Source organism: Porites lutea, chromosome 10 (genome assembly GCF_958299795.1).
Source record: "Porites lutea chromosome 10, jaPorLute2.1, whole genome shotgun sequence".
Lineage (NCBI taxonomy): Eukaryota > Metazoa > Cnidaria > Anthozoa > Scleractinia > Poritidae > Porites > Porites lutea.
In genome coordinates this window covers 30,680,445-30,752,533 of record NC_133210.1, presented here as the reverse complement: position 1 = coordinate 30,752,533, position 72,089 = coordinate 30,680,445, and the positions used below count along the sequence as shown (strand labels likewise).

Here is a 72,089-nt window from a genome sequence, read left to right as displayed (position 1 = left end):
AGCTATGGGAATACCTACGGAGCCCAAAGATGAACTATCCATCATTTATTCATACTCTGTCACCTTTATGGTAAGTTCACCAGCTCTTTTATTCTTTTTACTCTCTTTGTCTCTTGAGGAACAAAACTAAATACAGGCAGAGGAGACTATTCTTGTGGTGATTACGGGTAACACTGTGATGGGGTTCGTACTACATGTATGGGTTTTGGAAAACCTGGAAAGTCTTGAAATTTAAGAATTTCACTTTTCAGGCCTGGAATTGAAAGTCATGGAATTAATTTTAGTTGTCAGTCATGGAAATTCATCGAAAATTAAAGCTGTGTTTGGTAGATTAGTCACTGCTGCTAGCAAGGCAAGGAAAAATAAGACAAGACAAGTACATGTAATTATACAGGACCAACGCCACGCATTTCTATGAAGTCCTGAATTTTTGTCTGTGGAACTGAGTTATGTCAAAGAATACCTTAAAACAAGGATAGTTTTGAAACTATGTATTTTCGAGGTGACAGTTACACCTAAGATCATGAAAAACCGGAGGAGGTCATGGAAAAAGTCGTGATAAGTGCGGGAATTTGTAGTCTCAAAAGAGCATGCACCCTGTGCGAGTAATTTGACGGAAAGAATTGATGAATGTTCAAACCTTTGTAATGAGTCTGAACTTATGCAAGATTCTAACCCATTATCTTAGTTGGCGAATCCTTTGAACGGCCAATCTTTTAACCTTGTAAGAGAGACTTGTAACAGAGCAATTAAATATACACTGGTGATCTAATTAATTTATTTTTATTACACTGTAACAATCCTCCTGATGTTGTAGAAAGAAGAAGACCCAAATCATAAGTGGGCCTCACGCTGGGACTACATTCTGGACTCCATGCCTCATACTAAAATCCAGTGGTTTAGGTAAGAAACATGACAATCATACTCTAAGACCTCCGCAAGCTTTGGTCATAAAGAGCTCTCAGTCTGTGTTGAATTTCATGCTAGTTAAATAATGTGGTCTTGATCTTCTCCAAATAAACTGAAGATCACAGGGAAAATCCTTCAACATGAATTCCAGACATTTTTGAGCCTACTGGACCAAATTAATCATGAATTGATCTTTTTGAGGTCCCCATGCCTCAAAACTGCTTTGATCTTTCATCAAATTCTCATAACTAATTCTTTAGGGAAATACATGTACATGTACAGTTATGGGGATACATGTAACTTTGCAGAACAATTATTTATTTGTATGTGGCTATTGGGGCCAGTGTGAGCAAAGCGAGTTAACTGGCAAAACATCAACATGCAGCAAAGCTGAAAATTCCTAAATCACCATTTTCTGTTGCTATAATTATTGATTAGTTTATGTATTAATAAATAAATTAATTTATTTTTTGCACATTTATATTTCAGCAAAGAATGAAAGATAAATGTATTATTGTGTTGGACTTACATGTACTATAAAACATTGAGTTGCTGTTATCGTTTTTTGTATTCAGCATCATGAACTCTCTGGTTATCGTCCTGTTTCTCTCTGGCATGGTAGCCATGATCATGCTGCGAACTCTACATAAAGACATCGCTCGTTATAATCAAATGGATTCAGCGGTATGTTATTTTACCTTCTGCTTGGTATTGTTTGTTGACAATTGGTCTCAAAAACACAGTCTTTTTAAGCAGATACATCTCATTCAGAAGTTACTCTTATTGGCTTGTAAGAGATGTACACTTTTTGAGCAGATCTTAATAAAAAAGGGTAAATTAGAACAGCAGAAAAAATCTTTCTCTGGTTGCTGTGCAATTTTCAGAGCTATTTTCATGTAGCATCCGTTGTTGGGCATATCTACCCAAATGGTCAACTGGTCAGAAAATTTATTTATATCCTTCCTAAACAGAAAAATTGTTTGTAGGCCTGCATAGGGAAAAATGTTGTACCTGTAGGTCAGTTTGATCTATTCTTGGTTCATTTAATATATAAGGCTACATTAATGACCTCTGATGGGATGTTTGTTTGTTGTTAGTTAGCTGGGTCAATGACTTTATACTTTTCATTTATCTGACTGTTTGTAAAGGATGATGCACAAGAGGAGTTTGGCTGGAAGTTAGTTCATGGAGATGTTTTCCGTCCTCCAAAGAAAGGCATGCTTCTTTCTATCATGCTTGGCTGTGGATCTCAAATTTTTATCATGGTGTTTTTTACACTAGGTTAGTTGGCAATGCTTTCTGTGATGATTAATCTGATCATTTTGGTTGCTTTGGGCGTGCAGTGATCTATATGAAGGTAGGGTGGTAGGGTACATCATTTCTCTATCAAGTCTCTTTGTAAAAATAATAACCTCTTCTCTATAAAGTCTCTTTGTAAAAATAATAACCTCACAGTCCTTACCCCCACCCCTGTGGATGTTCCTCCTCTCCTGCGGACACCTCTCCCCATGGGATTTCTTGTATAACCTTTTACATGCATAAAACTAGCAGGAATATTATTTTTTTCATTCTACACATTGCTCCTATGCATCTCTCTTGATACATGCGTATCAGGAGGAAAATATATTATTTTATCTTGTGTACTCTTCATTTATGTTTGAACTTCTGTCTTTTTCAGTGTTTGCTTGTCTTGGATTTTTGTCTCCTGCAAATCGTGGAGCCTTGATGACTTGTTCGTTGGTTAGTAGTTTTGTTCTTTTGGTTTGCTGCATTGTTCGTAAAATGGTATTCTTTTATGATCTCACTTAATAAAGGTATGGTTTTACTTTTTTTAATTAGGTATTGTTTGTTTGCCTTGGGTCTCCTGCTGGTTATGTCTCTGCTAGAATTTACAAAAGTAAGTGTCAGTTTGTAAACTTGTTTCTGCACTTAGGGTGGATTTCCACTGTTGAGTAATTTTCATGTGCATACATCTCTGTAAATAAAAACAGAGGCAATGTATGAACAGCTGGGTGTAAATGCAAAAGTTTTTGCAAGGTTCAACTTATAAAGTTTATGTGCAGCCTTCTATACATTGCCTTTCTTCAATCCATGCACCTGAAATTTACCTAAAAATTTCATGGATCCACACCTGTTTCCACCATTTTATGGAAATTGGTCAGATTTGTCATAATAGATAGAATTATTTTTAATAAAGAAATAACGTCCCAAGTTGCAAGGCTTCATTCAAGGAGAAAGAAACGGCCAATATCATGCCTGAATTACTCAGAAACCCAGGAAATGGGGACTTAAGGGAGTTGAAATCAAAAACATTTCCCAGGGGGTGGGGGGTGGGGTTTGCCCCTGGACCCCTCCTAGAAGCTCATTTAGGAAATCAGTCAGTATTTATCCTAGATCCGCCCTTGAGGAGAAACTATTGAAGTGATTGAAGTTTCTTCAGTGGCCTGGCTTTTGTCTTAGAATTGTCTAGACAAATGATAATTATTATGCAAGTCTCTTTCTTTCTCTCTTGTCAAGTGAAAACATTCATGCCTTCACTCATGTTGTTTTATTTGTTTATCACACTGGGATTAATTTGTTAACTGTTCATGTTTTTTTTAACAAGTGATTGGTGGTGAGTTGTGGAAGACAAATGTTCTGTTGTCTGCATTCTTCTTTCCTGGGTGAGTTAACATTTGTTACTGCTTTTATTCATCAGTGCAACAATGCAGAACTTCTACATTTTAGTGCTCTCCTTAGTGTTCAAGGAAACTCATTACTTCATTTTGTTGGAACACCCACAAAACTTACAAAAAAAAAATTTGGTTATAAAGGTTCGCCAATTTATGGCAGGGTTACGTCAGCACCATTCATGAAAAGCTAATTACTGCAGTCCCATATCAGTCTCCTCCCTCATTTATAATTGGTATTTTGTGATTTCAGGTTGATGTTTGGCATTTTCTTCCTGTTGAATCTTGTATTGTGGGCAGAAGGTTCATCAGCTGCTGTTCCATTCACCACCTTGCTGGCTCTCTTGGCTATGTGGTATGTTTTTTGTGCACCATGATTTATTACACTAGTTAAGGTTAATGGAAAATTTAACAAAGTTAGCTGTCACAAGCTTAGCAGTCTCTGCCAGTCAGTGGTCAAACTCCCAAGTGTAGGCTCACATGGAACATTGTTCTTATTAGTTTAACATTTTTGTGCATAAATACAGTGTAATATGATTTTTTCTTCACTTACGTGAGGTTTCAATTTTCAAATTAGCAGAGTATATTATGTTGATCTTTCATTCTGTAGATGAAACACTGCATTTGTCAAAAACATTATTTTAATAAAAGGTGATTTTGTTGCTCAACAGGTTTGGTATTTCTGTCCCTCTTACCTTTCTGGGGGCTTATCTTGGATTTAAAAAGAAGGTACTGTAAGTTCATGTAATATCACATGTTAAAAAGAAAAAGTTAGCTTAACAGATTAATGCCAGCTTTAACCCATTTCCAATAGATGGGTGTGGGGAAAAGTGCCTGGAGAAACTGAGGGACCTGAAACCAAGCGCAGATGGTAACCATGACAACCCTGTTCGGGGCACCTACCAGGCAGCATCACCCAGAGAACCAGACACAACCAGAGGGAGGGGAGGGCTGGGAGCAAAATGGCTAAAACATTTTGCACATGAACAGCAATGTGAGCAAAATGAATTGACCTTAATGAAAGTCAAAACGTCAGTCACTTTCAACAACAGTCCTGTTCAGGACTTCATTCACCTGGACAATCATACTCAACTTACTTATGAAATGACTCCTGGGTTCAAACTTTTCACAGTTTTCATGAAAGTGCTGTGAAATTACTGCAAATGCAAATGTCCTGCTCTGGAAATACCCTGGGACTGCCCCGCGTACAATTAGAGACAGAGAGTGCTTGCCAGCAGTGTCTTGTCCCTAGCTAGATTACATTTAGCATTACTTGAAATGTCAGAACAGCTTGCACTGTCAGTTTGGAATGGACATTATTTCAGGCACTCTGTAATAAAGCCATTAATTTGAACTAGCTTTCTTTTCGTATTGTATTTAGCCAATTGAACAGCCTGTGCGAACCAATCAAATCCCACGGCAGATTCCGGAACAGGTAGTTGTTCTTTTGTTTGATACATCTACTTCACATCTTTAATTTACTTTCAAGAGTTCTAAACAGCAGAAAGTCCTAAACATTGTTGATGGGTTTGAATTGCAGATCTTGCAAACCCGTAAATAATTTCTTTAAGTTTATTTCATCTTGCACCAAGCTTGTTCACTGAAGATGCATGGAATTTAGCCAAGTTCTTTCTTGCACTTGAATAGACTGAGAAGAAGTCAAGGGCAGTGACAGAAAAAAAGAACTAGGCAAAAATCCAGGGTCCTTGAGCAAACAAGCTTAGGCAGTAAAGGATTCATCATACGGCCATAAAGAGTACATTTTCCTGTGGAAGAAATGGGGAAAATCCTGAGCAGTTACGATTGTCCCATCTTGCCTGCTCAGGTAGCCTATGAGAACACAGGATCAGCATCATCTTGCCCACTCGCAGATTAACCCATATGTGCGTTATTGACCAAGCACGGAGACTAATAATTATCTTCCTTTTACTGAAATTCCTTTTGCAGAGCATCTACACCCGTGCTGCCCCTGGAATCATCATGGGTGGAGTTTTACCATTTGGCTGCATTTTTATCCAATTATTCTTCATTCTCAACAGCATTTGGTAAGTAATTGAACTGAGCTAGAAACGATCATGTGGTTGTTTATGACTTCCCTGTCTAGTGCAAAGTCATGTCTGGTAGTCTGACACCAGTAGATTTTCTTGCTGGGCAAGTAACTTTTAATGCTTTCTTGCCCAGTGGACAGGGCAAGTCATCCTCTAAAATAATCTTACTAAGATGAGCAAGATGTGGCCCCAGGTGAGCAAAATATAAGAGCTGCTTCCCCAAAAGAGCCTTTTGGTGGTTTTTTGAATTGCTATCATGAGTTTGAAAATATCAGTACACACAAACTTGCTTGTTTGATATGTGTTGCATAAGGAGAAACAAAATGTTGGTCAGTCTTCGAGGTGTAAGGATTAATAGTGTTTTGTCTTTCTTTTTTCTTGAACAGGTCTCATCAGATTTACTACATGTTTGGGTTCTTGTTTGTTGTGTGTTTAATTTTGCTGTTGACTGTATCTGAGACTACTGTCCTGTTGTGCTATTTTCATCTTTGTGCGGAGGTATGACTCACAAAACACATGTAAACTCAGTCATAAAAACATTTCTTAGAATCCGCAATCTTGGACAAAAATTGTTAAGAATTGTACCCGCAGGACCTCTTCCCTTGTCCCAACCTTGTCAGTGTTGTTCAGTCATGGGCAGAAATGATCCCGCCAGTCTTCAACGTTGTTTTTGGAGGAAGGGGGAAGAAGGAAGTATTTCTAATGAGCAGTACAACTGAACGTGTAAGAGCTTTGACAGTGACGTCCTTTTTTCTTAATAGTTTTGTCCAAGATTGTAGGATTGATTTAGTATGTGTAACCTTTTTTTTTTTTTACTGGTCCTGCGATGTCTGTTATCTGAGTAGTCATTTATTTCTCTGTAGATTAAACAAGTTTACAGAAGCAAATAATTAATTAAGAAATAACTTAAGTGAGAGGACAAAAATAGTCAAACTGATACATTGTCCTAACAGATGGAAAAGTATAAAAGATTTCTAATTAAGTGGATACAACGCAAAATAAATGTCAATACAGAAAACAAAAAAAGATAATATACAATAAGCAAATAAACTATAACTGGTCCAAACACATGCAAACGCACACACACACACACATACACATGAAAGCAATCTATATATTAAGTATGAGTAGATAAAGCGACTAATGAATGAATAATGAAGCTGACAAATTCTTATAGAGTAACCATTTGAACGGGACCTGTTCGGCATTATTATTTCAGTGACACTTGTGTTTGGCCTGGGTTTTGCACGGATTTGGCAATATTTTCTTGAATTTGATTTTTATTTACTTGTCTAGCCTGAGAAAACAGTCGACATTTCGTGACGCCACCACTGGTTTCCCCGCCAAATGACGTGTGAGAAATGAGCGAAGAAATTCCATACTGATGACGCGTGGCCACCTAGATCTGGGTAGTGCTTTTGATTGGTTGAAATAAATTTTTCACGCGGCACGACCAATCAGAAGCACTACCTAGATCTGGGTGGTGACACGCCAACAGTATAGAATTTCTGCGCTCGTTTCTCGTTTTCTCAGACGTTATTTGGCGGGGAAACCAGTGGTAGTGTCGCCAAATGTCGACTGTTTTCTCAGGCTATTACTTGTCTAGTCATCTGAATTCTTCAACTGTTCCGCTGTATTTCAGGATTATCATTGGTGGTGGCGATCGTTCCTGACTGGCGGCTGTACTGCCTTGTATTTCTTCTTGTACTCTATCCATTTCTTCTGCACCAAGCTGACCATCAGTGGGACGGCCTCAACTTTCCTGTACTTTGGTTATACTCTTATCATGGTTCTAATATTCTTTTTATTTACTGGTAAGAAGACTACTGATATTGATCACTTGTTGACACTCTGTAAGAGGCAATCTCCCTAAAAGCATTCCACTCGATTTTCGGACTCGAAAAACATGTTTGCTTTTATTACATTTTTTTATCATCAATAATGCTGTCCATCCTAATAAGAAATTGCAGTTAGAATGAGGAAATCAGACTTCTCAAACTCTTTAATAATTTATAAAGATAATTCAAAGGAACTTAATGTTTAATGAGTGTTTGGAAATCAAACGGAAAACTGCCCATTTTTGCATCCTTAATTTCTCCTGTAAAATCATTTTGTTTGGGAAGTAATATTAAGCATTCAACACAGTGTTTCATCACGAGATGAAACACCTCGAACTTCGTCAAAAATACTCCGCTGCGCGTCGTATTTTCAACTCTCTTCTCGACTTTTCATTTGGTGATGAAACACTGCGTCTCATGCTTGATATATTAGGTCAAAAACCGGACAAGAAATTGGACATGAAATCGGCCATGAAATTGGACAAAATATCAACCATGAAATCAGACAAGAAATCCGTCAAAAAAAATCGTTCACGCCTATGATTTCCACCCATCTTTTTTGTGTAAATGGTAACCCCCCTTGTTATATTAATCTCTTTGTTCTTTTTTTCAGGCACAGTGGGATTCTTCGCATGCTTTTTCTTTGTGAGGAAAATCTACAGTATCGTCAAAGTCGATTAACTTTGTTTCACCATAAACAAACCTTCTGTGGCACTGAAAAGAAACATTCCCATGAGAAATTTCCACTTCTTTGTGAGCACAAGTTTGGCTTGATAGTAAACTTCTCTTACTGATATTTATTTGAAGTAATATTTAGTACGTAGTGTAATAAAAATGCCGCAGAACAAAGCCCCTCTTTATGTGGAAATGACAGATCGAATAAAATGAGTAACTGCTCATCTTCGAGTAGAATTGCTTAAAAACGAGGCTGTAAGAAAATTTGGTCTATGTTGGTGTTGCGGGAACTACTCGTGGTTAGTTATTTCGCTGTGGTGGGGTTATTGTTGTTAATTGCTTTTTTCAGTCTTTAGTTTTACATCATTTAGAGGTCACACAATTACCGAAACTTAGAAACCACCCTAAAATTTGACTTTTTGTTTTTTCATGGCTTTGTTTCCCTAAAATCTGTCAGAAAAACGACTGAATCAGAGACAACTTTGTCTTGAGAGGCACAGAAGTGACCAGAAATAAAAAATCTGTCATCATGTTCTCCCCTAGTTTTGTAACCAAGGTGATGTGCATGAATTTGCATACAGTTACATAATTAGTACATTAGCGCGACCTATTTAATCAGTATAAGTATGTATAATTGACTCGTGTGTTGCCTGCCCGTGTGTAGACTTCTAATACAAAATTTACGGTAGAAGTCTTCAAACTGGCAGCCACTAAAGGTGTCTGTTCAAGGTTTTCGTTCAATTTTCTTAAATTTAGCAATTAGATAAGAGAAGTAATGCAGTTCGAATTACGTAGGTACATATGGCTCTGTAGCTGTCCCTTGTTGTAAACATTTTGTTAGCTTGTGATAACTCCTTCTCAGTGGTGCACTTTTTGGCAAGTCGATCAATTAAAACGTTATCACTATCAAGGTCATGTCTAAGCAATTAACTAAGTAATTCGAGTGGAAAACGTTCAGCGTCACAATAAGATTTTCCACAAAAAAAAGACTTTATCCTTCAAATGGCTTATAGTAAGGTTTAAGAGCTAATGCTTTGTAAAACATAATTTACAAAATGTCCATGGTAATTCGTCATGTTTAATATAAATCTATGCACGAGTAATGGTCAAGAAGTGATAAATATAAGTGTTGCTTAACGACTAAAGATCAGCTTAGAGCTCTTGGACTCCTTCATTCCAGTTTTATTGGGCAGAGTTTAATCTAATAATTAATTGCGTCTGTAGTAATTATGGAAGCAATGTGCTTTAACTTAGAGACCTCGGTCTTCCCAAGGTTTTATGTCTATCACAAATTGTAAGCTTTCATTAATTTTGTCTTGTTATAAGGAAAAAGGCTGTAGTTCACTGAATAAATGTATTAAACAGAAAGCTTTAAAATGCTATTCGTCTGTTTCACACCTATGCATCTTAGGTACTCATCTTTTCCTAGAGTAGCAATTCAACACAGGTACGTTACACGCTGGATAACACTATCCACTAAATAAGTCACTATCTCATATTACGAATGTCATTCACTCATGTCATTCTCCAAAAAGGCAAGTCGTTTCGGATGAAATATCTGAATAACGTATCAGCTCAAGGCTCTACAGTTGTTACAGTTTGCTTGTTACTGTTTACACAAAAACAATTGCTGACTATATCAGTCAGGATCTTGTGACAAAAGCTTTGTTTTCTATCTAGAACATCCTGAAATATCAGAAAACTTCCTTGTCTCTCTAGGACATCGTCAAACATTACGTTAATGGCTTCTTCAAAGAAAAACAAACTTGCTAGAAATATGAAATTTTTTCCCAATATCATGGCTTAATCCCTTTGAAAAAATTCAAATTTTTCGACCATCTTAAAATGCCATTTATATAGTATAAAAAGCTTCCCTTTTAAATGGGACATAGGGAAACATTACATTAAGCGCTATTTCAAAGAACATCAAGTTTCGTAGAAATTTGAGATTTTTGACCAAAATCATGGGTTAACCCCTTTGGGAAAATGGTAAATTTTTCGTCTCTATTTAAATGCCATTTTAAAACTCCAAAACGCCTCCTTTTAAAACTAGAACATCGAGAAACATAACATTAAAGAAAAATTCAAAGAAAAACTAAACTTGGAAGAAAATCTTTTAACAAAATCTTGGGTAAACCGTTTAAAAAAATGAAACTTTTTCGTCTATGTTAAAAAGTCATTTTTGCACTTAAATTAAAGAACCGCCTTTTCTAACTAGAACATCGTGAAACATAACATTAAAGCCTAATTCAAAGAAAACAGAAGAAATTTAAAATTTTTAGCCAAAATCGTGGGTTGACCCCACTGGAAAAATGAAAGTTTTTCGTTCAAGTTCAAATGCAATTTTTAAACTCCAAAAACCTTCCTTTTACAGCTATAAAGTCGTAAAACATATAGTCTACAAAGGCGTTTTTTCTTTCTAGAATATCGTGAAACACATTTTCCTGGCGTATTTTGCCTAAAACAAAAACATGGAAAAAATTTTAACAAAAAGCATGGATTAACCCCTTTGGAAAAATCCCAATTTTTCGACTTTTTTAACTTGATGTTTTTATAGTCTAGAAGGGCGTTTTTCCTATCAAGAATATCGTAAAAAACATTTTCCTGGCCTATTTTGCCTAAAATAAAAACATGGAAAAATTTCGAATTTTTGACAAATATCACGGACTAGCCCCTTTGGAAAAATTCCAATTTTTCGAGTTTTTTAAGTTGATGTTTTTATAGTCTAGAAAGACGTTTTTTCTATCAAGAATATCGTAAAACACATTTTCCTGGCCTATTTTGCCTAAATAAAAAGATAGAAAAAATGACCAATTTTTGACAAAAATCATGGACTAACCCCTTTGCAAAAATGCCAATTTTTCGACTTTTTTAACTTGATGTTTATATAGTCTACAAAGGCGTTTCTTCTATCAAGAATATTGTAAAACACCTTTTCCTGGCCTATTTTGCCTAAAATAAAAACATGGAAAAATGGCCAACTTTTGACACAAATCATGGACTAACCCCTTTTGAAAAATCCCAATTTTTCAACTTTTTTAACTTAGTAGTATTTATAGAAAGGCGTTTTTTCTATCAAGAATATCGTAAAACACATTTTCCTGGCTCATTTTGCAAAACAAAAAGATAAAAAAAAGGCCATTTTTGAAAAAAATCATGGACTAACCCCTTTGGAAAGATCCCAATTTTTCGACTTTTTTAACTTGATGTTTTTATAGTCTAGAAAGGCGTTTTTTCTATCAAGAAAATATTAAAACATATTTTCCTTGCCTATTTTAAATAAAATAATAATAAAAAAAATTCCAATTTTTCGTCTTTTTGAACTTGTTGTTTTTATATCTTGTTTTTCAAATCGCAATTTTTGGAGCCAAACCATGGGTTAACCCCTTTGGGAAAATGTCAATTTTTCGACTTTTTAAACTTCTTGTTTTTATAGCGTAGAAAAGCGTTTTTGCCTTCTAGAATATCGTAAAAGACATTTTCCTGGCCTATATTCCCTAAAACAAAAAGGTGGAAAAATGGCCATTTTTGGACCAAAACCATGGGTTAACCACTGTGGAAAAATGTCAATTTTTTGCTCTTTTAAAACTTCTTGTTTTTATAGCCTAAAAAAGCGTTTTTTCGTTCTAGAATATCGGAAAAGACATCTTCCTTTTCTATATTGCCTAAAACAAAAAGTTGGAAAAATGGCCATTTTTGGAGCCAAACCATGGGCTAACCCCTTGGGAAAAATGTCAATTTTTGGACTTTTTGAACTTCTTGTTTTTATAGCCTAGAAAAGCGATTTTTCGTTCTAGAATATCGTAAAAGACATTTTCCTTTTCTATATTGCCTAAAACATAAAGTTGGAAAAATGGCCATTTTTGGAGCCAAACCATGCGCTAACCCCTTGGGAAGAATGTCAATTTTTGGACTTTTTGAACTTCTTGTTTTTATAGCTGAGAAAAGCGATTTTTCGTTCTAGAATATCGTAAAAGACATTTTCCTTTACTGTATTGCCTAAAACAAAAGGTTGGAAAAATGGCCATTTTTGGAGCCAAACCATGGGCTAACCCCTTGGGAAAAATGTCAATTTTTGGACTTTTTGAACTTCTTGTTTTTATAGCCTAGAAAAGCGATTTTTCGTTCAAGAATATCGTAAAAGACATTTTCCTCGCCTATATTGCCCAAAACAAAAAGTTGGAAAAATGGCCATTTTTGGAGCAAAACCATGGGCTAACCCCTTGGGAAAAATGTCAATTTTTGGACTTTTTGAACTTCTTGTTTTTATAGCCTAGAAAAGCGATTTTTCGTTCTAGAATATCGTAAAAGACATTTTCCTTTTCTATATTGCCTAAAACAAAAAGTTGGAAAAATGGCCATTTTTGGAGCCAAACCATGGGCTAACCCCTTGGGAAAAATGTCAATTTTTGGACTTTTTGAACTTCTTGTTTTTATAGCCTAGAAAAGCGATTTTTCGTTCTAGAATATCGTAAAAGACATTTTCCTTTTCTATATTGCCTGAAACAAAAAGTTGGAAAAATGGCCATTTTTGGAGCCAAACCATGGACTAACCCCTTGGGAAGAATGTCAATTTTTGGACTTTTTGAACTTCTTGTGTTTATAGCCTAGAAAAGCGATTTTTGTTTAGAATATCGTAAAAGACATTTGCCTGGCCTATATTGCCTAAAACAAAAAGTTGGAAAAATGGCCATTTTTGGAGCCAAACCCTATGTCAATTTTTCGACTTTTTGAACTTCTTGTTTTGAACGCATAGAAAAGCGTTTCTTCTTTCCAGAATATCGTAAAAGACATTTTCCTGGACTACATTGCCTAAAACAAAAAGTTGAAAAAATGGCCATTTTTGGACCAAAGCCATGGGTTAACCCCTTTGGAAAAATGTCAATTTTTGGACTTTTTGAACTTCTTGTTTTAATAGCCTGGAAAAGCGTTTTTTCGTTCTAGAATATCGCAAAAGACATTTTCCTGGGCTACATTGCCTAAAACAAAAAGTTGGAAAAATGGCCATTCTTGGACCAAAACAATGGGTTAACGCCTTTGGAAAAATGTCAATTTATGGACTTTTTAAACTTTTTGCTTCTATAGCCTAGAAAAGCGTTTTTTCGTTCTAGAATATCGTAAATGACATTTTCCTGTCCTATATTGACTAAAACCAAAAGTTGGAATAATAAACATTCTTGGATCAAAACCATGGGTTAACCCCTTTGGAAAAGTGTCAATTTTTTGACTTTTTAAACTTCTTGTTTTTATAGCCTAGAAAAGCGTTTTTTCGTTCTAGAATATCGTCAAAGACATTTTCCTGGCCTATATTGCCTAAAAAAAAAAAGTTGGAAAAATGGCCATTCTTGGACAAAAACCATGGGTTAACCCCTTTGGAAAAATGTTAATTTTTCGACTTTTTGAACTTGTTGTTTTTATAGCCTAAAGAGGCGTTTTTTCGTTCTAGAATATCGTAAAAGACATTTTCCTGGCTTATATTGCCTAAAAAAAAAAGCTGGAAAAATGGCCATTTTTGGAGCAAAACCATGGACTAACCCCTTGGGAAAAATGTCAATTTTTGGACTTTTTGAACTTCTTGTGTTTATAGCCTAGAATAGCGATTTTTCGTTCTAGAATATCGTAAAAGACATTTTCCTGGCCTATATTGCCTAAAACAAAAAGTTGGAAAAATGGCCATTTTTGGAGCCAAACCATGGGTTAACCGCTTGGGAAAAATGTCAATTTTTCGACTTTTTGAACTACTTGTTTTGAAGGCATAGAAAAGCGTTTCTTCTTTCCAGAATATCGTAAAAGACATTTTCCTGGCCTACATTGCCTAAAACAGAAAGTTGAAAAAATGGCCATTTTTGGACCAAAACCATGGGTTAACCCCTTTGGAAAAATGTCAATTTTTGGATTTTTTGAAGTTCTTGTTTTTATAGCGTAGAAAAGCGTTTTTTTGTTTTAGAATATCGTAAAAGACATTTTTTTGGCCTACATTGCCTAAAACAAAAAGTCGGAAAAATGGCCATTCTTGGACAAAAACCATGGGTTAACCCCTTTGGAAAAATGTCGATTTTTCGACCTTTTGAACTTGTTGTTTTTATAGCCTAAAAAGGGGTTTTTTCCTTCTAGAATATCGTAAAAGACATTTTCCTGGCATATATTGCCTGAAAAAAAATCTGGAAAAATGGCTATTTTTGGAGCAAAACCATGGGTTAACCCCTTTGGAAAAATGCCAATTTTTCAACTTTTTGAACTTCTTGTTTTGAAGGCATAGAAAAGCGTTTTCTCGTTCCAGAATATCGTAAAAGACATTTTCCTGGCCTATATTGCCTCAAACAAAAAGTTGAAAAAATGGCCATTCTTGGACCAAAACCATGGGTTAACCCCTTTGGGAAAATGTCAATTTTTGGACTTTGTGAACTTCTTGTTTTTATAGCCTAGAAAAGCGTTTTTTCGTTTAAGAATATCGCCAAAGACATTTTCCTGGCCTATATTGCCTAAAACAAAAAGTTGGAAAAATGGCCATTTTTGGATCAAAAGCATGGGTTAACCCCTTTGAAAAGATGTCAATTTTTCGACTTTTTAAACTTTTTGTTTCTATAGCCTAAAAAAGCGTTTTTTCGTTCTAGAATATCGTAAAAGACATTTTCCTGGCCTACATTGCCTAAAACAAAAAGTTGGAAAAATGGCCATTCTTGGACCAAAACAATGGGTTAACGCCTTTGGAAAAATGTCAATTTATGGACTTTTTAAACTTTTTGCTTCTAGAGCCTAGAAAAGCGTTTTTTCGTTCTAGAATATCGTAAATGACATGTTCCTGGCCTATATTGCCCAAAGCCAAAAGTTGGAAAAATAAACATTCTTGGATCAAAACCATGGGTTAACCCCTTTGGAAAAGTGTCAATTTTTTGACTTTTTAAACTTCTTGTTTTTATAGCCTAGAAAAGCGTTTTTTCCTTCTAGAATATCGTAAAAGACATTTTCCTGGCCTATATTGCCTAAAACAAAAAGTTGGAAAAATGGCCATTCTTGGACAGAAACCATAGGTTAACCCCTTTGGAAAAATGTCAATTTTTCGTATTTTTGAACTTGTCGTTTTTATAGCCTAAAAAGGCGTTTTTTCGTTCTAGAATATCGTAAAGGACATTTTCCTGGCTTATATTGCCTAAAAAAAAACCTGGAAAAATAGCAATTTTTGGACCAAAACCATGAGTTAACCCCTTTGGAAAAATGTCAATTTTTCAACTTGTTGAACTTTTTGTTTTGAAGGTATAGAAAAGCGTTTTTTTGTTCTAGAATATCGTAAAAGACATTTTCCTGGGCTATTTTGCCTAAAACAAAAAGTTGAAAAAATAGCCATTTTCGGACCAAAACCATGAGTTAACCCCTTTCGAAAAATTTTAATTTTTGGACTTTTTGAACTTCTTGTTTTTATAGCCTAGAAAAGCGTTTTTTCGTTCTAGAATATCGTAAAAGACATTTTCCTGGCCTATATTGCCTAAAACAAAAAGTTGGAAAATGGCCATTTTTGGAGCCAAACCATGGGTTAACCCCTTAAGAAAAATGTCAATTTTTCGACTTTTTGAACCTGTTGTTTTTATAGCCTAGAAAAGCGATTTTTCGTTCTAGAATATCGTAAAAGACATTTTCCTGGCTTATATTGGCTAAAAAAAAAAAAGCTGGAAAAGTGGCCATTTTTGGACCAAAACCATGGGTTAACCCCTTTGGAAAAATGTCAATTTTTCGACTTTTTAAACTTGTTGTTTTTATAGCCTAGAAAAGCGTTTTTTTTGTTCAGGAATATCATAAAAGACATTTTCCTGGCCTTCATTGCCTAAAACAAAAAGTTGGAAAAATGGCCATTTTTGGACCAAAACCATGTTTTAACGCCTTTGGAAAAATGTCAATTTATGGACTTTTTAAACTTCTTGTTTTGAAGGCATAGACAAGCGTTTTTTCGTTCCACAATATCAACAACAACAACAACAACAACAACAATAAACTTTATTTGCATGACCATAACAAAGTATTACAGTATTGCAAAAGCTACTTGAAATTACTTATTGATTCCTTGTAAATTAAACATTTAAAATAATTTGAAACTTATCAATCATTGTTTATTTCTAACCATCAGTAGGATTAATTATTCCGGAGATAAGTTTGTCTCTCAATTCAAAGCAAGTTGATATAAATGAAATTAATTGGATGTTAATAAAATAGTCAGGAGAATTCATCAGATGTGATAATAAGGACTCATGTGATTGTAGTCGCAGAAACGGCATTTTAGGATCTAGTTTAGAGAAGAACATATCTCTTATGGAAGAAAAACTTGGACAATCTAATAAAAAGTGAGTTTCATCTTCAATTCTGTTACAATTGCAGAGATTGCATAACCTTTCGTCACGTGGTAGATTGTCGTATCTACCTGTCTCAATCCTAAGTTTGTGACTGCTTATTCTCAGTTTCACTAATGTTTTCCTAGAAGGGTTCTTTCTTGTTAAATCTAGGTAGACAGAAGGGCTATAATTCGTTTTGATTTTATAATAAAAGTTAAGTTTTTGTGAATGTTGAAGGGTATGATTCCAGTAAGTGATATATTTCTTTTGCATAAGATCTACATATTGCTTAATTTTACATTTATTCAGTAAATTACAATTAAAGCCTGGGAAATCATAGTAGTCAGTCATCTTCTTAAGACTGGAGTAAAAACTATTTTGACCACTATGATAAAGGTCAACAGATATTTTTAAAGATTGTTTAACTATAGAATTTTCATCTTTTTCTTGGAGATAGTTTAAGTAATTAAGTATCTTGTTATTTATATCAATGATCAGAGGGAATCTGCCAAGTTCAGATCTGCATGCAACATTGGATGACTTGTTATGGACTTCTAAATATCGTTTACAGAAGTGCAAATGAGTTTTTTCGATTCCGGAGTTATCCCATGACTTAAAATCTGATTTCACAAAGGCACCCCAAACTTCACTGTTATAAGTTAAAATCGGTGAGACCATTGTGTCAAAAATTTTATTTGCAAGGGAAGGTTTCAGTTTACTAAAATCAGTGTGGCGTCTTAGACTAAATAGAGCATGAAGGGCTTTTTGCCGAAGATGTTCAAGTGAGAGTGTAAAATTTCCGGGAGACGAGATGCGAGTCCCTAAGTAAGTATAGTCTTTTACAATGTCTATCATTTCATTTCCTACGTGAAAAACATAATCACATTTCTTTGCGCCTTTTTGGAAAACCGTTATTTTGGTTTTCTTGGGGTTGATTTTAAGCATCCAGGCGTTGCAATATGAAGACAATTTGTTTAGGCAATTTTGCAATCCTAGTTTCGATCGTGATAATATAATAAGGTCGTCAGCATAAAAAAGAGAATTGAGTTTGGTGCCATTTGGTAGCACAAACGGATCAGATAAAATATTGTTGAATGAAAAAGCTAGATCATTAACGTATAGGTTGAAGAGAAGAGGGCTTAAAATGCAGCCTTGACGCACACCTCTAGTGTATTGAAAAGGTTGTGTTTGGTTATTTCCAATCCTAATAGAACAGGTAGAGTTTGAGTATAAACTTTTTATGACTTTATAGAAGTTTCCTCGGACATTTATTTGTAACAGCTTGTATAAGAGTCCATCGTGCCACACTGAATCAAATGCTTTTCTAAAGTCCACAAAACATGCGTATACTTTCGTTTTGTGACAGTTAACGTATTTGTCAATTAATGTTCGTAGTATAAGAACATGGTCAGCGGTTCGATTATTTGCTAAGAAACCTATTTGAGATTTATGAAGTATGTCACGCGACTGAATGTGCTTGAGAAGTCTATGATTGAGAATTGAGCAAAATAGTTTCCCAAGACAACTAGAAATACAAATTCTCCGATAATTTGAGGGATCACTTTTAGTCCCACTTTTAAAAATTGGTGTTATAAGGCCACCGCACCATGTTTGAGGCATAGTGCCTGACGTCAGAACAGCGTTAAATAACTTCAAGTAAATGGGCATTAGTTCATTTAAGCTGGATTTGATCATTTCATTTTTTATTCTATCTGAATACGAAGATTTGTTGTTTTTGAGTTTGTTAGCCGCTGTGCGTATTTCGAGTTCAGTTATTAGGTAGTCCAAGGCATGTGATTGTGTTGTTGCGTCTTCTAATCTTGTTAACTCATCGATAATGGCTTCTTGGTGTGAATTAAGAGGCTCGTTTGAGTGTAGTGACTGGAAGTGAGACAACCAACTTTCTTCTGAGATTGGCGGGGTACTAGTTTCCTTCATAGAATCATCCATAGATTTCAAGCAGTTCCAAAAATTTCGGCTGTTTGAGTTATCTATCATGTCTTCCAGTTCCGAAATCTTAGTATGATAGTATTCTTTTCTCTTCTGTTTCAGAACGTTTTTGTACTGTTTTAAGACAGTGTGATAGTTTTCCCTAAGCGTAATATTGAGAGGATCTCTGTGTTTTAGATTAGCAAGTTTCCTCAATTCGTGTCTCTTAAGACGACATTCTTTATCAAACCATTTTTTGTTAGACGAAACAGAAGATAATCTAGTATATCGTCTTTTAACGTTCTTAATTTTCAAACAATGTTTTGCGGTTGTAAAAAGAATCCTTTCTACTGCATCGAGAGAAGAGTTAATGTGTTTGTCTGGCCTACTGTCAACAAGAAAATCATGTACCATTCTCTGTATGTCTCTTGTTTGCAGTGCTGTTTTAAATTTTTGTGATGAATCATTTTCCCATATAAACTGTTTGGGTAAACGAATTAATGTATCATTGGTATTTTCTGTAGCTAAGTGGGTATTTACCTTAGTAATGTTAAGCCATGTCATTATTGGACTGTGATCTGATAAACTCGACGGCTCTTTGACAACAAAATTCGCGATAGAGTGGAATAAGTCTTGGTCGCATATTGCATAGTCAACAACACTAACTCCTAATTTACAATGAAATGTTGGCCTTCCCAACGAATCGCCACGGGATCTACCATGCATAATCGTTAGATCTGCACTCCTACATATTTCTAAAAGCCGTTTACCGTGGTTATTTAATTCGTTATCAAAGCTGTGTCGCTGAAGGGCGCATAAGGAGAATTCAGGTTGATCGTTTGTTATAATGGTGTTGCCCTCTTGACAGACATTGTCTGAGTATTTGCCTGTTCTAGAGTTGAAATCACCCATGAGAAGAATTGATCCAAAAGCCGAGAATTTCTCAATATCGTTTTCAAGTTCTTCAAATAGTTCAGGATAAAAGTAAATGGAATTTTGAGGTGGGATATATGTGCCACATACATAGATATCTTTTTCGGTTTTTGTATATTCTTTGGCAATCTTAAACCATAGAAAATTCGGAGATTCTTTTTCCACTAAAATCCAAAGACTTTTTCCTCGCCTATATTGGCTAAAACAAAAAGTTGAAAAAATGGATATTTTCGGACCAAAACCATGGGTTAACCCCTTTGGAAAAATGTTAATTTTTCGACTTTTTGAACTTGTTGTTTTTATAGCCTAAAAAGGCGTTTTTTCGTTCTAGAATATCGTAAAAGACATTTTCCTGGCTTATACTGCCTAAAAAAAAAGCTGGAAAAATGGCAATTTCTGGACCAAAACCATGAGTTAACCCCTTTGGAAAAATGTCAATTTTTCGACTTTTTGAACTTCTTGTTTTGAAGGCATAGACAAGCGTTTTTTCGTTCCAGAATATCGTAAAAGACATTTTCCTGGCCTATTTTGCCTAAAACAAAAAGTTGAAAAAATGGCCATTTTTGGACCAAAACCATCGGTTAACCCCTTTGGAAAAATGTCAATTTTTAGACTTTTTAAACTTCTTGTTTTTATAGCCTAGAAAAGCGTTTTTTTTGTTCAGGAATATCATAAAAGACATTTTCCTTGCCTACATTGCCTAAAACAAAAAGTTGGAAAAATGGCCATTTTTGGACCAAAACCATGGAAAAATGTTAATTTTTCGACTTTTTGAACTTATTGTTTTCAGTGCATAGGCAAGCGTTTTTTCGTTCCAGAATATCGTAAAAGACTTTCTCCTGGCTTATATTGCCTAAAAAAAAAAGCTGGAAAAATGGCCATTTTTGGACCAAAACCATGGGTTAACCCCTCTGGAAAAATGTCAATTTTTTGACTTTTTAAAGTTGTAGTTTTTATAGACTAAAAAGGAGTGTTTTCGTTCTAGAATATCGTAAAACACATTTTCCTGGCTTATATTGCCTTAAAAAAAAAAGCTGGAAAAATGGCCATTTTTGGACCAAAACCATGGGTTAACCCCTTTGGAAAAATGTCAATTTTTCGACTTTTTGAACATGTTGTTTTTATAGCCTGAAAAGGCGTTTTTTCGTTCTAGAATATCGTAAAAGACATTTTCCTGGCCTATATTGCCTAAAAACAACAGTTGGAAAATGGCCATTTCTGCAGCCAAACCATGGGTCAACCCGTTGGGAAAAATGTCAATTTTTCGAGTTTTTGAACTTCTTGTTTTTATAGCCTAGAAAAGGGATTTTTCGTTCTAGAATATCGTAAAAGACATTTTCCTGGCCTATTTTGCCTAAAACAAAAAGTTGGAAAAATGGCCATTTTTGGAGCAAAACCATGGATTAACCCCTTTGGAAAAATGTCAATTTTTTAACTTTTTAAACTTCTTTTTTTTATAGCCTAGAAAAGCGTTTTTTTTGTTCAGGAATATCATAAAAGACATGTTCCTGGCCTACATTGCCTAAAACAAAAAGTTGGAAAAATGGCCATTTCTGGACCAAAACCATGGGTTAACCCTTTTGGAAAAATTTCAATTTTTCGACTTTTTGAACTTCTTGTTTTGAAGGCATAGACAAGCGTCTTTTAGTTCTAGAATATCGTAAAAGACATTTTCCTGGCCTATATTGCCTAAAAAAAAAAGTTGGAAAAATGGCCATTTTTGGACCAAAACCATGGGTTAACCCCTTTGGAAAAATGTCAATTTTCCGACTTTTTAGACTTCTTGTTTTGAAGGCATAGAAAAGCGTTTTTTCGTTCCAGAATATCGTAAAAGACATTTTCCTGGCCTATATTGCCTAAAACACAAAGTTGAAAAGATGGCCATTTTTGGACCAAAACCATGGGTTAACCCCTTTGGAAAAATGTCAATTTTTCGACTTTTTGAACTTGTTGTTTCTATAGCCTAGAAAAGCGTTTTTTCGTTCTAGAATATCGTAAAAGACATTTTCCTGGCCTATATTGTTTAAAACAAAAAGTTGAAAAAATGGCCATTTTTGGGCCAAAACCATGGGTTAACCCCTTTGGAAAAATGTCAATTTTTCGACTTTTTGAACTTGTTGTTTTTATAGCCTAAGAAGGCGTTTTTTCGTTCTAGAATATCGTAAAAGACATTTTCCTGGCCTATATTGCCTAAAACAAAAAGTTGGAAAATGGCCATTTTTGGAGCCAAACCATGGGTTAACCCGTTGGGAAAAATGTCAATTTTTCGAGTTTTTGAACTTCTTGTTTTTATAGCCTAGAAAAAAGATTTTTCGTTCTAGAATATCGTAAAAGACATTTTCCTGGCCTATATTGCCTAAAACAAAAAGTTGGAAAAATGGCCATTTTTGGAGCCAAACCATGGGCTAACCCCTTGGGAAAAATGTCAATTTTTCGACTTTTTGAACTTCTTGTTTTTATAGCCAAGAAAAGCGATTTTTCGTTCTAGAATATAGTTAAAGAGATTTTCCTGGCTTATATTACCTAAGAAAAAAAGCTTTAAAAATGGCCATTTTTGGACCAAAACAATGGGTTAACCCCTTTGGAAAAATGTCAATTTTTCGACTGTTTGAACTTGTTGTTTTTATAGCCTAAAAAGGCTTTTTTTCGTTCTAAAATATCGTAAAAGACATTTTCCTGGCTTATACTACCTAAAAAAAAAGCTGGAAAAATGGCAATTTTTGGACCAAAACCATGAGTTAACCCCTTTGGAAAAATGTCAATTTTTCGACTTTTTGAACTTCTTGTTTTGAAGGCATAGACAAGCGTTTTCTCGTTCCAGAATATCGTAAAAGGCATTTTCCTGGCCTATTTTGCCTAAAACAAAAAGTTGAGAAAATGGCCATTTTTGGACCAAAACCATGGGTTAACCCCTTTGGAAAAATGTCAATTTTTCGACTTTTTGAACTTCTTGTTTTGAAGGCATAGACAAGCGTTTTCTCGTTCCAGAATATCGTAAAAGGCATTTTCCTGGCCTATTTTGCCTAAAACAAAAAGTTGAGAAAATGGCCATTTTTGGACCAAAACCATGGGTTAACCCCTTTGGAAAAATGTCAATTTTTCGACTTTTTAAACTTCTTGTTTTTATAGCCTAGAAAAGCGTTTTTTTTGTTCAGGAATATCATGAAAGACATTTTCCTTGCCTACATTGCCTAAAACAAAAAGTTGGAAAAATGGCCATTTTTGGACCAAAACCATGGAAAAATGTTAATTTTTCGACTTTTTGAACTTATTGTTTTAAGTGCATAGGCAAGCGTTTTTTCGTTCCAGAATATCGTAAAAGACTTTTTCCTGGCTTATATTGCCTAAAAAAAAAAGCTGGAAAAATGGCCATTTTTGGACCAAAACCATGGGTTAACCCCTCTGGAAAAATGTCAATTTTTTGACTTTTTAAAGTTGTAGTTTTTATAGACTAAAAAGGAGTGTTTTCGTTCTAGAATATCGTAAAACACATTTTCCTGGCTTATATTGCCTTAAAAAAAAAGCTGGAGAAATGGCCATTTTTGGACCAAAACCATGGGTTAACCCCTTTGGAAAAATGTCAATTTTTCGACTTTTTGAACATGTTGTTTTTATAGCCTGAAAAGGCGTTTTTTCGTTCTAGAATATCGTAAAAGACATTTTCCTGGCCTATATTGCCTAAAACAAAAAGTTGGAAAATGGCCATTTTTGAAGCCAAACCATGGGTTAACCCGTTGGGAAAAATGTCAATTTTTCGAGTTTTTGAACTTCTTGTTTTTATAGCCTAGAAAAGGGATTTTTCGTTCTAGAATATCGTAAAAGACATTTTCCTGGCCTATTTTGCCTAAAACAAAAAGTTGGAAAAATGGCCATTTTTGGAGCAAAACCATGGATTAACCCCTTTGGAAAAATGTCAATTTTTTAACTTTTTAAACTTCTTTTTTTTATAGCCTAGAAAAGCGTTTTTTTGGTTCGGGAATATCATAAAAGACATGTTCCTGGCCTACATTGCCTAAAACAAAAAGTTGGAAAAATGGCCATTTCTGGACCAAAACCATGGGTTAACCCTTTTGGAAAAATTTCAATTTTTCGACTTTTTGAACTTCTTGTTTTGAAGGCATAGACAAGCGTCTTTTAGTTCTAGAATATCGTAAAAGACATTTTCCTGGCCTATATTGCCTAAAAAAAAAAGTTGGAAAAATGGCCATTTTTGGACCAAAACCATGGGTTAATCCCTTTGGAAAAATGTCAATTTTCCGACTTTTTGAACTTCTTGTTTTGAAGGCATAGAAAAGCGTTTTTTCGTTCCAGAATATCGTAAAAGACATTTTCCTGGCCTATATTGCCTAAAACACAAAGTTGAAAAGATGGCCATTTTTGGACCAAAACCATGGGTTAACCCCTTTGGAAAAATGTCAATTTTTCGACTTTTTGAACTTGTTGTTTCTATAGCCTAGAAAAGCGATTTTTCGTTCTAGAATATCGTAAAAGACATTTTCCTGGCCTATATTGCCTAAAACAAAAAGTTGGAAAAATGGCCATTTTTGGAGCCAAACCATGGGCTAACCCCTTGGGAAAAATGTCAATTTTTCGACTTTTTGAACTTCTTGTTTTTATAGCCAAGAAAAGCGATTTTTCGTTCTAGAATATAGTAAAAGAGATTTTCCTGGCTTATATTACCTAAGAAAAAAAGCTTTAAAAATGGCCATTTTTGGACCAAAACAATGGGTTAACCCCTTTGGAAAAATGTCAATTTTTCGACTTTTTGAACTTGTTGTTTTTATAGCCTAAGAAGGCTTTTTTTCGTTCTAGAATATCGTAAAAGACATTTTCCTGGCTTATAATGCCTAAAAAAAAAAAGCTGGAAAAACGACAATTTGTGGACCAAAACCATGAGTTAAACCCTTTGGAAAAATGTCAATTTTTCGACTTTTTGAACTTCTTGTTTTGAAGGCATAGACAAGCGTTTTTCTTTTCTAGAATATCGTAAAAGACATTTTCCTGGCCTATATTGCCTAAAACAATAAGTTGGAAAAAATGGCCATTTTTGGAGCCAAACCATGGGTTAACCACTTTGGAAAAATGTCAATTTTTCGACTTTTTGAACTTGTTGTTTTTATAGCCTAAAAAGGCGTTATTTCGTTCTAGAATATCATAAAAGACATTTTCCTGGATTATATTGCCTTAAAAAAAAAGCTGGAAAAATGGCCATTTTTGGACCAAAACCAGGGGTTAACCCCTTTGGAAAAATGTCAATTTTTCGACTTTTTGAACTTCTTGGTTTTATAGCCAAGAAAAGCGATTTTTCGTTCTAGAATATCGTAAAAGAAATTTTCCTGGCCTATATTGCCCTAACCAAAAAGTTGGAAAAATGGCCATTCTTGGACCAAAAACCATGGGTTAAACCCTTGGGAAAAATGTCAATTTTTCGACTTTTTGAACTTGTTGTTTTTATAGCCTAAAAAGGCGTTTTTTTGTTCTAGAATATTGTAAAAGGCATTTTCCTGGCTTATATTGCTTAAAAACAAAAAGTTGGATAAATGGCAATTTTGTACCAAGTGGATAGGTTAACCCCTTTGGAAAAATTTCAATTTTTCGCCTTTTTGAACTTGTTGTTTTTATAGCCGAAAAAGGCGTTTTTTCGTTCTAGAATATCGTAAAACACATTTTCCTGGCTTATATTGCCTAAAAATAAAAGCTGGAAAAATGGCCATTTTTGGACCAAAACCATGGGTTAACCCTTTTGGAAAAATTTCAATTTTTCGACTTTTTGAACTTCTTGTTTTGAAGGCATAGACAAGCGTCTTTTAGTTCTAGAATATCGTAAAAGACATTTTCCTGGCCTATATTGCCTAAAAAAAAAAGTTGGAAAAATGGCCATTTTTGGATCAAAACCATGGGTTAACCCCTTTGGAAAAATGTCAATGTTTGGACTTTTTGAACTTGTTTGTTTTTATAGACTAAAAAGGCGTTTTTTTGGTGCTAGAATATCGTAAAAGATATTTTCCTGGCTTATATTGCCTAAAAAGTAAAGCAAGAAAAATGGCAATTTTTGGACCAAAACCATAGGTTAACCCGTTTGGAAAAATGTCAATTTTTCGAAATTTTTGAACTTCTTGATTTGAAGGCATAGAAAAGCCTTTTTTTCGTTTCAGAATATCGTTAAAGACATTTTCCTGGCCTATATTGCCTAAAACAAAAAGTTGGAAAAATGGCCATTTTTGGACCAAAACCATGGGTTAACCCCTTGGAAAAAATGTCAATTTTTCGACTTTTTGAACTTGTTGTTTTTATAGCCTAGAAAAGCGTTTTTTCGTTCTAGAATATCGTAAAAGACATTTTCCTTGCCTATATTGCCTAAAAGAAAAAGTTGGAAAAATAAACATTCTTGAATGAAAACCATGGGTTAACCCCTTTGGAAAAATGTCAATGTTGTGACTTTTTAAACTTTTTGTTTCTATAGCCTAGAAAAGCGTTTTTTCGTTCTAGAATATCGTAAAATACATTTTCCGGGCCTATATTGCCTTAAAAAAAAAGTTGGAAAAATGGCCATTTTTGGACCAAAACCATGGGTTAACCCCTTTGGAAAAATGTCAATTTTTCGACTTTTTTGACTTCTTGTTTTTATACCCTAGAAAAGCGTTTTTTTGTTATTGAATATGGTAAAAGACATTTTCCTGGCCTATATATTCCTAAAAAAAAAGTTGGAAAAATGGCCATTTTTGGATTAAAACCATGGGTTAATCTCTTTGGAAAAATGTCAATTTTTGGACTTTCTAAACTTCTTGTTTTTATAGCCTAGAAAAGCGTTTTTTTTTTCTAGAATATCGTATAGACATTTTCCTGGACTGTATTGCCTTAAAAGAAAGTTTGAAAAATGGCCATTTTTGGACCAAAACCATTGGTTAACCCTTTCGGAAAAACGTCAATTTTTCGACTTTTTGAACTTTTTGTTTTTCTACCCTAGAAAGGCGTTTTTTTGGTCTAGAATATGGTAAAAGTCATTTTCCTGGCCTATATTGCCTGAAAAAAAGTTGAAAAAATGGCCATTTTTGGACCAAAACCATGGGTAAACCCCTTTGGAAAAATGTCAATTTTTCGACTTTTTGGACTTCTTTTTTTTAGACCCTAGAAAGGCGTTTTTTCGTTCTAGAATATCGTAAAACAGATTTTGATGACCTATATTACCTAAAAAAAAAAAGTTGGAAACTTGGCCATTTTTGGACCAAAACCATGGGTTAACCGCTTTGTAAAAATGTCAATTTTTCGACTTTTTGAACTTCTTGTTTTTATAGCCTAGAAAAGCGTTTTTTTGTTCTAGAATATCGTAAAAGACATTTTCCTGTCCTATACTGCCTAAAAAAAAAAGTTGAAAAATGGCCATTTTTGGACCAAAACGATGGGTCAACCCCTTTGGAAAAATGGCAATTTTTCGACTTTTTGAACTTCTTGTTTTTATAGCCTAGAAAAGCGTTTTTTCGTTCTAGAATATCGTATAGACATTTTCCTTGCCTATATTGCCTTAAAAACAAGTTGGAAAAATGGCCATTTTTGGACCAAAACCATGGGTTAACCCCTTTGGAAAAATGTCAATTTTTGGACTTTTTGAACTTCTTGTTTTTATAGCCTTTGAAAGCGTCTTTTTGTTCTAGAATATCGTATAGACATTTTCCTGGCCTATATTGCCGTAAAAAAAAAGTTTAAAAAATGGCCATTTTTGGACCAAAACCATGGGTTAACCCCTTTGAAAAAATGTCAATTTTTCGACTTTTTGAACTTCTTGTTTTTATAGCCTAGAAAGAAAATTGTGAAACATATTCTCCGGGCTTTTTTTAACTTAAATAAAAAGATGGAAAAATTGCCAATTTTTGACAAAAATCATGGACTAACCCTTTTGGAAAAATCTGTATTTTTTTCACTTTTTTAACTTGTAAAACACATTTTCCTTCTCTATTTTGCGTAAAATAGAAACATGCAAAAATTTCGAATTATTGACAAAAGGCATGGACTAACCCCTTGGAAAAAGTCCTAATTTTTCGAGTTTCTTAAGTTGATGTTTTTAGTCTAGAGAGGCGTTTGTTATATCAAGAATATCGTAAAACACATTTTCCTGGCTTATTTTATTTGAAATAAAAAGATGGAAAAACTGCCAATTTTTGACAAAAATCCTTTGGAAAAATCCCAATTTTTCGACTTTTTTAACTTGATGTTTTTATAGTTTTTTACTGAAAACGTCATGTTAGTAGTCCTAATATCCTTCTTATCATAGTAGAACGTCAAGAAACATAACGTTAAAGGCTAACTCAAAGAAAAACAAACTTGAAAGAAATTTGCAATTTTTGAACAAACGCATGGCTTAACCCCTTCGGAAAAATATTTAATTTTTCGTCTATGTTAAAATTCCATTTTTGTACTCTAAAAAGCCTCCTGTTTAAACTAGAACATCGAGAAACAGAACATTAAAAAGCTTTTACAGTCAAGAACGTCTTGTTTGCCATCTAGAGTATGTTAAACAATATATCTTGGCCGGTATAAAAAGAGAAACAAAAGGATATGATGGACAGGTGTGCGTTCTGTGCACGACTGTGATACTCACTTATGAGAAGCAAAAAAGACTGACTACGAGTTGTGACGTTCTCACAAAAAAGGAGACGTAATCATAAACTTTAAAACTTTAATTCCGATTATTGAAAGGACAAAACGAAAACAGCTTTTAAAGTTCAACAAATTAAATTCCATATAAGAACACTAGGGGAAAGTCAATGTTTCGGTTACAATAAAATGGAAAAATTTGGTTGGGTTGAGTTAAATATTAAAACTGTACAAATAGAAGGCTTCAACGATAACGCGTCAGTGTTAAAGGCATCAGAAGGCGGTATCAAGGGGCGAGTCGTCAGAAGGCGGTATCAAGGGGCGAGTCGTCATCCTGCAAAGAAAACATAACATTCCGTGAATGTTATATTAAAACAAGATAGTCCATGGCTGATAGTACATACCGCATTTACGACGCGACACAGATTTTTTTTGAGTTACCGCTATTGTTTATTTGAGTAACTAACAGAAACGCCTTGCTTTTGATTATACTCAGACCGACGGAATAAATACATTTTCGTGCCAAATACGGCGCTAATTTAAGGGCGGCTCCTGCTCGAAAAAATAATAAAATGCGGTGCAATATTTTCGAGCAACTCAGTATCAGGGTTAACACTTTTTTTCTTCGAACATTTTTCGAGCATCGTTGAAGGTTCTCTGGACATTGCCACGCTTCTGCAAACGTTTCCGAACATTTTCCGAACGGTTCGGAAGGTCTCGGAGGAGTATCGGAAACTTCCCATCTGTGCCATACCCCGCACATTCAGTCAATCGGAAATTGGAATCTAAAGACGTCATGTCCGGAAAAAGAGGTAACACTAACAAACGTTTCCGATCATGTACCGAACGAGTTCGGAAGGTCTCGAAGGAAGGTCGGTTCTTACCGTGTTCTTTTCTTCTTGTGAGTCGCCAAATGTTTCAGGTAGTTCTGTCTTCTCGCGTCTAACACGGATTGGAGTCTTCTAAGAACACGCATGAAACAAGGAAAGGAAAAGGATTGCACTTAGAAGGTTTTATATTAGCAAGTAATCGCAGCAATCAAGGGGCATGAGACGAAAACAAATTTAACAAACCTCTTTTTCTCCATGTGTGTCCTCTTCGCTTTCATACTCTTCTATGTCCTCTTCGTCATCGATATCTTCCAGGCTTGTTCGTCTGCAGATAATCATTACAATTCCTCACTTTAGAAAAGAGAAAGAAAGTGGAGCCAAAAAACCCTTTTGTAGTTTACAAAGCTCTGAAATTCCAATGCTCGTACCCGTAATCAACGTCGTAGGGAAAAGTGCAAAATAAAGTCAACGGAGATTGTGAGTAAAACAGTAACACCTCAAAAATCTCGACATTCGTCTATCTGTAGCCTGACAAATCCGCTGACATTTCGCCACGCCTACTACTGGTTTCCTCTCGAAATGACTCCTGCAGATCGGACGCAGAAATTGCACACTGATGAAGTGTCATTACCCACATCTGATGGTGCTGATGATTGTCGTGCCCCGAGGTACAATTGCCTTAACCAATCAGAAGCACTAGCCAGATCTGAGTAGTGACACGTCATCAGTATGAAATTTCTCCGCTCGTTTCTCAGACGTCATTTCGCGGGGAAACCAATGAAGGCGTCGCAAAATGTCAGCTGTCTTCTCCGGCTAGTCTGTGTGTGTAACATAGTACCCACCCAACTGCTGATGTGTCCTTTTTACTGTAACTTATCCGCGGCTTTTTGCTGCGCTGTTGTGCCTTTTGACTGGATAACCATGATCTTTGTGATGACGCGGGAAGGCTGAAGGGAGGAAAGAACGAAGTCAATTCAACTACAAAACGGTAACAATGAGCGAAGTGTGCACAACTAGGGCTAAGTCAAAAGCTGATCAATTATTTCGGCAGTGTTCAGAATCACACTATAGAGTGTTTTCACTCACGTGGCCAGCATATATGCAAATTTATTGGAACAAAAGAAAGCGTTTGCATAAGAAAAGAGTTCAACTCCCAGAGGACTGGTTTGGGACACCAACATGACCGCCGTTTCATTATTTTGGGACACCAATATGGCCGCCGTGACGTCATGTGAAAACACTCCACACCGGATAGATTTTGCGCCACCGCGAAAATCACGCCAGAAAGGGCATCTGTTCACACACAAGAACGGTTGTGGCGGCGCGTTTTCTGTGACGGGGCGAAGCCGCGACGGGCCGGCCGATCTCGAAAGTGAAAACGTCACATATCGGATAGGTTTTGTGCCATACTTTGGTGCAGTGAACACCTATTAGGCCCGTCACGGAAGTAAATAAGTAGGAGTGAGGACTGGAACCCACTGAGACGGGAGCAAATATTCAGGAGTGAGGACTGGAATTTAGTTCACCAAACCCTCTCGGCCAACCGCCGCGGCACGATGTTCGATGTGTGTGAACGACTTGTGCCGCCTTAGGCCGTTTCTGTTCACACAATACCCGATGGCTTTTCGTGGCCGCCACGACAAGCTATGGCGTATAGTGTGAATATACCCATAGGGTTGATTTTTCATGGGCCGTTTTTAAGAATTACTCATGAATTCAAGAACTAACACTTTCCAGCAGCCACATATTATGTTGATGTTATATAGAAAGACTGATTACCTATTTTTGAGACGTTTTCGAACATATACGCATAATTTTGAACACTTCCTGAACACTTCGGACAATCAAAGTGAGAATATGCCGGCTCTTCTTCACTCCTTGGAGCGAATAAACAACTAAACACGATGTCTTCATACTTTAAAGTGAAGAGAAGATATACATTTCCAAACGCATAACTATGTAATTTTCAAAGAGGAAGGAACCCTTGCAACTCAGAGGTAAATATAACAGACTTCGTCACCTTTCAAAATCCCGATCATCATCATCATCATCATCATCATCCTCTTTCTCATCTTCTCTCTCCTCGTCGGACTGCAACGCCTCGTCCCGTTTTCTCTTCTGCTGTTCCCGTTTCTGCTCACTACTCTCCCCTTCCTCCTTGCGACTCGTTTTCTTAACAGACGATAGCGGCGCCTGCTCCTCCTGAGTCCACTCCCCTGAACCGGAGGACATGTCATCATCGTCATCGTCAGCAGCAGGTTGCTCCTGTTGAACAGGTTTAACGGGTTTTGGTGTAGATGGTTCGGTTTGTTGAGCAGTCGTCTTAGTTGATTTTGGAGGCCGTCCTCGTGCCTTTTTTGGTTTCTTGGCCTGTTTGCTCAGCCATTCTCCTTCTTTGCTCTCATTGCCTGAAAACAGTAAGCACAAAAAATGAGATAAAGACCGACTGATGAGACCTAATTTCTTTTTTAAACACTGCACAAGGTTTTTTTCAACAGTTAATTTTTTTTTCGATTAATTTAATGGCTTTATCCACCTCTGTGGGCAAGGCTTAAGCTTAAGACGTCCTCAGGAGCTCCTGACGTCCTTCATTGAACACAAAGTGTGGCCAGTCAAATAAAAGCTACTGAGCAGGACTTTCCTGTGGTAATGTTTATTATGCTGTACAAGGTGGTTCTACTTTTTCGTTTCTGGAACTAGCGTGGAATCGCACTAATAATCGCTGAACTAAAGGAGTGTACCTTCCATCGGCAGTTTTCTCTTTGCCCGACTTCCTTTCTGTTGACCTACAGAAAAGAAAAGTCAGATGCCATAATAATTTATCCGGTAACAAACTGAGTAATTTCGGGGGAGTGGAGTGGGGTTAAAGGTGTGCTGGGGGAGAGGGGTGGTTGGATAAGGAGTTCGACATTGACTTCAGTTGTTCAGAATGATGATGGGAGAGGGGAGCGGACATAATAATTCAAAGAGGGACTTCCAAATCTATCAAAGTTTAAATAAATGAACATTTTCTTCAGATTTTAAAAACTTAAACGGTAAGTTTGGATGTATTTTCTTGGCTTAACGCACTATTCCAAACGTGGAGGACTGCTCTCTTTATATAAACTACTTGTCCTGCAAGGGACTTTTTAAGCCTTGAATAAAGGCTAAGGATTGGGGATTGAAAAGGTAATAAAAAGAATGCAGAGTGAATTTGGTGATGCGGTCGGAGAGTTGATTCTCTCTCGTTCTGTAAAGTACCCGGTTCGTACCCTGCCGCTCATTTTACTACTTGACAATACCTTCTTCTTCATCTTCTTGTCCAGCCAGGCCGGTTCTGTAAGATATCAAAGGACTCCACTGTCCTCCCTTGTTGTGCATCAATCCCTTGGCATGTTCATCAAGGAACGACAAACTGCAATCAAGTTAATTTAACATTTCCTAAGTACAGCCCATATAGAGGAAAGAACTCTATCGCTTAAGTAGCAGGTTTATGGCATGGATTCGATACACTGCCTGGTCAGCACTCGGGATTCGAAAAAACTGAGGAGATTGTGCTGCCTTTGTTCTGTCATTAACAAATAGCAAGATTATTTTCATTGACGGAGGTTAAGCCCTATCCCGAACTCAAAATGATAAAACATGACACTGCTGATAATTTTTTTCACAAATACAACATTTTAAATAAAACCCGTGGTAGAATGACGACAGTTCTCACGTTTTCCCGCCAAAATGACGCTGGTTCACGCCTGCGTACTACTTAGGAGTGAGAAAATCTCGCACTCGTCCTCGTCTTACCTATAACTGAGCCGCAGTACAATGTGAGAATAATAAAGAACAATACTTACACTCCCGAGTTACCAAACTTGTCCTGAGTTATGAGTTTGAAAGTAAATTCGTTCAACACCTCTAAGAACTGTAGGTTGGTTGGTGGTTCGTCGTCCTGCTTCTCCTTTTGAACTGAAGTGTCTCCGTTCCTAAGACTGTACATGATTCCTTCTCTACAAAATATGGCGAAAAAGGGATGTACGTTGATCAATGATCAACCTTCAACTGTAGTACTACTTTTGAGTCTTTGGACGAAATTTCAGAGCGTTATCATTCAGATGAAAGCTACTGAGCAGTACTTTCCTGTGGTACTTTTTATTATGCGGTACAAGGTAAAAGTGTTATAATGGAAGCTACTCAACATTATCTGGTTACTAAAATACCAACCGATGTAAGGTTACAACGCATTCTCGTGCTTGTGATTTCGCAGTGTCAACACCAACTGAGAGAGCAAATCTACGGGCAAGGTCCTGCGAAAACAAACAAAACAAATAAATCGAACAGTGTATAACTCCAGAAAACTTGAATAACACTAAACACAAGATAGCCTTATAAAATCATTTTATAGACCTTCACTTTTAGGTTTCACTTCTCAAAGTGAAGCAGTAAAATAACAACTACTTCTTAATGTAACAACGGTTTTGCTTGAGTGGCATAAACTTAATCAGCTTTGGTCAGTAAAAGTAAGAATATTAAATCTGCTAATCCATTCAGAATTCAAAAGCGAATGTATGTAGCGAGTAAAAGTGCAGTAAAAAGCACACGACCAGGGTAAGATTCGCTCTGATTAGTTCTAAAAGTGTAGCATGGAGTAGAACGAGATGAAACATATCTGAGCCCAAAGCAAACACGTGTGGCAGGTGCAAAAGGCTTGGAAAGGCACGTGACCAGCTCAAGACATGATTGCTTTTGATTTTACTCCAGATTGGCTCCAAAAATCGCGAGATTTTCAGTCAATCAAATTACGTGGCAATCCAAAACCATGGCAACTTGCAGCTACAGTCAATTAATACTATTTTAACTCACCTTGATTGCTCCAAACTCTTTGGAGTTTGCGTCTGCTTCACCATTGTTGTCATCGAGGATCTTCTCAAACTCTTGCTGCAAGCTTAACAACAGAGCTTTGGCAAATGCTTTGTGGTCAATCTCTCGACATTTGTTCATTGTATAGCGGATTATATCCCCAAAATTACTGTACGCCTTTGGAAAAAAAAAAGAAAATTCGAAATTCGAAACAGCGTATTTTCAGCTATACTTAAAAAGGAAGTAAATGCAGTCAACCACCTAACCAAAATTAGTTTTCCCCGTCAAAAGAGGTATGGTTGGGAAATCTTGTAGGCAACAATAAATTTTGGAATTTTGTATGGTCGCTTCCGGGACTTCCGGCTGCATTTTTTAATGCTTGCTCAGCGTGAGGCAGAGGTGAACTTTGAAGAAAACTTTCTCCTCATATAGGAACCCTAAGTATCTAATTTCCACATATATCATCATCATCATCATCATCATCATCATCATCATCATCAACAACTGTCACGTCATCGTTATCATCCTCATCATCATAAACGTCATCATTACTATCATCATCGTCACCGTTATCGTTACCATTATCATCATCATAATCTTCATGTCTCTCCGTGCCATAATACGCAATTTTCTTCATAAGGCCAAATAAATATTTTCTTCACTTATTACTTAGCATGAACAAAACTTTCTCAAACCTTGATAAGATAAGAAAACACAGGGGCGACCAGTTTCATATCAAACACATTGTAAGCGATGAGTTTACAGAATCCAGCAAGGCAAGTCCTCTTTTTACTAAGTTCCAACGCACTGGCATCAGTTTGATCCTCTGCGAATAAAACAGAAAATTATTGGTACATCAACAAAAAATTAACATGATCAGCGTCGTCGTTCAGTAATATGGGGCTTTGGTACAACGACTATAAAGGCAACGAAAAGGTTACTATTAACAGTCGCGATTACTCTAATTCGATTAATTAAATGTAGGTGAATTTCCCTGGATCTAAGGAGAAAAAGTCCTCATCGTGTGTTTTGAAGGTCCTACATGAAAAGTCGCATAAGGCGGGAATTTCACGTCCTAGTCGCACAGTGACGGCAAAGAAATGTGCGACAAAGTGTGTATGCATCTGAGATTTTGGTCAAAATTAACATAAGCCTTACTTTCTCATATTTCTTACATCTTTTGATCACGCTTCGGTAACTGCAATAATGCACTAAGACACCGAGCATTGCATATGTTTCTGTCATGCAAGTTCTTACGACTGCATAACAGACTCGAACCAAACACTGGTCATTGTTTTAACACTAAAGAAAAGCAGAAGAATTATTTACCATCCTCATCTTCTGGCTCTTCCTCATCTAGGTCTACAAATATATGACCGATAACATAATCTCTGAGTCGCACTTGTGTGCTGTGATCAGCTTCATGCACCAGAGGGGCCAAAAGAGGTGCTGAAATACAACCACACGAAATCCGTTCAACTTCGTTTTGATATGAACTTAAGCAGTGAAACTTCACACCAATCTCTTGAAGTGTAGTTAACGCGTGAACAAGAAAAACATATGGCATGAATATTCCTCGTTCTATAAGCCAACTACACCAAAAATTTATATTCACCCCTCGACTAAATCAACTTGTATCGGAACGTCACCGGTAAGCAAAAGAACACTAAAGCCAACCACACAGTGTAGGATATGTGTAAATAGCAGGGTACAGTGGTCTTACAGTAGTACTAACGCAAGAGATATTGCTGCAATAGCTTTTATAAAATACAAACTTGAGACGAAAAAGTACCTCACTATCACCCTTCACTACCCAAACCAAACCCCAAAACATCTTGGGAGCTATACTTAAACATGACCACATTTTTAATGGGGTGTTTTTATCAATTTTCGCAGAGGTGGCTAAGATAGTTGTGCGAAAATCGTTTCACATGTAAACAGCCTTTTTCAGTTTTACCAAAATTCCACATCTTATTTTCTTATGGCCAAGCAAAATCACTGGCCCTCACACAGTGTAGACTACCAACCGTAAATGACAATCCGGTAAGGAATGAATGAAACACAATTGAAACGAAATACCAATCTGGATGTTTAAAAATATTTTTTGTAGTTTTATTATTTGCAAGGCGTCTGGGCTGAAATAAACGTTCTATATCAATATCATCTCTTTAATTTTTACATTTACGATAAAAATTTCAAATGCATACCACTGTTCCTCAATTGCTTTGCAAAAATAATCAGCAAATCACATAGGCAGTTGAAAGCCTGAAAATAAAATAAAATAAAATAAAATGAAATATCTAAATGAATAAAGAAAGGAACAGAGACTGGGAGCAGCAACAATTAAAAACAAAGATTTTTTCCATAAAAGTAAAATAGAATTTGCCTGGAGTTTCGTCAAATTTTTGCGAGCCGTGAAAGATTTGCAAAATCATAACCACTTACAGCCAAAAATATGGCATTGTGTCTTTTTGCCCTACAAATATCGCTTTTACTAGCATAGTCACTTATAGCAAGGCATAACGTTGTTCTCCAACCTTTGAGCCTGCAGAGGAGTTAACTTTTCATATCAAACCCCTTAAGTAGTATTTTAACATTGTACTTTTTTGTTTTCCAGTAATTTTTCTTACCACTCTCTGCACTGATGGAGAACTAAACTGTATGAGCTCATCACACTGAGGAATGAACTGACTCACGCGTCTTTTCAGAGTTCTCATGTCATGCTATAACAAGGAAAATTAATGCGTGTCAATATGGTTTCCAAACAGATATTTTCCTGGATTTCTACCACTACAAATCAATAGATTATCAAGAGAAAAGGTGCAAGGATAAATAAAATGACAACTTAACGGAAAATGCTTCGATCTTTGAAGAGATTCTCTCAACTAGTTCTTTAAGGAAATGTATGGAGATTACTATAAGCTATCGCATGAATTTTACGTGCGTCAATAAAACAGAGGCGATGCATGAAAGGCCCCACGCAAATGCAAAAGTTGAGCGAGGTTCAACTTTTACATTTACACATGACCCTCCATTCATTGCTTCCATTTTATTTATGCGAGTAAAATTTACATGCATGACGACATTAAACTCATTGCTAATGATGAGCTTGGGAGCAGGTGCCTTAAAGGTTAGTGGGGAGGGGGCCAAATGCAATAAGCAGAGAGGACGTATCCATGGCAACCCTGGAAGAAGGAACCACCACTACAGCGGCCACTAACAGGCACTGTCTCACTGAAAAAATTCAGTGGAGATACTTAGCACTCAGCGCTCGCTTTACTCGTTGATTTTCTAACAGGAAGACAAAAAAACACCTGTGTACAGGGTACTAGATGCTGTGGCTCTATGGCGATACCTTATCAGGCTGGTTGACATCAATTTCTTTTAAGCTCCAAACAAGCAGCATCTGTACACTTGTAAAGGCTAGTTCCAGAATCTATACAAGCAGAGCACCAGAAAGTCAGCCATTACAAGATACCTTTATGCTGTTACAAGAGGACATTGCCTAGTAATTCAAAATGTCACTGTGATGTTTGACCACAGTGGGCAAGCTCTACTTCATAGAGTTCCTGGGGGGGGAAGAGTACTCAAAGTTTTATATAGGAAGACTCTGTCCCGACCCGAGGTCCAACCCCTTTACCCTTATACCATTTTTCACAGAAAAGGAACCCGCTTCTTAACTGCTGTAAATGCACTGTCTTTCAATATGAATAAATTACAAAACCAGAATGACTGTTTGACTTTTTCACAGCCATAAAGTGCATCATCAGCCCTTTTGGGCCTATTTTACATAATGAAATGACAGATTTCCCTACCCTTTCATTTACCTGAAGGCTAAAAAAGGTACCCATTTCTGGAGGAGCCTCTCAGAATACAGGGGCACCCAACAAGAATATAGTTCGAAAACCACTTAAAAAGAGCATTGTTAAACGTATTTTAGTATTTAAACGGTTGATATAGGCATATTTTTACCCCCTAAAAATTTTTCATCTGTTCGGATTTTCTAGCTGAAAGTCTAGTGTTCCGAAAATTATAGGGATCAAACCACACCGTTTCGAAAATTTGAGCAAGAAAAAAGGCTCCCGAAAATTGTAGGTGACCTTTTTAGGGTAAAAATCTGTTAAAAATGGGCAATTATACCATTTTTTAGATGTTCGAAAATCCTAGGAAAGGCAGGCAAGCAAGAAATTTTCCAAGAGATGTTCCGAAATTTCTAGATCTCAAATCGTCTTCGAAACAGATATTTTCCGAAAATTGACGTTGGGTGCCCCTGAGTATAGGCTGTTATTATATAATTTAGGGAGTAACCCTTTCCCCAGGATAGAGTCCAGACCTTGCCAGATTATTTTGTATTGAGAAATGCCTCATGCACATACGTACACAATGAAAGGCCTGTCCCATAGGACACATTAACTAAGCCTCTGCATTCCTTTATAGTCAGCACACAAGCAGGATAATGTAACCATCCCTTTGTTATTTGTAAGGAAGTTACCTCGTCTGGTACATTGTTATTTGCAGAGTAGTTGATGATGTAGGACAGATCATCATAAAGATCCCACTTATTCAGATTGTGTGACCTGAAAACACATTCAAAACAAAACTAAACATTGTAGAATATTGACTGCACTTTTCCACAACCACCATGCAATTTTTTAACACTTTTTTCCAGTAATCCTTGTTAATTCTTAATGACACTATCTGCCATGATAATAACACTATAGTCTACAAAAATTAATAATTCAGATTTGTGCCTTTGGTGTATAAATTTAAAACTTACTGATAAGTTGGTAACTCGTAACAGTACTAAAACAAACAAACCTGAGACCAAAGGTGCACTCACTCTACCCCCCCCCCACTCCTGCTCTCCATCAGTGTTCCGTTTTACATTATTAAAAGTTATTTAAAGCTATACAGAAAGGAAAGAGGTTGAACCAAGGATTTGAGCTCACACCAGGGAATCACACTCAGAACCTCCCACACACAAAGACATGCACTAACCAACGGTGCTTATCCCTGTTCCTTAAAGTGCATGTTGACTCTGTGTTAATCTTGCAGAACGTGCTAAACTGTACATGCTGGTGAACTTACTTGTAGAATGATGCTATTCTTGCAAGGTTGACATGAAGGTTGTATCTCTCTTGATCATCTTCATTGTCCTGATCATCCTTAAGTAAAAACATGATCAACTTAAAAAGATGTGATATATGTAGAATGAATCCACAGTTAAAACTTAATTGTTCTTTGAAATTTTCAGGGAACATCTGAACATTCTAAGCTCCAATTTGCTACTTAAATATGTTTAAATCACCAACAGCATAGATCAATAATTAAAGTTGAATGTGGTGTGTGCAAGAGCTTTGAAATACCATGGGAAACAACCAACTGCAATGCTGTTTTTGCACCACAGTGTACTTACAGCCCAGCCAAAACTGGACAAAGAATACTGAGATACAAGGTACACAAAGTACTCATTCTTGAGATTAAATTAACTAAGTTATAAACAATTTTATGACCTCTAACAAAATCCTGCATTCAAGACTACAAGTTGGGCAAAAAAACATTGTTTCCAAATGATTTGTTTCCTTAACCCTTCAGGTCTTAAGAGTGACCAACATCAATCTTCTCCTAACAACATCAGCAGATCAACAAGAGTAAAGGTTATCAGAATAACTTTGATCTTTTATCAAATTCTCTCAACTAATTCTTTAAGGAGATGTACGGAGATCAGTTTGGAGAAATTGTATGTGGATATTGATTCTTAAATGTACATGTACAGTTTACCAAGTGACAACAATCACAAGTCAAGTGAATAAAACATACAGCCTCTAATCCCTCCTTCAGATTCTCTTTGAACTTTGCAACAAAGGAGTCAATGAGTTTGTTTTTGGCTACATCCTACAAGGCAAAAAAGGAAAGTAATTAGATAAAACTGTAAGGATTACATGTCGCTGTGCGACTTAAATATACCTGACAACACAAAAATAAGGCATCTCTACTTACCGCTGTAGATGCCAAAGTGTAGTCATTATCAATAAGTGTTTTGAAAGTTTTTCCACATTCATCCAGGACCTAAAAGACAAATTGATATAAGGGATTCTTAAACTCTTCTTGCCCCTTTTGGCAGCGTGCAAAGAAAGTCATATACAATAGCTAGTGGACCTTGCAATTGGGCTAGTCAATTCTTTTCTTGCCTTTCCTCATGGGAAAGTGAAAACAAATTGCTTAAATTCCTAATTAATTCATGTGAATTGAAAGCTGTTTTTCAATCTCATCTGAAGAAGTGAAATTACTACATTAATTTGCTAAAATGAATTTACAAGGCTGGGAATGAAATAACCAATAAATAATGCTGTGTGCCAAAATTTTTCTCGGGCTATTGCATGCTAGATATGGCTTGCCTGAAGGGCAGGGGCAAGCAGTAAAACTGGCTTTCTTTGCTCCCTGGTTTGACACGAAATGAGCAGTCACTTGTTCAAATTTTCAAATTGAGACTTACATCTGCATTAGAGTGCTTCTCAACAATATCACTCAGCTGAACTAGCAGTTCATCCAGATGCTAGAAACAAAAGCATAAAAGTCAGTCAATTATGTGCTTGAAGTATCAGGAAAGAATGGAAAAGATGAAGGTGAACTATAAAAAAATTTGTTTACCTTTCCAAGTCGTCTTTGTCCATACTCCTCCAGATCAAAGTACTGTGGAACTGAAACTAAGTTTGCAACATTTTCAACATCTGTTCCAAACTGAAACAAAAGGAACATTCCTCTTAACACTTAAGTTTCTGAGTGTGATATGCCTGGGTATGTGGTGTAAGGTACCCATAAAATTCTAAACTGTAAAAAAAAAAGGTTTTTTTTTTTACTGTGGCAGAAAATCTGAGGGGGAACCACATTAAATAATGGTGAATTTCCACCCAAAGGGACAAAAAAACCTGTCACTGTCAAAAACAAACTGCTCTGTTCAGGCTGAGAAAATAGCCGAGATTTCATAACCCCATCACTACATGTAGCTTCACTGCAAAATAACATCTGAGGAATGACTACAGAAATTCCAAGCTGATGACTTGTCACCATCCAGATGTGGGTAGTGCTTCTGAATGGTTCAGGCAAATTTCTTTGCAGCTTGACCAATCTAAAGCATTACCCAGATCTGGAAAGTGACACAAGGGGGTCATGGTGACACACTCAATATACAGTCGACTCTCTCAATGGACACCTCTATAAGACGGACACCTCTGTAAAACGGACACTTAGAGTTGGTCCCTGCCTTTCTTTACTCCCTTTATTTGACTCTCCATAAGATGGACACCTCTCTAAGATGGACACTTAGTGCCAGTCCCAAAGGTGTCCGTCTTAAAGAGAGTTGACTGTACCATTTTACAATTTTACATACTTTGTTCAACAAGCTTGGAAGTGTCTGCATAAAATGTGCACTGAGGTTCTTCTTGTCATCTAAAGATGATTTCTTCTCCTTTCCTTTCCTCACTGTCCTTCCTGGTGGACCTTGTTTAGTTGCTTCTTGTTTGCAAGCGCAAACCATGATATCAATCAGAGACATCTCTTCATTGTCATTCAGCCCTTAAGAAAGAAAGCAGAGCACCGCAATGTGAAGAGAAACCAAATACTGGAATTCATTAATTTGATTGAGATTGAAAGAGGACAGGACGCTTCTTTACTCAATCAGAGCTCTATCATTATCTTTTCCAAACTTCCTGAACCGATTTGGACTTAACTACAGCAAAAAAAATTCACATTATTTCCTTTACAAACTGGTCCTCAGTTTGGAACCTATTTTCACAATAGCTCGAAAACAAAACACTTCGGGATGGGGAGAATCTTCGACTCAGTAGCTTATACTGTACTATCAACTTCATCCATAGTGGATACCTTTATTGGTTCTTACTTATTTTAGAGTCAAAGACAACTCTCAGGGCTTAGCTGCTTGAAAAAAGGTTGTGCTTTAGTTTCACCTTAAGACAAGCACCTCTCAAAATGTTCCTTGCCCATAGCCAATAATTTTATGTCCCTTTATTTAAGATTTATACTTGATTGGAAGATTAGGAAGTTGATTGTTGAGTACTGGTAAAACCATTTTGAGCTTCAGTGCTACCTTTTAATCTACATGTATGATAACCCAGCCTGTTATCAAACAAGTCATGATCATATGATAGCAAAATTATAATTATGGTAATAATTTACCTTGCTTGTCACCCTTGTCAAGAAGAATGTCAGTCATCAGCTTCCAATCCTGTTAATCACAAAAAGACAGAATAGCAGTCACAAAGTTGTATTCTATTAACTGTCTGATACTTTCAAATGGCAGTTTTTACTTAAAGCAGCAACGTCATAATCTTTTGGTATTACTTTTAAACTGTTCGGTCCCCAGAGGCTTTCATTATGTCACAGAAGGAAAAGAAAAGGATTCCAAACAAATAGCCAAATAAAAATCTTAAAGCAAACAACAATAAACATGGCATTCACACACATCTTTCAACATGACATCAGTTTTCTAAACAAAGTAGACAAGGAACTCTCAAGAACAAACCAGATTATTTTCTAAGTTACCTTCAGGATGTCCATTGTTTCCCATAAACTATCAACAAGGTATGCAGCATGATTATGAATCTGACAACAAAAAATGTCAATGCAAAAACAATCATTGACTCCTGCTTTGAAAAAATAGTTTAACTTATGATTTAACACTCAAATCTCTGAGTAAAGGAAGACAGGCCTACTTTGAGAAATTACATTCCAAAAACATATGATAAGACCATTCAAATAAAACCTTGTTAACAATACTGTTTGCTTTTCCGTATTTTATAGGAACTCAAAGAACTTTGAATAGTTTTCAAAAGTTTTTTAAGTGGTCTTCTTAGTGAAAGTTAATTCAGTATTCCAGTGTATAACTTTTACTGGATATGTCACCACATATATAACAGAAAGAGCTAATAAAAACGTTTTTAACAAGGCACTGGGAGTTAATGTTGTTTACCTCACTGACAAGGAAAAACTCAATCAATTTCTTCAACTGCACAACTTTTACTTCCTGCTCGACCTTTTTCCCTGCAAATGACAGGAGAAGAGGCTTTTGAAATACGTGGCAAAATGAAAAAAGATTATACATGTAGGTATAATGTACATGTAGGATCAACTTAATAAAATTAGACCTGTACCCTGTGAGAAGACATGAAATTATCCTGTTCTAAGAGAATGTTGACAATCTTACCACCATTTTAAGTATAAGTTTTACTTAATAATGTCTTTCTTTCAGAGGTGTTTCTTGGTGTAGCGGAAACTAAGTTGGTTAACTTTTGTTTTGTGGTCTGGTAATTTTTCAGTGTCTTTTCAATCTTCTGTATTATGACATTATTGGTGATTGCAACCTTCTGTAACAACCAGAAACAACCTAAATACTTAAAGAAATACTTAATAATCCCTTGCCTCTATTCACCAGTAACTTTCTATTTCTGTTTCTCAATATTCACCTCGTTTAGACTTGCTGGCTTTTCTTACTTCCTCATCTGCTGCCATCACTAGTCTTTCTTTCAGAAATTCCCCAGCAGCTTTTGCAACATTGCGACTTGTGCAGAAGACAAGAAATTCTACCTGCTGGCTCTCTTCTTCATCTAGTTTATCATACCTACAATGACAAAAGTAATCACCATTACAATTCTGTGCTAACACTCTGAGAAAAATTCTAGCGGGCCCAAAGCTCTGAAATTTTGAAATCCAAGGTTCCCAGCATATGATTCTACAACTATAAAGAAAATTGAGGTTTCCGAGTCACCCAAGAGAAAAAGTGAGGTGTCAGGGGCTACCAGGTACAGTTAGAACACAGCCCAACATTAGCCTTGAACAAATCTGGACTTGAAACTGTACACTAAGGAAAATTAACACTTGGAATTCCAAATACTCACTTAAGAAGTAATGTGACAAGTCGGACTGCTTCGACTGCCACTTCATTTTCCTTGTCTAATGTCATAGCTACAAGCCTCTCCTACAAATAAGGTACAAAAAAGTACTTTTACAATCACACAGCAAAGAACGTGTCACACCAATATGAACTCGAAATCAAGACCTCTGGAAGGGAGGCATCAAATTTTAATGCAATTGGCCGATATGCTTTGAACAATGATGACCATTTCCCCTTCAAATGAAATGGCCTAACTAGTAAGATGCCTGCTAATCAACCAGATTATTTTTTTTAGACGATCAATTTTAGCAACACATTATGTTATATACCCTGGTACCAGATGTTTTTTCTCTATGTTGTAGACTGCTTCATAAATTCACTATCCAGCCGATAAGTCTTAGGAAAGCCAATTGCGCTATCCCAGTGATTTTGTGACAAAAAGTAATGGTGAGTCCTGGGACTCCACTTGCGAAAAATTATGAGTCCCAGTCCAGAACCAATGAGTCTTATTTCAAAAAGCAATGAGTCCCTGGGTCTTTATGTAACCACAAAGTTAATCTGAAGACAGACTCCAAAACTCTGTATTACAGGTTACTGAAATAGAGATATACTCCTTCTATTGTCAAGCACAACAAGGGTAAAAGAAATGTGCACTGTTAAACAACAGCCACAAGAACATCCACAGAAATCACACACACAGGACATTCACCAAAAACATCTTCAGATTGATCAATCAATCTTTGCATCCTTCAGGACGCATACCACAAATTATTTTGTGTCTTTGAGGACTTTAATGCATCAGGGACGTAGGATGCAGAGGTAACAAAATCACTGCTATCCACTACATAGAAAACATCACTTGCCTTCTAAACAACAGGCCCCAGGCATAATTACATGTATGTCAGCACTTAACAAAACTTATATCAGTGTAATGAGCACCTTGCATCTTTCAGTCAGAGACTCCAGATGAGGTAAAAAGTCTTCAACTTCATAGAGATGTTTGAGAGACAGCAGGGCCTTTTGCCTCACATCCCCAATCTAAATAATGAACCAGATAACAATAAACTGTATAGTAAGCAGGTTAACTAGTGTTTTAGCTTTCATAGAGACTGAATGGGAGAACTATTAAGGCAAGAAATGCATGACAACACTACAGTGTAGCCGATTGTACAAAATAATCCTGCTTTACATTGTGAGGGAGGCTCCATTATAATTATTATTTACTTTGTAATCCAGCATATACTCATATTAAGCAAGTACCTTATCATTTAGACTCCACACTATGTATTTTAAAAACTTGTCACTCAAGAAGTATGAACTGAAAAACAGAGACAACATCAAAGGAACATTAAATGTTAAAAAAAACACACACAGGGAAGCAAAGGTGGTGGTGAGAGCTACAGTTCAATTCCTGGCATTGATGCCAAAAGTAGGTTGTCAGTTTGTTGTTCACTCTCTCCCTTGCTCCAGGAGATTTTTCTCTAGGTTCACCAGTTTTCCCCTCTCCTCAAAAACCATCTCCAAATTCACATACCAGGTGTTCATTAGGCATCGTGGAATTCTGCCTTTGCTATGCAGAATTCTCCGCAAAACATTCAGTAGCCTATGATCTTTCCAAATAATTATTCTCCCGTAATGTTACACCTTTCTCCTGCTACTAAAATTCTTAATGAAAATTCTGAAATGTGATCTGGAAAGCACAATCACTTTCAACTAATGAGTTCTTCAGAGTTCCCATTTCATGCATGAACAAATCTATTTAAAATAAATTACAGTCATGAGTCTGTGATGCTGTATTAGGTACCTATAATCTTTCATCCATGTTCCCATTTCTGCAATACATAGGGCTCTGATTTCCGCTCTGGAATCTCTGAAGAAAAAATTCACAGCGTGTCAAAAATCTACAACATTTTTACAGGGTTTAGAAGGTGATTTTATGCAACTACATGTATTTTATAATTTACCTGTATCTGTGAATAAACATTCCTTGATGCACAAAGTTCATCATGTCTTCTAAGTCACTGATGTTCTGTCTCAGCTGTTAAATGAAAAAAGAAAAAAATTAATTTTATGAATCAGGGTTAATATTTCTGACCCCCCACAGACACCTTTACTGTTACAAACACTGCGCAGTGGAACAAGAGACTTAACACCATAATAATGTTATTATTTACCTCTTGTCTTCTATTTTGAAGCATCTCAATTTTCTCCATAGCTTTCTTTGAGGAAACTTTGCTGCTTTCACTATCCAGTTGGCGCTGGAGACAAAATAAAAGACAAAGGATTGCTAGTAGTTTCTAAGCAATTTTTACAGCCCGCCTCTACATCATTGCCCGAAAAATCTTAAAACAAACTTAATGGTTATTAATTTACGTACCTGGGTGTTATCCAACTCTACATGAACATTCTTCGCTACATGAATCAATGCTGAGACAAGTTTCATTCCTAAAAACAACATGCAATTGAAGATAATGAAAAACTACGGTTTCTTTTTTGCACAAAAACAAGTCGGCCCAGTGGCCATTGGGTCACTCCAAGGGTTGTCACTAAGATTTTAAGTTACCAGGTAAATACAAAAAGTAGACAGGGGAATCAAACAGCTAGGGGTTTTTGGTTCTATTTTTCTTCTATTTTCCTTTTAAAGTAGTCGGGGGCCACGTTCAGAGTAGCCAGGGGAAACCCCCCTGCACACGCCTCTTAATGACAGTCCTGCACTCTGCTTGCCCCCATCAGACAGCATTTTGGCCCCACTCAAATCCAAAAAGACATTAAATTTTCTTAATCATAAGGCTGCAAAACTGATACTTTGAACTTGAACTTGGAAAAAGCCACTTTTCTTCTACACAGATTGCAAGGCTACACTAAGTTTCTATTTTAAATCAATATAAAGAGATTTAAAGACTTACCTGCTAGAGTGCTTGTGTGCCTGAAGGCGCGAACTTGTGAGTCTGACAATCGGATAAGCCAGGAGACTAAGGTATCCAGCATGTATTCATCGTATATTATACTATGTCGACACTGCTGGATCAGTGAATCTACAAACTCTGTAAAGTTTGCCTAGAAATAGATGAGAGCAATAATGTTTTAGGACTTTATTAGGACAGGTCTCAAATTTAAATAAATAAAAGTTGAAGCTGAAGTTGAATACTACTTTTACACTAGCACAATTCCAAGTGTTTTGCAGGACTGTGGCTAAAAGATACCTATGTTAACTTATGTATCTACAGATGGTCAGATTACCAAGGAAACTATAGCTAAAGGTTTTTTTGTGGATTTCAGTATATTTGTTTCAATGGAACCTTTCATTACAGGCTCCTCCGTAACATGCACATTAAACCTCTTTATTACAAATAGTTCTCTTTGTTTCTAAGATGACAAACTTTGTCCTTTTGGTGTCTGTGTTGAAGAATTTTAACAGTATTTTGCTTTACCAGTAAGTCTAGCAGACCTACAAGATCTGTAAACTTCACTTACTCTGAACTTCTTGTAATTTTGACCAGTCATAATCAGTGGATATTCATGGCTGTCCTGCAAAGCAATGGTCACTGATGTTAACAAAACATCAATAAAAAAATCATATACGGTACTTTAAGTCTATCAGAGGAGTTGAGAGATATTGAGACTGAAGGTTACAAAGTTTGTTTTTTCCTTCTGACCTCATCAAATTGTTCCGTCAGTTGACGGACAGCATTCACACTTTCTTCCTCCTCCAACATTGTGGGTAAGACAGTTCCTAGAAAAGAGGATAATACATGCATGACATAAATAATTTAAAGGTTGCTTTTGGGAATCAAAATGCAGGGGTCTTCCAAGAAGAAGTCTGGACACATGCATTGCAATATGTTACAACAATTATGTACGGTTTCATGCTGGCAATGAACACTCTTTGCATACTCTGATTAACATCGTACATATAATGAACATGGAGTTTAGACCAAGACTATGTCAGGTTGTTTAAAAACGATTGAAAGTTATAAAACCATCAGCCTAAAAAATGGTCAAGACTCCTTTCAAAAGATGGCATTGACTGGGAAAATTTAGGTGTTTTGGCTAACTGGTCTCTTACAGGATGTGGTCACATACAAGTATTATTATCTTTTGGGGGGTCAATGTTCCAACAGACCTTTGCAGCCACAGCACTGTACAAAAAACTGGATAAGATCCACCATTCCATTTTCCCTGTCTGAAGTGTAACTTTCAATCCAGTCATCTACCACAGCCTAAAATGAAATAGCCAGCACAATTATTGTACCACAAAAAAATATATTATGAATGTTACACAGGCATCTTATTTTTAATTAAACATAGAAGAATGTAAAAGAGAGAGTCCATGATCTGAAGGGATGAGCAATGCATACATTTCCAAAACACTGGAATTTTAAATAACTTTTCTTACAGAACTAACAACCTTGTACAGTGTACTGTTCAATCAACATTCTTACCCTGAGTGCTCCTTTACCAGCCTTTACGATATCAAACAAGCTCCCCTGGCTATCATCACTCATAGCACCTCCTTTGGACTTCCTTGATCTCTTTTGAGCTGGTGATTTACGGGCAGAGGAGGGTTTAGATCTGGCTCTCTTGGGCGCCTACAGATGTAAGTAAAACAAGATTCCCTCCTTAGTTCTCACGTAACGCAAGATATTGGACCAAGTTTCTGTTTGACAACAAGATAACCAGTGATTTTGTCACCTCTGCGTCCTACCTCCCTGAAACGTAAAATTCTCCAACGACGCAAAATAATTCATGGCATGCATCCCTTAGGATGCAAAGAAGATCGATTGATTTGATCAATGTTTTTGTAGAATATACTGTTTGAGCGATTTCTTTCAGTGTAATTGTGGCTGTTGTTTAATGATAAATATTATCTTAGTTTTTTTGGTGCTTTAACAAGAAGGATTCATTGTTTTTTGAACTGGGATTCACAGATTCTGCACTAGGACTCATGATGTTTCTCAAGATGAGTCAGTGAACTCACCATACATTAGTGTAACTATTTTGTAACAAAATCACAGGATAACTATACCGGGACAGCCTTGAAAATTGTGGCAGCCCTTTTTCTTCCTTGTCCAGGGGCAGGTGCATGCACTGGTGTCTCCAGATCACTGTCATCACTGGATTGATTCCCTGATGACTGTTCACTAAATAAGAAACAACACCAACCACATAAATACAACTTCTGGCTGAAGAAGTTTGGTTCAACTGAATTAAATATCCCCCCAAAAAGTTATTTCAGCTTTTGACGTAGAGGTATGTAGTAGTTACCACAGGACTAGTGAAAGATAGGTAAACTAGGGTAATAAAATTTGGGAATCACCTTGAGTACAAGTGGACTGTTGTAAAAATGTAATGACTTGGCAGTAATTTGTTTTAGTAATTAGTCTACCTGCAAATCCCACTCTTATCAAGCATGGTAAAATAATAAATTTCTCTTGAGACAAGTGATTGTATCTGAATGCATATTTGTTTTGACAGTAAAAAAAACAGAGACTGTCCTTAATACATGTGGAAAGATGATGGTTTGTAGCTCTGGTAATCTAAAGTTAATATTACCTGGCTTCTTCTCTCTCTTTTTCTTCCTCATCTTCATCTGATCCACTATCTAGAGTCTCCTTTGCCTTTCTAGGTTGAGAATGTGGTGTCAAAGGAGTGTCTTTCTTGTGACCATATAGGATTCGTTGCTTTGTCTTCCTGCCACTGCGTCTCGGTGAGGGGCCTGATGAGCTAGTCTAACAATCACCATAACAGACTATCACATTTAGCACCTAAGAATTTTCATACAAATTATGTAAACTAAAGCTTGTATGGTGTATGGGTATCTATAATTAAGTCTTGAAGCAGGAAAATGATACAGAAAGTACACAAAATGCTGTCAACTCCCTTTAAGATGGACACCTCTGGGAATGACACAAAGTGTCTTAGAGTGACGTCCGTCTTTTAGAGAGTCAAATAAAAGGATTAAAGAAAGGCAGGGACCAGCTGTAGGTGTCCGTTCTACCAACGTCTTCTTATAAAGGTGTCTGTTAAGAGACAGTTGATTGTAAAATAAACAATATTAGTATTCACCAAATCAGTGGATTGCAATTTTTGCACATTCTGATTAGCTCCCGTAACTCAGAATATCCTTGGATATTTACTCTTACTCTTTTGGACGAGATTCAAAATGGCTTCTCGTTTTGCAACAGTTTTGAAAGATAGAATTTTAGCAGTCAATGAAGCAGCTGCACCAGCAAATACCAAGAAAGAGACAAAATTTGGCTTGTTGGTGTTTGCTGGTCGGAAGAAAAAAATTTTCTCATTGAATTTGCAACAAAATAATAAAAAATGATCCTGAAACACTGTCAATTGAAACATAAACAAACTCTAACTAAGTGATGTCTTTTCGTTACAAAAAGTTTCTCTTTGATTTCTATCCAACTGATTTGGTAAAATACTAAAACAACTACCCCCCTCAGGGTTGGTTCATAGCGCTAGATATATACCTGGATGCTTCATGTCTCGGTATAATACATCCACTACTATAGTTGTATATTATTGATTTCAATTAATACAAAGGCAACTCTTTACAACAGTCATCAAACCACTAACCTTTGTCCTAGAAGGAGATGGCGTACTGACGGCAGGACTACTGGCTCCTACACTACTGCCGCTAGCTTCTTCCTCGTCTGGTTGCAACACAGGCATCATCTGTATTAAACATAAACAACCTTTACATAACCCAAATGTTATTCAGGCCGGTAATAACCAGTTTTGCTTCTAATTGAATTCGCTACCTCCTAGTTAGTGACTACCCAAAAGGTGCTAGTCTTGGACTTTGTCAATAGACAGCAAGCCAGTATGTTGGTAGCAAACACGGATGTGGCGAAATTGGCCTTGGGGGGTACTTGGGTTAATGTTTTCTAGGTATGTGCCGCTGGCCTCTAAGAGCCCCTAACCTATTATAGTCTATTTTTTGGCCAAATTATGATAGACCCCATCTTAGTCACTTTTTGGAAAAGGTAATTTTTGCGATCCCAACTTAGTCACTTTCTATTCACACATCTACCTTGTCAGTGTGGTTTCAAGCGCGGAATGTAATGCGGTCAATACGAGCTTATTGTTAAATTTAATAAACAACAACTTTCTGATCTTTTTAACCGAGAATCTTCCCATTTTGAATCCCAACTTACCCCAAAAATACAAAAATTTGCGACCCCATTCTAGAAACTCTGTTGAAAACGCGACCCCATTATAGTCACTCCAGTCGTGAAAATGCGACCCCATCCAGTGGCACATCCCCAATAGCCTCTTGTAAGAGAGTACCCCCCCCCCCCCCCGGGAAATTGGCAAGTAGCAAATCAGGTGTAAGACCTATTATCAGAGAAATGCGCTTAATTAAGGTTTCAAAGTGGAGTAAGGAGGGGGGCGGGGGAGGTTAACCGAAGGGTAGATTACTGCTAAAAGAAACAAACCCTGAATAACACGTAAACTATCTCTTGAGATAAGCACTTTTTTTCACCAAAAACCTTTGAGCTTATTATCATTCATGCAAAATACCAGACGAGCTGATTGTGTATGATACTGTTCAAGATGAGAATTAGAATTAACCCTTTAGGTAATCTTAATAAATTCGCAGTGGCCATTTTCATCATGAATGTGCCTTTATGACAGAAAACCAATGCGATAAAAGGCATCCTGTCAGCGGAGCAGCATTAATTGAAATGTAAAAGCTTGCCATTCAGCTATCACTCCTCCAAGACGTATCTATAAACGATCTGAAAGACTATATAATATCTAAGCACTCTAAAAAAAATGTAACAGGCAACTTATCAATAAATGCTGAGTTTACAAGCAAATATTAAGCATAAGATTAAAATAAACCCAACAAAACCTTGGGGACTTTATCGGTCCAGAAAGATGACCCCATTATAAACGTGAAATTGGGCATCTTTCTTCGTCAATGTTAGTTTATAATTTGTCATACCTACCTGAAGACGCTTTTAAGGTATTTGCTTCTCACAAAATGTCCCAAAACCGAAAAGAACAGCGAAAATCACGAGAACATCGACTACAAATCTTCCTTCGAAGCTTGATTCTGTTTTGGCGGGCAGTGATCACATGATCCGAGCCAAGTTTACCGCTGACAAGGCAATGTGCGCGGGAAAATTTGACTACCGAACGGTTTGAATTATCCATTCAGGGACAATTTTTACTTCGAGAAATTTGTTCATGAATAATTTTTTATTCTTATGAGGAGGATACCTAAGGAGAAATAACTAGACGCTGGTCACTGCTAAGGCTAAAAAGGGTTACTTACTCTCCTCTGCAGCTGCAGGGGCTTCTTTTGATGTCCGGGGTGGGGGGCGAAGACGATAGGAAAATGAATAAATTTATTTTAAGTGTTTTGTCTCTTAGAGTTGTCGTACTTTATTAATATAGTATGTGTTAATAACTTTCAGAACTTTGATATCGATATCATTTGTTTTTGTTTTATGATAGTTTTGCGAAAATGGCGTTTAAAGTGTTATCTGCCCATAGTTTTGATAAATAAATAAATAAATAAATAGATAAATAAAGAAATAGATAAATAAAGAAATCCGGCTACCGGGAAGGAGAAATTAAAATTCCTTTGTACCAAGACTAGAATGCTGGAAATTTCGTTTCCAAATTTTCAGCTTCCTCCTTTCATGTCCCAATAAAAAGCTGGCGTAGGCCCCTTGCTTAAAAATCCTATCAACGCCCCTTTTTTAAGATAACTTCTCGTGCAAGACCTGCTCGTAAAATGCAGGGGTAACTTTTTTTTCTTTCCATAAAACCCTTGAAAATCGTGCCCTTTTTTGTTCTAGGGAGTCTTGTAATCCTGAAATCCCCAAAAAGAACATATGCACGAATATGCGGCAGGGTCTTTCCCTCAAGTCGTTGTTGTTCTTATTTGCAAATTAGGGCTATTGTATTATAAATCTCATTGGGAATTGCAGATTTTAATTTTGAGGTTGTACGTGGATGGAAAGAACCAATCAAGAAACGATTTTGCAATCACGAGATTGCTCGGCAGCGCCACGTTCAAATTCCTGTGCAAGTTTTAAAACGACGGTTTAATAATTATTCGGTTGGCGTAGGAAGACCCAAAAGCACACTCTGTTGTGGACAACTCTAGAAGAATATTACTCTTTTAGTTTCTTCCACTGTCGTCTTGCTATTTTCTCCATTTACCACAAAAACACCACTGAAAATTATATCACTCGTGAGACGAGATACAGCCGAGAGAACCAAGCCGGGAGACCAAACTCAGGTAGGTTGAATTTGAGAATGTTATTCAATGCTTTATGCACACTCAGAGAGAGTTCAGTTTGTAATTCGCATTCTGGAAAAGTGATAGATAAAATGGGATAACATGTTTTAATTCTAAATTTAATATTATCATTTTGAAAACTTCACTTACTAAAAACTTTTTTTTGGTCTTTACAGAAATTGTCTCGCGACCACATGGCAAAGAGTCGACTCGACAGTTTGCACGCCTTAGCTATCAGTTTCAAAGGTAAGAACGGTACCTTGTTTTGCGGTTTAAAATAATTATTACAACCCTAGCCAGCACAGTAATTTATCTCGTTTAGGTTATTATTTTATTAAAGTTTTGTACTATTAATTAGCTTTAATTCGGTATACTTTTAGTGACTTGACAAACAGTTAAGACGAGTGGACTCTCGGGAAGAGCCAAATAACACCTAATTTGTCGGAAAATTTTATTGTTCGCTATTTCTTTACTAAACTAAAGCACAGTGTCAAAAATTGATACACATGTATACAACTTGCTCTTTATTACACTTTGAGCAAACAGTGAACGCTGTGAGAGTGCAAAAATTGGACGTATAACAAACATTAAAATTGCGAAGAACTTTTTCCTGGTTATCAAAACTGCGATTATAAATACACAAATTTTTTCAATTGCAATTAAATCATATTTTCGAGCGCAGCTTTCATTATGGTTTATTGACGCTTTTTTTTAATTGAAATTTTACCTTTTACAGATTTCAGTAAACCAGACTAGAGAACCTCACTGTGGCAGAATATCAAACCTTCAACCTGTGATTGGACAAGCCATTGGACCACATCGTATCATAAAGCTACTGGAAACCAGTGCACCCTCGAAACTGGAGAGTGACCGACCGAGGATGTACCAAGTGATGACAGCACCGAGCCATATAAGGTAGGGCCGATTGACATGGTACAACGTCTATGTATAGTAATGCTGCCGCACGTGCCGAGCAAGGTTCATCAGAAACTTGCTTTGCACGAACGTGTTTAGCTTTATAAACGTTGAACCATAATCTATCAGCCCAAGTTAACGAAGAGACACCAGGTTAGTGAATTTTTATTACTTGTATTATAAACATAGATGCGGCTTCGACTTTCGGCTCAGATCTCGATTTCGCCTTAGCTTTTTGTTTCGATCTAGCTTGAGGTCATCTCAGGCTTGATATCGACAATATTTCGATATCAAGCCGCCAATGATCACTGCGTAAGGTCTGGGGAACCCTGGGGTGTCCATTCGATGGGTCGGGGCCTTCCCATAATTTACTTATTTGTTTAAACTTTGTAACTGATGAATGCAATTCAATAAAAGATACGAACGCTGTTGTGTTTTTGGTGTCCTTTTTTTAATTTTAGATAATCTTGTAGTCTAGCTGTGATTACATTTCGAAATAGTAGGAAGGGATATCTTAATTATCTTGTACTAAAATCACTAAAAATAAAAGAACAAAACACATTGTTGTCACTGTGGTTTCTTAAACGTATTTTAATATAATAAAACTAACGACACAACTTACTAATGCAGTTTTATTTCAGCAACGTCGAACATCCACGATTTTCATCCTTTTTTGCATTATTTTTCCATCTTTTTTCGAAGAATATATTTTTCGGCGCGTCCTGTCAAGATGGCCTGCGACATCAACTTTTTTCTTCATTTTTATCAAGATACTCTATTGCGCGGCTACTTTCCTTTCTACGATTGTTCAAGTCTACGCCCAATATGTCCGACTCAAGATGAGCCAAGCTGCATCGAGCTGAAGGATCTAGATCATTTGTAATTAGTTAATTGTAATGTACTTACATGTTGCTGTGGAAGATCAATAAAAGTTGAACAAAAAACAGTTGCCACTTTATCTAGTATGGTTCCTACTACATGGACTTAGTATAAACACTTGCTATTCAATTACCATTGTAATAAGCTGCACTTTGATGATGAATAAAGTTACACAAACACGATGCAGCTCAATGTATTTTTTTCCTACTAACGCAGTATACAGCCTTAAAAGTTTTATTTCAGCAACGTCGGACGCGACCTTCTATTTTTTTCTACTACAGCTTGGAATCGAAGAAGAGGAACCTAAGGGCGCGTCGTGTCAAGATGATCAACAGAAATTTTTTTAACGTGTTCAACCAAGATGCTGGTGTTTTTTTTGGTAGTTGCGTTCATCCTAGAAATACCTAAACAGACCTGCGATTGGGAATGACACAAGACGTGACAATCAAGAGTTTATCATGTCAAGATTCGCCTGATTATTTTAGATGTTCCTACTTTTTTGATGGGTTTCTCCATGGAATGCCCGAGGTCAGGACCATTGAATTGACAGAGACAAGTGTTGCGTGCTGAAGGTAAGACAAGATATGTGAAATTTGAGTTATTTCAAAATTCATGTTGTCATTTTAGTCAATTTTAGATCAGATGCAACGTCCAAGACAGTGCCAAAATACATTCAACAACCATGTGCATGTACAGGAAGTGACAGGAGAACAGAGGAATTACCAAGTATAAGCCAATTTGTGTAAGTATCATGAAAAGACGTACTTTAGGTTTTTTGACAAGAATAGTTTCACACCACACATCCCAAGCAATTTTTGAAAATAAACTGCACAGCTGTAGACGACCACACTCTCATATCCAAAAGTGACAATGATTTGATGTGCCACTCTGGGATGGCATCATGAGATTTCAACTTGAAAACGTGAAATGCTAATCATTCAGTGTTACCAGCTGACACAAACGAAGAATCCTGATCTTGTTTTCATTTCAATAACTGATACTAATTTACCTGTAAGATTTTGTTTATTTTATTCAGAACTGGTGCGATATTCAGTGCAGTGATCGTCCAACGTTATTCAAGCCCAGTGCTTCGATCGGCTTAGTTCCTGGTAAGTCTAATCTATTTCATTCAATTCTGCCTACCAAATAGAGCCTTTGGAACCTTTGTTCGCATCATTAAGATTCAATTCTCGGTCGTGGTGATCTAACCTGACAAAAGATGATGGTTAATCGTAAATAGCTAAAGTACATAACTGATCAGGAAGTAGGGGAAAATGACGAAAAATGAAGATCATCTTACACGGAAGAATAAATCAAAAACAGAAGTAGACGACCAAGAAAGCAATGCAAAAGTGACATACGGACACTTTTAACAAGCCTATGGATAAATTATCGTTAGGTTTTGAAGCAGCCAAATATAAAGCATCTATTAAATCTTCACCTGTAGTCTTCAATAATGTATTTTAGCTTGTAGTTTTAATTTTCGTTAATTTTGTTATGGTTTACTGAACATTTTAAGCAGAAGTGAATTAGGCAATTATTTTTCTTTCTCCTTGCCGCAGATCGATCCAATTTTCGCGAGCAGACCACCAGACCAGACTAGCTCTTGGGTCCAGATCAAAACCAGACCATGTGTCTCGGACAGACCATTAGAAGAAACCGGCTTCGCCAGACCAGACCAGATCAGCTCAGCTTTCTTCCACAGATCACCCAGTCAGGCCAGCATAGTTTACCCAGCCCCCACCGTCAGGATGCCATTATCTGCTTCTAGTCACAGGTAAGGTCCATTCTTTGTGTGTTGGGTCGTATGGGAGGTTAATATGTAACGCTCTGGAAGAATCGTACAAAACATACTTTAAACACACCTTTGGCTTAAAGTCCCTGGACTTCTTATTTCGGCTTTACTTAATCGTAGGTAGAGTAGCTAGCGGGGTTCCCTGGGCTAGTAAGTTTCCCCCTTCCGCTTTTCCATAGTTGGATTGCTTTGTAGGTATTCGGTCAGCGACAGGAGTTCGCTTTTTCAAAAATAATTTCGGCCTCGATTAGGTGTCTGTTCGTCTTTTCGTCGGTTTAATTTCGTCGTTTTGCCGTCGTCGTTGTCATCGTTTTCAATGCAGTCTCCCGCTTAGTTGCGCCAAATTCGCTCAATTTCTCTGTCACTCTTAACTTTTTAGTCTATGCGCTGGGCAAGTGAAGCTTTCACTCGATAATATGCTTTAATTCTAAATTTTATATTATCATTTTGAAAACTTTACTTGCTAAACCCTTTTTCGGTCTTTATAGAAATTGCTTCACGACCACATGGCGAAGAGTCTACTCAAAATTATGCAAGCCTCAGCCCTCAGTTTACAAGGTAAGGACTTTACGATATTATGATGTGTAAAATAATTACTAGAACCCTAGCCAGCACAGTAATTAAAGTTTTGTACCTTTAATTGGGTACCCTTTTAGCGACCTGACTAACAGTTAAGGAGAGTGGACTCTCGGGAAGAGCCAAATAACACCTAATTTGTCGGAAAATTCCCTTGTTTGCTATTTCTTTAGTAAACTACTGCAGAGTGTCAAAAATTAAGCAAACAGTGAACGGCGTGAGAGTGCTAAAAATTGTATCCATAATAGATGTTAAAGTTGTAAAGAACCTTTTCCTGGTTATCAAAAGTGCGATTATTAATACACAAATTTTGACATTTTCAATTAAATCATATTCTCCTTGTCTTTCTTTGGGTTTATTGACGCTTTTTTTAATTGAAACTTTACCTTTTACAGATTTCAGCAAACCAGACAAGAGAACATCATTGTGGCAGAATATCAAACCTTCAACCCATGATTGGACAAAAGCCATTGGACCACATCGTATTATAAAGCTACTGGAAACCAGTCTACCCTCGAAACTGGAGAGTGACCGACCGAGGATGTACCAAGTGATGACAGCAGCGAATAAGGTAGGGCCGATTGACATGGTACAACGTCTATGTATAGTAATGCTGCCGCGCGTGCCGAGTAAGTTTCATCAGAAACTTGCTTTGCACGAGCGTGTTCAGCTTTATAAACGTTGAACCATAATCAATCAGCCCAAGTAAACGAGGGGACACCAGGTTAGTGAATTTTTATTACTTATATAATAAGCATAGATGCGGCTTCGACTTTCGGCTCAGATTTCAATTTCGTCTTAGCTTTTTGTTTCGATCTAGTTTGAGGTCATCACAGGCTTGGTATCGACAATGTTCAATATCAAGCATCCAGTTATCACTGCGGAAGCTGGGGAACCCTTGGGTGTCCATTCGATGGGTCGGGGTCTTCCCATAATTCGCTTATTTGTTTAAACTTTGTAACTAATGAATGCAATTCAATAAAAGATACGAACGCTGTTGTGTTTTTGGTGTCCTTTCTTTAATTTAAGATAACCTTGTAACTAACGATACATCCTACTAATGCAGTTTTATTTCAGCAACGTCGAACATCCAAGATTTTCATCCTTTTTTTTGGCGTTATTTTCTCATCTTTTTCGAAGAATATATTATTTGGCGCGCCCTGTCAAGATCGCCTGTGACATCAACTTTTTTCTTCATTTCTATCAAGATACTCTTTTAGGGGGCTACTTTCCTTTCTACGATTGTTCAAGTCTACGCCCAATATGTCCGACTCAAGATGAGCCAAGCTGCATCGAGCTGAAGGATCCAGATGATTTGTAGTTAGTTAATTGTAATGTACTTACATGTTGCTGTGGAAGATCAATAAAAGTTGAACAAAAAACAGTTGCCACTTTATCTAGTGACGCTCCTAGTACATGGACTTAGTATAAACACTTGCTATTCATTTATCATTGTAATAAGCTGCACTTTGATAATGAATAAAGTTACACAAACACGATGCAGCTCAATGTATTTTTTTCCTACTAACGCAGTATACAGCCTTAAAAGTTTTATTTCAGCAAGGTCGAACGCGAACTTCTATTTTTTTCTTCTACTGCTTGGATTCGGAGAAGAGGACCCTAAGGGCGCGTCATGTCAAGATGATCAACAGCCATTTTTTTAACGTGTTCAACCAAGATGGTGGTGTTTTTTGGTAGCTGCGTTCATCCCAGAAATTCCTGAACAGACCTCTGGTTTGGAATGATACAAGACGTCACGATCAAGACTTCATCATGTCAAGATTCGCCTGATTATTTTACATGTTCCTACTTTTTCGATGGGTTTCTCCAAGAAATGCCTGAGGTCAGGACCATTGAATTGACAGAGACAAGTGTTGAGTGCTGAAGGTAAGACAAAATATATGAAGTTTGTAGTTATTTCGAAATTCACGATGTCATTTTAGTCAATTTTAGATCAGATGCAACGTCGAAGATAGTGCCAAAATGCATTCGACAACCATATGGATGTGCAGGAAGTGACAGGAGAACAGAGGAATCACCAAGTATAAGCCAAGTTGTGTAAGTATCATGAAAAGACATACTCTAGGTTTTTGTCAAGAATAGTTTCCCACCACACATCCCAAGCAATTTTTGAACATAAGCTGCATAGCAGTAGACGACCGCAGTAATCTAGAAAGACAATGATTTGATGTGCCACTCTGGGATGGCATCATGAGATTACAACTTGAAAACGTGAAATGATAATCAGTCAGTGTTACCAGCTGACACGAACGAAGAATCCTGATCTTGTTGTCATTTCAATAACCGATACTTATTTTCCTGTAACGTTTTGTTTATTTTATTCAGTCGTGATGCTCTACGATCAACTGGTGCAATATTCAGTGCAGTGATCGTCCAACGTTATTCAAGCCCAGTGCTTCGATCTGCTTAGTTCCTGGTAAGTCTAAGCTATTTCAAACAATTCTGCCTACCAAATAGAGCCTTTGGACCCTTGTTCGCATCATTAAGATTCAATTCTCGGTCGTGGAGATCTAACCTGACAAAAGATGATGGTTAATAGTAAATAGCTAAAGTAAATAACTGAAGGAAGTAGGGGAAAATGACGAAAAATAAAGATCATCTTACACGGAAGAATAAATCAAAAACAGAAGTAGACGACCAAGAAAGCAATGCGAAAGTGACATATTGGACACTTTTAACCGAAGCCTATGGATAAATTATCGTTAGGTTTTGAAGCAGCCAAATATAAAGCATTTATCAAATCTTCACCTGTAGTCTTCAATAATGTATTTTAGCTTGTAGTTTTAATTTTCGTTAATTTCGTTATGGTTTACTGAACATTTTAAGCAGAAGTGAATTAGGCAATAAGTTTTCTTTCTCCTTGCCGCAGATCGATCCAATTTTCGCGAGCAGACCACCAGACCAGACTAGCTCTTGGTTCCAGATCACCAGACTAGACCAGACCAGACCATGTGTTTCGGAAAGACCATTACAAGAGACCGGCTTCGCCAGACCAGACCATATCAGTTCAGCTTTGTTCCACAGACCACCCAGCGAGGCCAGCATAGTTTATCAGTCAGTCTCACATTACCACAGTACACCCAGCCTCTACCGTCAGGATGCCCTTATCAGCTTCTTGTCACAGGTAAGGTCCATTCTTTGTGTGTTGGGTCGTATAAGAGGTGAATATCTAACGCTCTGCATGAATCGTACAAAACATACTTTAAACACACCTTTGGCTTAAAGTCCCTGGACTTCTTATTTTGGCTTTACTTAATCGTAGGTAGAGTAGCTAGCGGGGTTCCCTGGGCTAGTAAGTTTCCCCCTGCCGCTTTTCCATAGTTGGATTGCTTTGTAGGTATTCGATCAGCGACAGGAAGTTCGCCTTTTCAAAAATAAGTTCGGCCTCGATTAGGTGTTTGTTCGTCTTTTCGTCGGTTTAATTTCGTCGTTTTGCCGTCGTCGTTGTCATCGTCTTCAATGCAGTCTCCCGCTTACTTGCGCCAAATTCGGTCAATTTCTCTGTCACTCTTAACTTTTTAGTCTATGCGCTGGGCAATTGAAGCTTTCACTCAATCATATCCTTTAATTCAAAATTTTATATTATCGTTTTGAAAACTTGCCTTTGTAAAACCTTTTTTGGTCTTTATAGAAATTGCCTCACGACCACATGGCGAAGAGTCTACTCAAAATTATGCACGCCTCAGCTATCAGTTTGGAAGGTAAGGACTTTACGTTATTATACTGTTTAAAATAATTATTACAACCCTAGCCAGCACAGTAATTTATCTTGTTTAGGTTACTATTTTAGTAAGGTTTTGTACTATTAATTGGGTATACTTTTAGCGCCTTGACTAACAGTTGAGGCAAGTGGACTCTCGGGAAGAGCCAAATAACATCTAATTTGTCGGAAAATTTCCTTGTTTACTATTTCTTTAATAACCTAATCCACAGTGTCAAAAATTGATGTGCATGTATGAAACTTCCTCTTTATCAAACTTTGAGCAAACAGAGAACGGTGTGAGAGTGCAAAAATTGTAGGTATAACAAACATTAAAATTGGGAAGAACTTTTTTCCAGATTATCAAAACTGCGATTATAAATACACAAATTTTAACAATTTCAATAAAATCATATTCTCGTGATCTTTCATTATGGTTTATTGACGCTTTTTTATTGAAATTTCACCTTTTACAGATTTCAGCAAACCAGACAAGAGAACCTCATTGTGGCAGAATATCAAACCTTCAACCCATGATTGGACAAGCCATTGGACCACATCGTATCATAAAACTACTGCAAACCAGTCCACCCTCGAAACTGGAGAGTGACCGACCGAGGATGCACCAAGTGATGACAGCACTGAGCCAAATAAGGTAGGGCCGATTGACATGGTACGACGTCTATGTATAGTAATGCTGCCGCGCGTGCCGAGCAAATTTTATCAGAAACTTGCTTTGCACGAGCGTGTTCAGCTTTGTAAACGTTGAACCATAATCTATCAGCCCAAGTAAACGAAGGGACACCAGGTTAGTGAATTTTTATTACTTATATAATAAGCATAGATGCGGCTTCGACTTTCGGCTCAGATTTCGATTTCGTCTTAGCTTTCTGTTTCGATCTAGCGTGAGGTCATCTCAGGCTTGGTATCGAAAATATTTCGATATCAAAGCGCCAATTATCACTGCGTAAGGTATGGGGAACCCTGGGGTGTCCATTCGATGGGTCGGGACCTTCCCATAATTTGCTTATTTGTTTAAACTTTGTAACTAATGAATGCAATTCAATAAAAGATACGAACGCTGTTGTGTTTTGATGTCCTTTTTTTAATTTTAGATAATCTTGTAGTCTAGCTGTGATTACATTTCTAAATAGTAGGAAGGGATATCTTAATTATCTTGTACTAAAATCACTAAAAATAAAAGAACAAAACACATTGTTGTCACTGTGGTTTCTTAAACGTATTTTAATACAATAAAACTAACGATACAACTTACTAATGAAGTTTTATTTCAGCAACGTCGAACATCCACGATTTTCATCCTTTTTTGCATTATTTTTCCATCTTTTTTCGAAGAATATATTTTTCGGCGCGTCCTGTCAAGATGGCCTGCGACATCAACTTTTTTCTTCATTTTTATCAAGATACTCTATTACGCGGCTACTTTCCTTTTTACGATTGTTCAAGTCTACGCCCAATATGTCCGACTCAAGATGAGCCAAGCTGCATCGAGCTAAAGGATGCAGATGATTTGTAGTTAGCTAATTGTAATGTACTTACATATTGCTGTGGAAGATCAATAAAAGTTGAACAAAAAACAGTTGCCACTTTATCTAATGAGGTTCCTACTACCTGAACTTAGTATAAACACTTACTATTCAATTATTATTGTAATAAGCTGCACTTTGATGATCAATAAAGTTACACAAACACAACGCAGCTCAATGTATTTTTTCCTACTAACGCAGTTTACAGCCTTAGAAGTTTTATTTCAGCAACGTCGAAAGTGAACTTCTATTTTTTTTCTTCCACTGCTTGGATTCGGAGAAGAGGACCTATAAGGCGCGTCATGTCAAGATGATCAACAACAGTTTTTTTAACGTGTTCAACCAAGATGCTGGTGTTTTTTTGGCTAGTTTGGTTCATCCCACAAATACCTAAACCGACCTCTGATTGGGAATGACACAAGACGTCACGATCAAGAGTTCATCCTGTCAAGATTCACCCGATTATTTTACATGTTCCTACTTTTTTGATGGGTTTCTTCAAGAAATTCCTGAGGTCAGGACCATTGAATTGACAGAGACAGGTGGTGCGTGCTGTAGGTAAGACAAGATTTGGGAAGTTTGAGTTATTTCAAAATTCATGTTGTCACTTTAGTCAATTTTAGATCAGATGCAACGTCAAAGACAGTGCCATAATACATTCGACAGCCATATGGATGTGCAGGAAGTGACAGGAGAACAGAGGAATCACCAAGTATAAGCCAATTTGTGTAAGTATCATGAAAAGACATACTATCGGCTTTTGACAAGAATAGTTTCACACCACACATCCCAAGCAATTTTTGAAAATAAACTGCACAGCAGTAGACGACCACACTGTCAAATCCAAAAGTGACAATGATTTGATGTGCCACTCTGGGATGGCATCATGAGATTACAACTTGAAAACGTGAAATGTTAATCAGTCAGTGTTACCAGCTGACACGAACGAAGAATCGTGATCTTGTTTTCATTTCAATAACTGATACTAATTTACCTGTAAGATTTTGTTTATTTTATTCAGAACTGGTGCGATATTCAGTGCAGTGATCATCCAACGTTATTCAAGCCCAGTGCTTCGATCTGCTTAGTTCCTGGTAAGTCTAAGCTATTTGATACAATTCCACCTACCAAATAGAGCCTTTGGAACCTTTGTTCGCATCATTAAGATTCAATTCTCGGTTGCGGAGATCTAACCTGACAAAAGATGATGGTTTATAGTAAATAGCTAAGGTAAATAACTGAAGGAAGTAGGGGAAAATGACGAAAAATGAAGATCATCTTACACGGAAGAATAAATCAAAAACAGAAGTAGACGACCAAGAAAGCAATGCGAAAGTGACATATTGGACACTTTTAACCGAAGCCTATGGATAAATTATCGTTAGGTTTTGAAGCAGCCAAATATAAAGCATCTATTAAAACTTCACCTGTAGTCTTCAATAATGTATTTTAGCTTGTAGTTTTAATTTTCGTTAATTTTGTTATGGTTTACTGAACATTTTAAGCAGAAGTGAATTAGGCAATTATTTTTCTTTCTCCTTGCCGCAGATCGATCCAATTTTCGCGAGCAGACCACCAGACCAGACTAGCTCTTGGGTCCAGATCAAAACCAGACCATGTGTTTCGGACAGACCATTAGAAGAAACCGGCTTCGCCAGACCAGACCAGATCAGCTCAGCTTTCTTCCACAGATCACCCAGTCAGGCTAGCATAGTTTACCCAGCCCCCACCGTCAGGATGCCATTATCAGCTTCTTGTCACAGGTAAGGTCCATTCTTTGCGTGTTGGGTCGTATGGGAGGTTAATATGTAACGCTCTGGAAGAATCGTACAAAACATACTTTACACAAACCTTTGGCTTGAAGTCCCTGGACTTCTTATTTCGGCTTTACTTAATCGTAGGTAGAGTAGCTAGCGGGGTTCCCTGGGCTAGGAAGTTTCCCCCTGCCCCTTTTCCATAGTTGGATTGCTTTGTAGGTATTCGGTCAGCGACAGGAGTTCGCCTTTTCAAAAATAATTTCGGCCTCGATTAGGTGTCTGTTCGTCTTTTCGTCGGTTTAATTTCGTCGTTTCGCCGTCGTCGTTGTCATCGTCTTTAATGCAGTCTCCCGCTTAGCTGCGCCAAATTCGGTCAATCTCTCTGTCACTCTTAACTTTTTAGTCTATGCGCTGGGCAAGTGAAGCTTTCACTCGATAATATGCTTTAATTCTAAATTTTATATTATCATTTTGAAAACTTTACTTCCTAAAAACTTTTTTCGGTCTTTATAGAATGTGCATCACGACCACATGGCGAAGAGTCTACTCAAAATTATGCAAGCCTCAGCTATCAGTTTACAAGGTAAGGACTTTACGATATTATGATGTGTAAAATAATTACTAGAACCCTAGCCAGCACAGTAATTAAAGTTTTGTACCTTTAATTGGGTACCCTTTTAGCGACCTGACTAACAGTTAAGGAGAGTGGACTCTCGGGAAGAGCCAAATAACACCTAATTTGTCGGAAAATTTCCTTGTTTGCTATTTCTTTAGTAAACTACTGCAGAGTGTCCAAAATTAAGCAAACAGTGAACGGTGTGAGAGTGCCAAAAATTGCGGTATCCATAATAGATATTAAAGTTGTAAAGAACCTTTTCCTGGTTATCAAAAGTGCGATTATTAATACACAAATTTTGACATTTTCAATTAAATCATATTCTCCTTGTCTTTCTTTGGGTTTATTGACGCTTTTTTTAATTGAAACTTTACCTTTTACAGATTTCAGCACACCAGACCAGAGAACCTCATTGTGGCAGAATATCAAACCTTCAACCTATGATTGGACAAGCCATTGGACCACATCGTATCATAAAGCTACTGGAGATCAGTCCACCCTCGAAGCTGGAGAGTGACAGACCGAGGATGTACCAAGTGATGACAGCAGCGAATAAGGTAGGGCCGATTGACATGGTACAACGTCTATGTATAGTAATGCTGCCGCACGTGCCGAGTAAGTTTCATCAGAAACTTGCTTTGCACGAGCGTGTTCAGCTTTATAAACGTTGAACCATAATCAATCAGCCCAAGTTAACAAGGGAAACCAGGTTAGTGAATTTTTATTACTTATATAATAAGCATAGATGCGGCTTCGACTTTCGGCTCAGATTTCGATTTCGTCTTAGCTTTTTGTTTCGATCTAGTTTGAGGTCATCACCGGCTTGGTATCGACAATGTTCAATATCAAGCATCCAGTTATCACTGCGTAAGCTGGGGAACCCTTGGGTGTCCATTCGATGGGTCGGGGGCTTCCCATAATTTGCTTATTTGTTTAAACTTTGTAACTAATGAATGCAATTCAATAAAAGATACGAACGCTGTTGTGTTTTTGGTGTCCTTTCTTTAATTTAAGATAACCTTGTAACTAACGATACATCCTACTAATGCAGTTTTATTTCAGCAACGTCGAACATCCACGATTTTCATCCTTTTTGGCGTTATTTTCTCATCTTTTTCGAAGAATATAATTTTTGGCGGGTCCTGTCAAGATCGCCTGCGACATCAACTTTTTTCTTCATTTCTATCAAGATACTCTTTTAGGGGGCTACTTTCCTTTCTACGATTGTTCAAGTCTACGCCCAATATGTCCGACTCAAGATGAGCCAAGCTGCATCGAGCTGAAGGATCCAGATGATTTGTAGTTAGCTAATTGTAATGTACTTACATGTTGCTGTGGAAGATCAATAAAAGTTAAACAAAAAACAGTTGCCACTTTATCTAGTGACGCTCCTACTACATGGACTTAGTATAAACACTTACTATTCAATTATTATTGTAATAAGCTGCACTTTGATGATCAATAAAATTACACAAACACGATGCAGCTCAATGTATTTTTTCCTACTAACGCAGTATGGAGCCTTAAAAGTTTTATTTCAGCAACTTCGAAAGCGACCTTCTATTTTTTTCTTGTACTGCTTGGATTCAGAGAAGAGGACCTTTAGGGCGCGTCATGTCAAGATGATCAACAGCCATTTCTTTAACGTGTTCAACCAAGATGCTGGTGTTTTTTTTGGTAGCTGCGTTTATCTCAGAAATACCTGAACAGACCTCTGGTTTGGAATGACACAAGACTTCACGGACAAGAGTTCATCTTGCCAAGATTCACCTGATTATTTTACATCTTCCTACTTTTTTGATGAGTTTCTCCAAGAAATGCCTGAGGTGAACACTGAATTGACAGAGACAAGGGTGTCTGCTGAAGGTAAGATAACTTGTATGAAGTTTGAGTAATTTCAAAATTCATGTTGTCATTTTAGTCAATTTTAGATCAGATTCAAGATCGAAGATAGTGCCAAAATGCATTCGACAACCATATGGATGTGCAAGAAGTGACAGGAGAACGGAGGAATTACCAAGTATAAGCCAATTTGTGTAAGTATCATGAAAAGACATACCCTAGATTTCAGACAAGAATAGTTTCACACCATACATTCCAAGCAATTTTTGAACATAAAGTGTACAGCAGTAGAAGATCACAGAAATCTAGAAAGACAATGATTTGATGGGCCACTCTGGGATGGCATCATGAGATTACAACTTGAAAACGTGAAATGCTAATCAGTCAGTGTTACCAGCTGACACGAACGAAGAATCCTGGTCTTGTTGTCATTTCAATAACTGATACTTATTTTCCTGTAACGTTTTGTTTATTTTATTCAGTCGTGATACTCTACAATCAACTGGTGCGATATTCAGTGCAGTGTTCGTCCAACGTTATTCAAGCCCAGTGCTTCGATTTACTTAGTTCGTGGTAAGTCTAAACTGTTTCGTACAATTCCACCTACCAAATAGAGTCTTTGGAACCTTTGTTCGCATCATTAAGATTCAATTCTCGGTAGTAGAGATCTAACTTGACAAAAGATGATGGTTAATAGTAAATAGCTAAAGTAAATAAGTGAAGGGGAAAAGACGAGAAATGAAGATCATCTTACACGGAAAAATAAATCAAAAACAGAAGTAGACGACCAAGAAAGCAATACGAAAGTGACATATGGGACACTTTTAACAAGAATATGGATAAATTATCGTTAGGTTTTGAAGCCGCCAAATATGAAGCATCTATTAAATCTTCACCTGTAGTCTTCAATAATGTATTTTAGATTGTAGTTTTAATTTTCGTTAATTTCGTTATGGTTGCTGAACATTTTAAGCAGAAGTGAATTAGAAAATTATTTTTCTTTCTCCTTGCCGCAGATCGATCCAATTTTCTCGAGCAGACCACCAGACCAGACTACCTCCTGGATCCAGATCACCAGACTTGACCAGACCAGACCAGACCAGACCATGTGTTTCGGACAGACCATTACAAGAGACCGGCTTCGCCAGACCAGACCAGACCAGATCAGTTCAGCTTTGTTCCACAGACCACCCAGCCAGGCCAGCATAGTTTATCAGTCAGCTTCACATTACCACAGTACACCCAGCCTCCACCGTCAGGATACCATTATCAGCTTCTTGTCACAGGTAAGATCCATTCTTTGTGTGTTGGGTCGTATGAGAGGTTAATATGTAAAGCTCTGATCGAATCGTACAAAACATACTTTAAACACACCTTTGGCTTGAAGTCCCTGGACTTCTTATATTTCGGCTTTACTTAATCGTAGTTAGAGTAGCTAGCGGGGATCCCTGGACTGGTGAGTGCCTCCCTTACCCCTTTTTCATAGTTGGGTTGCTTTGTAGGTATTCAGTCAGCGACAGGAGTTCGCCTTTTCAAAATCAATTTCGGCCTCGATTAGGTGTCTGTTCGTCTTTTCGTCGGTTTAATTTCGTCGTTTCGCCGTCGTCGTTGTCATCGTCTTCAAGGCAGTCTACCGCTTACTTGCGCCAAATTCGGCCAATTTCTCTATTATTGAAGTTTTCACTCAATCATATTCTTTAATTCAAAATTTTATATTATCGTTTTGAAAACTTTCCTTTCTAAAACCTGTTTTGGTCTTTATAGAAATTGCCTCACGACCACATGGCGAAGAGTCTACTCAAAATTATGCACGCCTCTGCTATCAGTCTAGAAGGTAAGGACTTTACGTTGTTATGTTGTTTAAAATAATTATTACAACCCTAGCCAGCACAGTAATTTATCTTGTTTAGGTTACTATTTTAGTAAAGTTTTGTACTATTAATTGGGTATACTTTTAGCGACTTGAATAACAGTTAAGGCGAGTGGACTCTCGAGGATAGCCAAATAACACCTAATTTGTCGGAAAACTTCCTTGTTTGCTATTTCTTCAGTAAACTACTATACAATGTCAAAAATTAAGCAAACACTTAGAGTTAAGAGAGAGAGGTGAGTGTGAGAGTGCCAATAATTTTATCCATAATAGACATCAAAGTAGTAAAGAACCTTTTCCTTGTTATCAAAAGTGCGATTATTAATACACAAATTTTAACAATTTCAATGAAATCATATTCTCGTGATCTTTCATTATGGTTTATTGACGCTTTTTTATTGAAATTTCACCTTTTACAGATTTCAGCAAACCAGACAAGAGAACCTCATTGTGGCAGAATATCAAACCTTCAACCCATGATTGGACAAGCCATTGGACCACATCGTATCATAAAACTACTGGAAACCAGTCCACCCTCGAAACTGGAGAGTGACCGACCGAGGATGCACCAAGTGATGACAGCACTGAGCCATATAAGGTAGGGCCGATTGACATGGTACAACGTCTATGTATAGTAATGCTGCCGCGCGTGCCGAGCAAGTTTTATCAGAAACTTGCTTTGCACGAGCGTGTTTAGCTTTGTAAACGTTGAACCATAATCAATCAGCCCAAGTTAACGAAGGGACACCAGGTTAGTGAATTTTTATTACTTATATAATAAGCATAGATGCGGCTTCGACTTTCGGCTCAGATTTCGATTTCGTCTTAGCTTTTTGTTTCGATCTAGTTTGAGGTCATCTCAGGCTTGGTATCGACAATGTTCAATATCAAGCATCCAGTTATCACTGCGTAAGCTGGGGAACCCTTGGGTGTCCATTCGATGGGTCGGGGGCTTCCCATAATTTGCTTATTTGTTTAAACTTTGTAACTAATGATTGCAATTCAATAAAAGATACGAACGCTGTTGTGTTTTTGGTGTCCTTTCTTTAATTTAAGATAACCTTGTAACTAACGATACATCCTACTAATGCAGTTTTATTTCAGCAACGTCGAACATCCAAGATTTTCATCCTTTTTTTGGCGTTATTTTCTCATCTTTTTCGAAAAATATATTTTTTGGCGGGTCCTGTCAAGATGGCCTGCGACATCAACTTTTTTCTTCATTTCTATCAAGATACTCTATTGCGCGGCTACTTTCCTTTCTGCGATTGTTCAAGTCTACGCCCAATATGTCCGACTCAAGATGAGCCAAGCTGCATCGAGCTGAAGGATCCAGATGATTTGTAGTTAGTTAATTGTAATGTACTTACATGTTGCTGTGGAAGATCAATAAAAGTTAAACAAAAAACAGTTGCCACTTTATCTAGTGACGCTCCTAGTACATGGACTTAGTATAAACACTTACTATTCAATTATTATTGTAATAAGCTGCACTTTGATGATCAATAAAGTTACACAAACACGATGCAGCTCAATGTATTTTTTCCTAGTAACGCACTATACAGCCTTAAAAGTTTTATTTCAGCAACGTCGAACGCGAACTTCTATTTTTTTCTTCTACTGCTTGGATTCGAAGAAGAGGACCCTAAGGGCGCGTCATGTCAAGATGATCAACAGCCATTTTTTTAACGTGTTCAACCAAGATGCTGGTGTTTTTTTGGTAGCTGCGTTCATCCCAGAAATACCTGAACAGACCTCTGGTGTGGAATGATACAAGACGTCACGATCAAGAGTTCATCATGTCAAGATTAACCTGATTATTTTACATGTTCCTACTTTTTTGATTGGTTTCTCCAAGAAATGCCTGAGGTCAGGACCATTGAATTGACAGAGAAAAGTGGTGTGTGCTGAAGGTAAGACAAGAGATGTGAAGTCTGAGTTATTTCAAAATTCACGATGTCATTTTAGTCAATTTTAGATCAGATGCAACGTCGAAGACAGTGCCAAAATGCATTCAACAAGCATGTGTAGTACAGGAAGTGACAGGAGAATGGAGGAATTACCAAGTTTAAGCCAAGTTATGTAAGTATCGTGAAAAGACTTACTCTAGGTGTTTGACAAGAATAGTTTCACATCCCAAGCAATTTTTGAACATAAACTGCATAGCAGTAGACGACCACAGAAATCTAGAAAGACAATGTGTTACTCTGGGATGGCATCATAAGATTACAACTTGAAAACTTGAAATGCTAATTATTCAGTGTTACCAGCTGACACGAACGAAGAATCCTGATCTTGTTTTCCTTGTCATAACTGATACTAATTTTCCCCGAAACGTTTTGTTTATTTTATTCAGTCTTGATACTCTACAAAGAACCGGTGCGATATTCAGTGCAATGTTATTCAAGCCCGAGACTTCGATCTGCTTAGTTCCTGGTAAGTCTAAGCTATTTCATACAATTCCACCCACCAAATAGAGCCTTTGGAACCTTTGTTCGGATCATTAAGATTCAATTCTTGGTTGTGGAGATCTAACCCGACAAAAGATGATGGTTAATAATAAATACCTAAGTAAATAATTGAAGAAAGTAGGGGAAAAAGACGAAAAATGAAGATCATCTTAGAAGGAAGAATAAATGAAAAAAAGAGGTAGACGAACCAGAATGCAATGCGAAAGTGACATACTGGACACTTTTAACAAGCCTCTGGATCAATTGTCCTTGGGTTTTGAAGCAGCCAAATAAAAAGCATCTAGCCCCCAAAACGGCGAAACAGCTGTCTATGACTAAATCCCGCTCTGTTTTCAGTTCTTTCGGTGTCGAGTTGATGTCTTGCAGAGTTAATATTCACGTAGTACGATCCGCATTGCAGTATTTTGCTTGCAGAATCTAATATGTCCACATAAAGCATCTATTAAATCTTCACCTGTAGTCTCCAATAATGTATTTTAGCTTGTAATTTTCGTTAATTTAGTTATGGTTTACTGAACATTTTAAGCAGAAGTGAATTATCCAATTATTTTCCTTTCTCTTTGCTGCAGATCGATCCAATTTTCTCGAGCAGACCATCAGACCAGACTACCTCCTGGATTCAGATCACCAGACTTGGCCAGACCAGACCAGACCAGGTGTTTCGGACAGACCATTTGAAGAGACCGGCTTCGTCAGGCTTTCTTCCATAGACCACTCAGCCAGACCAGCTTACTCTCACAGACCACCCAGCCAGGCCAGCTTCCTCTCACGAGCACCCAGCCTCAACAGGCAAGGACGCCATTGTCAGGTACGTATCACAAGTCACATCCATTCTTTGTGTGTTGGGTCATGGGAGGTTAATATATAAAGCTCTGGATGAACCTTGCAAAGCATTCTTTTCACACGCCTTAGGCTTGAAGTCCTTGGACTTCTTATTTCGGCTATACTTAATCGTAGTTAGAGTAGCTAGCGGGGTTCCCTGGGCTGTTAAGCGCCTCCCCTATCCCTTTTTCATTTCTGGAATGCTTTGTAGGTATTCGGTCAGCGACAGAAGTTCGGCTTTTCAAAAACAATTTCGGCCTCGATTAGATGTCTGTTCGTCTTTTCGTCGAATAAATTTCGTCTTTTCGCCGTCGTCAATGTCATCGTCTTTAATCCAGTCTCCCGCTTACTTGCGCCAAATTCGGCGAATTTCTCTATTACACTTCACTTGTTAGTCTATGCGGTGGGCAAGTAAAGCTTTCACTCGATAATATGTTTTATTCTAAATTTTATATTATCACTTTCAAAACTTTACTTACTAAACCCTTCTTTTGGTCTTTACAGAAACTACCCACAACCACAT

General features: G+C 37.0%; 2 protein-coding genes across 3 annotated transcripts in view; one reads left to right on the top strand and one right to left on the bottom strand.

Annotated features, from left to right (window-relative positions):
* The window catches only part of LOC140949894 (transmembrane 9 superfamily member 2-like), a 17,273-nt gene extending 7,752 nt beyond the window's left edge, over window positions 1-9,521 (top strand). Inside the window, exons 8-21 of the mRNA XM_073399039.1 lie at window positions 1-70; window positions 818-903; window positions 1,485-1,593; window positions 2,058-2,190; window positions 2,588-2,649; window positions 2,749-2,806; window positions 3,515-3,572; window positions 3,832-3,933; window positions 4,250-4,307; window positions 4,960-5,013; window positions 5,526-5,623; window positions 6,013-6,124; window positions 7,269-7,440; window positions 8,078-9,521. The exon at window positions 1-70 is cut by the window's left edge and continues 39 nt beyond it. Of these exons, the coding sequence (XP_073255140.1) occupies window positions 1-70; window positions 818-903; window positions 1,485-1,593; window positions 2,058-2,190; window positions 2,588-2,649; window positions 2,749-2,806; window positions 3,515-3,572; window positions 3,832-3,933; window positions 4,250-4,307; window positions 4,960-5,013; window positions 5,526-5,623; window positions 6,013-6,124; window positions 7,269-7,440; window positions 8,078-8,145 (1,240 nt within the window). The 3' untranslated portion in view covers window positions 8,146-9,521. The remainder of the gene's footprint in view (window positions 71-817; window positions 904-1,484; window positions 1,594-2,057; window positions 2,191-2,587; window positions 2,650-2,748; window positions 2,807-3,514; window positions 3,573-3,831; window positions 3,934-4,249; window positions 4,308-4,959; window positions 5,014-5,525; window positions 5,624-6,012; window positions 6,125-7,268; window positions 7,441-8,077) is intronic.
* Window positions 9,522-27,982: 18,461 nt separating this feature from the next.
* On the bottom strand, window positions 27,983-51,564 carry LOC140950521 (cohesin subunit SA-1-like). 2 transcript variants are annotated; one of them, XM_073399761.1, is made up of 42 exons: window positions 51,452-51,564; window positions 50,073-50,171; window positions 49,038-49,213; window positions 48,511-48,625; window positions 47,927-48,073; window positions 47,608-47,704; window positions 47,141-47,217; window positions 46,959-47,012; window positions 46,391-46,541; window positions 45,862-45,929; window positions 45,659-45,742; window positions 45,449-45,522; window positions 45,289-45,354; window positions 44,745-44,802; window positions 44,424-44,522; window positions 43,489-43,568; window positions 43,057-43,211; window positions 42,564-42,634; window positions 42,137-42,196; window positions 41,771-41,819; window positions 40,965-41,149; window positions 40,226-40,315; window positions 40,071-40,130; window positions 39,575-39,643; window positions 39,395-39,469; window positions 38,663-38,739; window positions 38,067-38,151; window positions 36,930-37,010; window positions 36,205-36,297; window positions 35,782-35,839; window positions 34,904-35,023; window positions 34,270-34,400; window positions 33,578-33,751; window positions 32,939-33,021; window positions 32,572-32,724; window positions 32,026-32,138; window positions 31,486-31,530; window positions 30,765-31,152; window positions 29,587-29,691; window positions 28,988-29,069; window positions 28,799-28,876; window positions 27,983-28,248 (listed from the first exon to the last, which is right to left on the bottom strand). In XM_073399761.1, exons 2-42 carry the CDS (start codon window positions 50,169-50,171, stop codon window positions 28,216-28,218), a joined length of 4,158 nt encoding a protein of 1,385 aa, XP_073255862.1. In that variant the 5' UTR covers window positions 51,452-51,564; the 3' UTR covers window positions 27,983-28,215. The 2 variants fall into 2 exon arrangements, with proteins under 2 accessions (XP_073255862.1, XP_073255863.1); XM_073399762.1 differs by having other exon boundaries at window positions 28,799-28,873.
* Window positions 51,565-72,089: the final 20,525 nt, after the last annotated feature.

Excerpts from the sequence above, each read along its gene's own strand:
- LOC140950521 (XM_073399761.1), bottom strand. The coding sequence starts at position 50,171 with ATGATGCCTGTGTTGCAACCAGACGAGGAAGAAGCTAGCGGCAGTAGT. Across the intron at positions 38,152-38,662 it reads AGAATAGCATCATTCTACAA|GTCACACAATCTGAATAAGT; the intron begins GTAAGTTCACCA and ends ATGTGTTTTCAG. Across the intron at positions 31,153-31,485 it reads GAGAAAACTGCCGATGGAAG|GCAATGAGAGCAAAGAAGGA; the intron begins GTACACTCCTTT and ends TACTGTTTTCAG.